Source organism: Daktulosphaira vitifoliae, unplaced genomic scaffold (genome assembly GCF_025091365.1).
Source record: "Daktulosphaira vitifoliae isolate Bord-2020 unplaced genomic scaffold, ASM2509136v1 Scaffold_4, whole genome shotgun sequence".
Taxonomy (NCBI): Eukaryota; Metazoa; Arthropoda; class Insecta; order Hemiptera; family Phylloxeridae; genus Daktulosphaira; species Daktulosphaira vitifoliae.
The window spans coordinates 36472244-36544332 of NW_026099575.1; the positions used below are offsets into that span (position 1 = coordinate 36472244).

The 72089-nt window shown below is 28.3% G+C and overlaps 2 protein-coding genes across 5 annotated transcripts in view; one reads left to right on the top strand and one right to left on the bottom strand.

Moving 5' to 3' along the window:
* The first annotated feature begins 21876 nt into the window (after positions 1-21876).
* On the top strand, positions 21877-56015 carry LOC126906328 (protein bric-a-brac 1-like). The gene is made up of 6 exons (XM_050686880.1): positions 21877-23061; positions 45996-46053; positions 51151-51417; positions 51941-52089; positions 53598-53873; positions 54302-56015. Exons 1-6 carry the CDS (start codon positions 22216-22218, stop codon positions 54491-54493), a joined length of 1788 nt encoding a protein of 595 aa, XP_050542837.1. The 5' UTR covers positions 21877-22215; the 3' UTR covers positions 54494-56015.
* A 10667-nt stretch (positions 56016-66682) lies between these two features.
* The window catches only part of LOC126904279 (ribose-phosphate pyrophosphokinase 1), a 6850-nt gene continuing 1443 nt past the window's right edge, over positions 66683-72089 (bottom strand). Inside the window, exons 2-8 of one of the 4 annotated variants that reach the window (XM_050683185.1) lie at positions 71024-71207; positions 70193-70264; positions 68882-68902; positions 67413-67636; positions 67183-67356; positions 66962-67121; positions 66683-66896 (exon numbers count right to left, since the gene is read on the bottom strand). In XM_050683185.1, the coding sequence (XP_050539142.1) occupies positions 66804-66896; positions 66962-67121; positions 67183-67356; positions 67413-67636; positions 68882-68902; positions 70193-70264; positions 71024-71207 (928 nt within the window). In that variant the 3' untranslated portion in view covers positions 66683-66803. The remainder of the gene's footprint in view (positions 66897-66961; positions 67122-67182; positions 67357-67412; positions 67637-68881; positions 68903-70192; positions 70265-71023; positions 71208-72089) is intronic. The other 3 variants (XM_050683187.1, XM_050683186.1, XM_050683188.1) reach the window with 3 other exon arrangements.

Consider the following 72089-nt stretch of genomic DNA (forward strand, 5'->3'; position numbering starts at 1 on the left):
TATACTTAGGTCATCGATGTACACTAAGGCAAAATGTCGTTTATTTGAACTTTTCTGTTTAGTTTTATAAATTACCTAGGAATCAAACTTATATTTGAAGAAATAAAATTTTCCATTTATATGTCTTCGAAAACTTTAAATTATTTGTATCATATTGACACGTACAATAGATATCCATCACAATGACAATAAAAAGTCTAAAAATCTATAAAATTCTCTATTTAGGCGCACACAAAGATTTTTAACTCAACGGGTTAGTTTATTTTAAAGATCATTTTTCTTATATTTATTTTCTGATAACAAAATAGTTTTTATTAACACAAGTGCATTATAACTAATTCAATTAGTAATAAAAATTAAATAATTAACCTTGAGACGGAAGGAAATTTTTCTGACAATTTTGTAAATAATAATTAGTTCTTATGTAACTGACAATTCATAAAAAAAAATTTTTTAAATACTGTTTGTACTTAATAATTATGAGAAGTATATAATAAATGTTTAAATAAATTATTTGTCTAATTATTAAATTATATTTTTAAATATGATAATTATTCTTTGTATTTCAATTTTAAGTATTTTGTTGTACGAAAAAAACTTGAAACACGTTTTGTGAACATATAAATGTATATTATTTTAATACGTTAACTTCAATTTTTTTGTTATTAATTATATCTAATTATTGATTTGTTATAATTAAGTTTTTTAATTGGTTAGTAACCAACTTAAAAACATTGTTATCTAACAACTGTACAGTTTTATAAAAAAAAAAGTTATATTTTTAAATATATTTAAAACTCCTAGTGAAATTAATAATATTTTTAAATATATTGAAAAACAATAACTAAATTATCAATATCAAAACTAAATCAATAACGATATTGCTTTCGACGGATTGCATAACACTAATTCGAATGGGCGTAAGTCATGTCTACAGTAGCAATATCTTAATTGAACAGCCGTATATGTAACGTTTAACCAATAATTTATATTATTATTTTTTATTTGTCTCATTTTTTTTCATATTTAAAATCAATGTGTATAAAGTTCTTTTAATTTCTACGTCATTTTCATGACGTTCAAAAACGAGTTGAGAACACTATAGTTCTCCAAAGACTATTTAGTGTTTTAATTTATTTTTGTATTTACAATATTCTTAATAACTATATGTCACCTCACGATTAAATATGTACTATTATCGCTTGAAGTTAAAAAAAAAAGTTACCACAATACAAAAAATTAAAAATTTTATTCTGAACTGTGCCCATTTACCCCAAGAGGGGTAAAAGCATCATTGAATTATATAAGGCAAATCTATGGTATCTGATAAAAATGTACCAATAATCAAGTAATTTTTCAATGATGGATTGTAAGGTATGCCCCTTCTCAGAAAAATTTTAAATTATATTACAATTATGAGAGGGTGAAGTTTTATTTTAAATTTGCTTCAAACGAAATCTTACAAACGCAATAGTTGACCTTAATTTTTTCTATCGTGTAGTGTAATATTTACTGTAATCAAACAAGTGTGACTTTATGTTCTTATTCCTGTGCTTGAAAATTATTACCATTTTATTACAGCCAAGCACCACATAAAACAATAACTGTGTTTTCTTATAGTGACCATTTACAGACCGAGTTTACGGTCATAACCGATTGTCTAGTACAACTCGTACAAGAATTATTATTTTCTCGGTTGTATGAAATAAATAAACATTTACTTTGTGCTGTTTCAATTAAAATTTTATTTCTCGTTTCAACCGCAATTATGTTTGTTGCACACTAATGTATTCATATTTCGCGTAAAAAGAAAATGCTCCTTCATAAAATTTTATCCATTTGATAAGTTTATAAGTAATTACAAGTTCGAGTCTATCATTTTAATTATGAAATTAATTATATTAGACTAGTTGAACATTTCTAAAACTATTATTAAAATTCACGCTTATTAATAATATGGTTATACAATGTACGACCGGTTTTGTATTAAGTTTATGACGAATAATTAATAACGAACGCATTAAACTCAAATGTGCAATTAGTTGTACACACATTGTATACATTTTGATTGTTTCAATTGCTCTTATACGTATAAACTTATGTGCCCTCTGGTATTTAAATGTAATACACAAGTGTCCAAATAAGAACAGTTAGGTCGCGGAGAGGGCTAACGGCCTGCGGACACCAGAAGATATGGCACGGCCTGCGGACACCAGAAGATATGGCGCGACCATCTTCTGACTAATTTTGGACGGTTACCTTTTTGAGATTTTATTCATGAATGTTTAAGGGGAAAAATCATCAGACAATGCACTTTCTCATTTACACCCATTATGCCGTTTGTAATCACCAGCTTACATTGAAACGATTTGTCTTAAGACCAGTGTACTGATATACAGAAGATGTATCGAGATAAAACGACACGGACAAATTCTTTGTACTACATCAATATCGATCAATATTACAATCAAAATGTACAAAAAGTACAACCGACTCTTAAATTATGCGCACATATGTGCTTGTATTACGATTATTTTACGTTTTTTAGACACATATCCAGATACGTCTCGGTATACTTGCAGCGCATTCATAAAAAAATTGTACACTCTTCAATTTAGATACCTAATTACTACATAATGACACACAAAGAATAATATTTAATTGTAGAATAAAATATAAAATTTGAACAGTTGGCGCGTGCATTTACATATAGGCATCCAAATGTTAATGGAAATCGCTAAATAAATTATAATGTTTTATAAATGTAATGCAATTAGAATTAAATACTGTTGACTCATCTGCAGCCGCAATGTTAGACTAAATAGCGAAATAATTATTTGCAGGTATCACGTTTCCAACGCAAATTCCCTAAACAACTCAAAACCGTCTCTAAGTGTGTCACTTTTATTAGCAATTTGTATTTTCACGATATCCAATGCTCGTTTGACCGACCAACCAAATGATTATGTGGTCGGTCAATGAACGAGCAATGATTGTCAAACAGTACAAGTTAAGTTTAACTTGATACTTGCAATGCTTGTAACGCTGTAACCATTTTTGTTATCATCTCACAAGCTCAAAGAACGTTAAACGCAATGAATTATATTGCCAATTATTTTTATTTTTTCTAAAAATATTTCTAATTTAACAGTGATTTATTTTACACGGATTAAATTCAAAAGTTCTCATCGACCTACGGGCTGTATTTTATTTATTTATTATATTTGTCATTTAACCGACTCTAATACAACATCAATATTTTAACGAAAACGTGTTGTTTGTTTTTACAACTTAAATATAAAAAAAAAAACCACAAAAACTCATATATTAATAAACATTTATTATCTATTGTTATTCTGAATTAATATTTTATTTCTGATGACACAGTTGTAATTGTAATATCAAAATAAAAAATTATAACACATTTTTACCCATAAAGTAAATTTTGTTTTCATATCCACTTAAATGTTGATATGACAACATTCCTGATGTGTTATGAAACATCAAAACAAATAGTAGATATAGTTTGAATGTTCTTTTATGTAAAATTTATTACCTAAAATTATTACATTTTTAGTAAATATATTTACGTATTATAATTTTTGAGCACACAAAAACCGGTTTCTCAGAAGTCGATGTCATCGTCGAAAGCTTATTTTATGGGGCACATTTTCCATTCATTTTTATTACAAATAAAGTTCAGTTTGACGCACAAAGATATTTTTAAAACGCATAAAGATGATTGGAAACTCTCAATCAAAAACTTAGAATGAGTACGCCAAGTATAATTATGATTGTACCACGTTGACATTGATTCACATCGGTTGAAAATATTACAATTTCCGAATGGGATTTTATGAGTTATTTACTTAATAATACGTGTAATGATTCACTCCAAGTCATGATAATTTCATAAAAATTAAAATTTATTGTTCTTACATGAGTATTAACGAAATTGAACAGCTACCTCTTTTCATTCTTCTAAAATTGAATTAATAATTTTTAAACGCCACATCGCATAACATTAGAGTGTCAGTAAAAGGTAGTTTTGTTCGAAAAACAAAAAGAATCATATTTAAAATGAATGACTAGTTGTTCAAACACTGTACGTTCAAACAAAGGAACAGAAAATGTTAAAGAAAAATAATCATTTTTAAATTACTTTCCTTTATTAATTTAATATCTAATTAATCGTAGTAGAACTCTTAGACACAACTAGGTCATTATACTTCTAGTAAAAAGATATCTCAATATTTTACACCTTTCAGACTTATACTGACCTTGTAAGTTATTATACCAAAACTAACAAGCGCGTTATAATTAATGTAAATTTATTAGATTAATAAAATTAGAAAACCCTTTTTATTTTAACCTTGAGACATAGACTTGAGTTTTTTAACCTAATAAAAATATATCAAGAGATATATCAACTTTTTCAAAGAATACACAAAATAACACTAGTGATATGTCTCTTCCGTTTGAAAACTTTGGTAAAAATATGAAAAATGTGCTCTAAAATCCGAAAAGGAAACATCAAATTTGTACAAGTAGATTAGTGTCTTTCAAATAAAATTAACAAAACGCTAATTGCAAGAGTTACTCGAGCAGACAACATCAACAGCTTTAATTTCTTTACCTACACAAGCGTCTCTTTTGATTGGAATATAATAATAATAATAATAATAATAATTATAGAAATACGACGTTGGCAAATAAAATGTAAAATGTTTGCGACACAAATTCGAAATGATTAGGAAGTTCCGCGATGAAGCTCTTGTATTTTATTATTATTGTAATACATAATATTTTGTAAGAAGATAATAATGAAATTACATCAGTGTAATGTATGAACATGAGAGTGAACAAGTTATATACATGTAAACATAGCGTGTAGCCATATTTTGTACATGTTTCGGTTTAATTGGATTTCAAATGGAGCGTCTTTAATTAAAATTATTAGTTAATGTAATTTCAACGTATTGAGTTAGTCGTCTCCGAGTTTTAGAGAGTCAAAATCACAAGGCGACAAATGCAAAAGACTCGGAATAACTTGTCTGGCTAACGCAATTACCCAACGCCGTAAGAGTATTAATTATTTTTAAAAAATAACTACTAAATAAGGACTACCGAAGTGCATGAGACTTTCTTAAAATATTATTAACTAAAAAAATATATTAAATACACTGTCAAGGTACAAATATTTATACTGATTTGTAAAAACAATAATATGTCGGGGAATACACGCGTAGATTTAATTTTACTTGTTTACTGTTATAACATAAATGCTTAAAATTAATTTATAGTTTGTAAAATATATACTGTACGCGCCCATTGTTCTGATTGTTTAAAAAAAAAATCTATTCGTATAAATAGAAACAAAGGCAGTTCGAACAAAAATGTTCACTTAGTTCGTCAATTATAAAGATTTCATAGTTTATAAAATGAACACTTAAAAAAGTTTACGGTTAAACGTGATCACGCAATAACATTTTACCTATGCAGAATCTTCAAAAGAATGTACAATTAGTTGATTACACTAATTTTTTTCATTCGAAGTAAAAAAAAGACAAGATATAAAATTCTTACAGAGGGAGAGAAGGGCATTTGTATATGTAGCCGACATACCTCCCCTTGGAAGTATATTACAATATGCTTTACACCATAGTTTATATTAGAAAATAGTTTTTTTTACTCGAAATCAAGCTTACTTGTCAATAATAAAGACTTCACAAGTGATAAAGATGGTTTTATTCGTCCAGTTAAAAATAATGTTTATCTTCTAACTTAACTGCTTACACTTCTGAAATACTGGTTTAAAAGCTATTATCTACCAATCACTTTTTAAATATGATCATTTTATATAGTATAAACAAGCTCTAATTGCTTGTTACCACTAAAAAAAATAAACTTGGTACCTTCATTAGACATAGTGATTAAACCTAAAAAAATTTAACCACATTTATTAAATAAATAATACTAAATAAAATCAAAATTTTTTTATTATTTTAGAAGAAATTTAGTGATCAACAATAAAGCAAGCACTCTGTAAATGTACTATTGTCTAGAAGGTTTAATTCTGCAAACATGTAAAAATCGTCCTGCGCTTTTTGGAAATAAAACTATATTAATAATAATTTACTTTAAAAACTAATTACTTTTATCTATTTTTACAATAATGATTTTGAATGATTCATAGAAATTTATTTAACTATCAAAAATGTTATCATCATCCACGTACACGAAGAAATGTCTTATAAAACTTGAATATCACAAAATTAATCATCTAAATGTATAGATTATTATGTCTACACAATGTGCGATTTTATGGTTAATTACAATTCTTTAAAATTGCGTATTATGTTTGACAGAATAAGCACGAGATAAATTCGGATTAAAGTTATCAAAATTAATATTATATTTTTATTATGAATTATTAACTATTTAAAAAAAACATGCGATTATAATTAATTAAAAAACTGTATGCGTCATTTCAACACATTATAATGAGTTGTGTAATTATATAATATTAATGTTTGGTTAGTATTTTTTTTTTTTAGTTCAACATAATTATATTAATAAAAATTATTCACATTTTTTAAAACTGTAAACTAAATATGACACGTGCAGTATTCATTATTCAATGATATCTTATTCACGTTATTCAAAACTAAATAGTTTTACTTGAGAATTATTTATTAACCTTGAAGTCAAAATAGTTTCATAATTATATAAAAATAAAACTTAAAGATTCTATACAACTTATGCTTTATAAAAGAATACTCTTTTATTCCAACAATATTTTATTTTCTATTGATACAATTTAAAAATAAAATTGACAATATAATCGTATTTACACACACATAAATAGATAGAGACGTGTATTTTGAGGAAATATAACTTTTGTACTAAAAATTAATTCCGTATTAATTATCTGTTTGCATAGATGAAACCTTTGGTAAAATCAACAAAATTATTATGCTTATATGTAATAAATTTCTGGGATTTTTATTAATCATTTAAAAATAATTATTATTATAATTTAATTTCGTCGGCATATTTCTTACTACTGTAATTATTTTTTCTATCAAATTTTAAAACCTCATCGATTCACTTATTTATTAATATTAAATACTTAAATTCAATATGTTATAGATTTGTGTATTCATTTATTAATCAATTTTCGACATAATTTATTATATTTCTAGATCTTCAATGTGATTTTTTAGTTGCACTATTTACAATATATCCGATAATATTTTAACTCTATAAATTGAAAATCAGCATAATACAAACCAAACAAAACGTAAAAATAATTAATTTCATTAAATTATATACAATTTATAGTTAATAGTTTTAATTGTGCATATTTTCGTTGTTATCTATTTATACTATTTATTTAAGTAGCAGCTTATTTATAAAATAAATTACACTTATTGGTTATTTTTTAATTAAATAATATTTCAAACCCTATCGAATTTATCTCTCCTCATAATTTACCTGGCTATCTGAATTTATAAGTTTTAAACTTAAAATTGGGTCATAATAAAATATTGTCACGTAAACTATTTTTATTGTACGCCAAATAATGTATATACATTTTACAAATATTACTAAAAAATATTAAAAATTACATGTTAAAGGTAACTATTAAAAGTACATTAAAGAGAGGGAGAGAAACAACTTTATTTAATATATAGAGAGTTTAGTAAATAAGAAAACTGGTTTCTATTGTTTTCATTGTTTGTAACAATTGACCCGTTTCCTTACTCTTGAGCACTCTGTATATTAATGCAAACTGCCTTAACTGAGGTTGCCTTACTTATCAATACTTAATTGCATAAATCAAACGAAAATAATAATACTAATTGTATATAAATTATACATTTAGAAAATTATTACATTAATGTATATTTAAATAAAATTATGAAATAAAAGTGATCGATAAAAATTTTTATTATGTCTTTAAGGATTGTTAAACATATTTTTGTGAGTTCATTTATCGGTAATCCGTTAGACTTAAAAAAATTAACTAGAAGACTAGGGACATTACCTGTAACTCCAAACTATAAACCGATAACTTCCCAATAGCAAATACCGTAGTAAAGTTGTACAGTATACAAGACACGTAGATACTATTCTTCGTCGACTTATTGGTCTTGCCGTTCGTCGTTGGTTTTCCATCAAATGGTTGAATCTGATATAAGTCCTTTACCTTGTTTTCGGTTTATGACTATTATTTCTACTCGTTGATGAAATAAACATCTTCATTAGTTCGCAATGGTGTTCTTCGTTCGAGATCTTTGATGATTTTGTCGCATTAATCCATTCTGCGCTCGATATTCCATCTTAGTTTGAAAATCCAAACATTAGTCTAAGTAAAAAGTATTGTACCATATAACTCCAACTGTTTGTTGTTAAAATTCTATCAATTTTTCAATTCGGAAAAACTTTAACTAGGTCCTGATTGTTCTTGCATTTGAACGTATTACCCAACTAGTCAACTAGCTCTTTTTTTGACCTTTACGTTGCGGATGGCATGTTAGTTATTTTTAATTATTTACAAAAAATAATAACCGTCAATCGATAAAACTAAAATGTTTTATTACTTAATTGTGAAAACATAACGCTTTTAACCTTTACATATTTCCATAAATTACAAAATTATAGTTTTCCTGTTTTTTTGTTTTCATATAAAACTGAATAAAATAGGATATAGGTGAACACATTAACTAACTTTCTAATTTTGTATCCTTCCTCGTTTCATCTATACAAACGCAATGAGATTTTTATTATATTTATTTAACTTATAGAAGCTATAAAATAATTATCTGCCATTTTATAAATTCAAGGATAACCATTTTGAATACAATTAACATGTTTATGTTATGCAATTGTAGAAAAAGGTAATTTTCACGATAAAATAACATTTTCACTATTTTGTTTTAATTTCGAGTAAAATTAATCTGTGACTAATGTAAACGTCCGGCAAAAATTTGTTGGCAGTTGCAAATAAGTTTTTAAATGGGAAATAAAACATTTCTCGACGCACATATGAAATCACATCTGTAAACTCAAAAGTCATCATGACCTATTGACGTCTCTTCAAAACTAATTTTTAATATTTGCATAGAAACCCATAGTGGATAAAATTTTTATAGTAAAAGGACATTACGTCATTGTTTTATCATTATTTATTAGGAGGATAAATATTTTCCCTTTTCAGTTTTCATAACTGTGCATGCATAATGTTGACTCAACTTAGAAACCCGAGTAGATTATTATGTCAATATAAAACGATAGAATCGACGAATAAAAAGGACCATTAAGACCAAAATTAATTAAAACATGCGTCCCGGGCAGAATAAATAATGCACATAGCCTCCTATGCGTTTGCATTTACCTGGTTTTATTGCCATTGTAATAATTAGTAATAATTTCCGGTAGTGTGCGCCACAGATGTAAACTGGTGTACCCACTACCATGTTTAAGGATACTACAACGTCATTGCTATTAACTTGTCTATGTTAAACGTTCAATCCAAGGTGATTAAACGAATAAAACACATTAGCAAACAATAGACTAAATTTTGAAATATAATGTCTGAGATAACTTATCGTGTGTACATGCGATATTATATTAGAGTTATACATTTTAAATAATAAGATTGTGAAGCATATAAAAAATGCAAGTCTAATATACTTGTAGCCATCAAATTATACACATAGTAAATGTGTCGAAATAATTTTCCCATACAGCCTTACGACCAACGATTTTTTAGTGGAATCTCGAAACTGGGCAGTCCAGTAAAAGTACTGAAATATTACACTGTGAATAAATCAATAATAGATTAAAGTTTTTATTTTTTCTGTTTTTACTAAGCTCGATGATGCCAAAATATAATGTGTGTTCAATTAATTAAATAATCCAATTCGATTGTTAAGTTATCTGATGGTTATTTCTACAGAGTTTAAAATGAACACATTTTTTTTCGAAAATCGCTTAATTTCATTTGATAACTTAATATAAAAAACTAGATGGCATTTTTTACAACCTATAGAGTTATAATTAAACGTTATAAAGTGATTTTTCATTGTAGCGACTAATTAAATAAAACAAAATGCTTAAAACTTATAAAGCAACAGCGTAGAAAAAAGGGTCTTACTTGCATATAGTACGGAATTACTAAATAAATTTGTGAAATGGTTAGACTCCTGTGAGGCGTAAAAAACATTCATAATTTTTTATTTAAAAATTAAGGTTTACGGTGTTTACTTGCTGGTTATATCAAAAATTAAAATAAACTGTATAACGGATGGTTAACGTTTATTTTTACTTTAAATGTTTATCAAAAAAAAAGATTACTTGAATTTTACGAGAACAGCATTTTTACTTATTTTTCGAGACAAATGAACCATAGCAACAAGAACCTTCATCTGGGTAAAAATTAAAAAAATTAAAAATTATGATTAAAATACAATAGAGTCGCTAGTATTTTGAATATTTTATCTAGTCACATAATCCTAAATTGAATCCAAACCCAGTCATTGGCCTAATTTCATAGAAATCATCTCACTTTTTCGGAAATAAATGGCATGTCTAAAAACGCGTGCTATGTTCTTAGATGTATTCCAGAAATTATGACCTAATAGAGTACTCAGTGTCACATTTTTTATTGATATTTTACTTTGAAAAACAATTACCTGCGTATCATCAGCACGTTGTGTCGCGTATGTAACCACAGGACCCTTACTGGGACACGACTGTTATTCATCGCCTTTGGTTGGCCACGGAGATTTCAGTGCTGTCATTTCACAATATGTTTGTAAAAACCAAACACGTCTATCAAAAAGGCCTCTACAGAATACGGTCAAATAAAATATTGAATGCAACCGTGACATCATACACAAAAAAAAATTATGTCTTGTTGAATTGTATACTCAATCGGTGATATTGTTGCTTTCCACTAACCCAACTAAGTTTAGTGGAGTGGTCAACATTGGTCGGGAGGAAAATATCATTTTTTCACTTAGTTTTACACATCAAAACGTATGAAAATTTATGTCACACTTATTCCTAAACTGGAGGCCAACGTCTCTATTCCAATTGGAGCAACTCTACTGTATTAACAGCGTATACGAGTAACGCCTAAGAGTAGTATACAACGAATGCGTTTCGTAGATACTATTCGATAACTCTTGTCCGCCCCAACGTTACTACGGTATCACGAAACATCCAGAAATGAAAAAAAACATTGACCTATAAAATAAATTTGTCTTGTGTGTATGGAAAATAATAATAATGATGATTGATTGTACATCTTTACATGTAAAAGCGAGCTAATGTGAAAAAATCATTCACTCGAGAAGCGCATGGAAACTGTTTTGACGTTAACAAAACTGAACAAACAATATTAATATTTATTGTTAATAATATTTTTTGCTACTACGACCGTTATACCTACGTAAGTACAATGAATTACCCGACCCGAGTGACTGCAGAATGACACGGTTATTTACAGTATAAATAACCGTATTAAGGAATGACCCGTGGTGTGATGTCGGGTACAGCCAATATATTGTTAGCCGATAGGATTTGCGAAAAAAGTAACTTTTAGGTAACAATAGAATTGGGCAAATTTGTGAAACGGGCCCAAGACCCATCACGAAAAAAATATATATAATAACCAGTTCTATGGAAATAACGAATCAAATGACATTTTTTGGATACCTGAATTCACTTTTGTATCGACAAGCCGTTGGCCTAAATTTCTACCGCATAATATGAAATAACTATCCAAACGATACCATTAATTCTGTGTAAATAAAACTATACATTAGCAATTTGATATTATTGATGTTTTGGTGTGTTTATGTTTCGTCGCAGTGGGTAATAAGTTAATATTTGATATTTAAACATCTCTTTATTTTAAAACCAATAACAAAAGCAATATTGCACACGTGTGTGCTACCGTGTCATCATACGTCCGCCGATTGATAAGACGTAGATAACAATTTTTGTACTAATCAAAGAAATTATGCAATTAAAATGTTGTCGGTTACATTTTCTAATCTGTTAAATTTATAAAAAGTTAAATTGCTCATTTCGCCGTACCTCTTGTGTCGACTACACTGTCGAGCCGTTTCTCATTCGAGTACAAAACATCATTGCTGATATTGTCACACACTCAACACCGTCGGCACACGTTTTGTCGGAGACAATTGGCAACAACGAGTTTATGAATGGATCGAAACGCGCGTAAACTATTCCAATCTCTCGTCCCGTTTCACACCGCGCCATCCTAAATAAAATTCCCTTGGTCAAAAACAACTAGAGGCCGGCGGCCGCTGTCCGCCGTTTGTTGGGATAGGCTCAAGCGTACGTCAACACCTCGGCTGGCCCGGGACGCGAGGGCGACGTTACCGTTGGAACGGCACACATGTCTCTACCGGACACCACAACCAACGTTTGGTAATCTATAATTAGCGTCGGTAAGGGAAAACAAAATTATTATTGAAAAAACCAAGTTTTCCCGGAATCCGGCGAGTCGTGCAAAAGCGCAGATCCCTTTAGACACGACCGAGTCGTACATACAATATTTATTTCATTAATATTAATTAAGCGGAATGCTATGAATAATTCAGAATTACACGAGGTGTACGTATCGATCGGCTGCGGGTGTGCATTTATTTATTATTATATTACAGTTAAACGGAGACTTGTAATAATGGCAGCGTGTTATTATATGAGCGATTCTATTACAACGAAAAACTCATATTATATATAATAACACCGGTTCGTAAAAGGGTTATGTGAATACAGTGTGGGTACATACAGAATGTCCCACGAGAAATTAAAATGCTGGGCACTGACTTAATGAAAAGTTAAGTTATGAGATCGCTTTTTTCTGACTATTCATTCAACGAGTGTGTTTTAAAATTTGTCTTTTTTTTCGCCAATGAAAAATTAATTAGATCTACATTTTATTCGATCAAATAATTAGTGATATTGTTAATTTGGTCATTTTTATTACTAGACCAATGTACACTAACTCGAATTGTCCACGAGTCCTGTAAGTTAAATGTGATTTTAATGCAATCTCCGGACGGACAAGCCATTTATTAAAATACATGAACAGTATACAACGATTTGAGTAAAAATGTTAAATTGCAGCAAGTTTAAAATCGATCATTTTTTAGTTTGTCCTTTTATTTCTATGAAATCAATTACACTGTTCACCATATATCCAACAAAATGGCATTCTGTATTTTATTCGGCGTCATAATCCGCCGTTATTATATTATTTATGTAGGTTCTTTATGTTTAATTTTATTACTTTAATCTAATCAATTATGTACACATGCATTAATAACATTATATATTTATTATTTTTACGTTTAATTATTACTCATAATAAATTACTAATGCTGCATATTTTAGTTACTTCAAATATCTAATACTGTTTTGGTTACTATTTGTTGTCTCGAGTAATTTTTCTATCAAAGTACCAACAGCTCAAAAACAAAATAATTAACATTAGTGCACTAACGTATTAACAACGATTAAAAAAATAATAATAATAAATTCAACAATCTAATAATTTACACAATAAAAAATTACATCTGTATTGTTCTTTAGACATTATTAAAAAAAAAAAAAAAAAAACGTTAAAAGTGCATGATGTTCTTCGTTGTTGTTCTCAATCGAAATAATTACTATTTTTACATAAAAACCCATAATGATATTAACATGATTTATACGTGTTGGAAAATTTTTTTATGATAATCATTCGAATGATTGAGGTCTTCACGCTCAGAGCTGTGAGTTATTGCGCTGCTGACACAACTGAAGTCTATGCCGATTAACGATTACCTCCGTCACTTGCACGAAAGCAACGACCATCTCGCAGACACATACCGCTTACTTATGGGTTCAAGTTAATTTTCCATGAATTATATTTTTTTATGTATTTCTTAATCTATCTAACAAAAATTGTTTATCTATTATTAACACGAATCAATGTTTTACAAGATTTTTATTTCTCTATTTCTCCTTCCATTTTTTTTCCCTTGTCAGTGTCCTAATCGCAAACTGGGGACTGCAATACTCGTTTCAAAATGTTATCGACAAATCTCACCGGTTCTTCTTCCCTATTCTCGCGGAGAGTAAAAACAATATTATAATATACTGATATTATCAGCAACGAAGCTGTAATAATAATAACGTAAGCAAATGTTACTAACGATTTTCAAAGGACGGTAGAATTTCCCGTGGGACACCGCCGCCATGGCGTCAGCATAAGTGGGGGCGGCCATAGTGGTGGAGTCGGTGGCAGTGACCGCAGGCGGCAGGACAGGCGGAACGACGCGAAAAAGCGCACGGAGGGTGGATTGAATAATTTCGAAACGCTTTACATATGCGTTAATATTAAATATTATATAATATTTTATCAAACGCATGATATTGTAATGAACGCACTGTGTACGTGATGTGTGTGTGTGTGTGTGTGTGTGTGTGTGTGTGTGTGTGTGTGTGTGTAGTAAGACGAGCCTTGCGCGAAGACCGGCCTTGACAACAGAAACGGCTTCGTCCATTATTATATATTATTATTATTATTATATACAAGCACATATTATTATTTATATAATACGCGCGTACATGTCTACGTATGGACTAGCTGTTGTAAGGCTCATTGAAACGACGGCTGTTGCGACGCCGTGCCGCCTTACTATATTCTACATTAAAAAAATAATAATAATAAAATATAATAGCTTTACGTACATAAGCCGTAATGTAATTACTAATGCATGTGTTTCTATCTTTGTTTGTATATGTGTGTGTGTGTGTGCGCGCCTATGTTATTATGGTTTATAATGCCGATGGAATCCTTCCATCCTCTTCTTATACGCGTTTCTCTATAACAATCGGTTTTACCAGTGATTCTAAAACAATGCAACCGAACATTATATCTCCAAGAGTATAATACGTTTTGGTTATTATTAACATAATAATTATTATTATTATTGTAATTATTTTCTAAGAAATGACGTCAGAGATTACTAACATTTCTGTCTGCAGTTCCCGCAAAATGTCCTATCGGATTACAAGTCATGAGGTACGAGCTGATTGCAAGTACACGGGAGAAAATATCAATTTGATAATAGGAAAACATCCCTACCATGGGCGGTGCTATATTATTCGAACTGTATATGTGGACACATTTTTCTTAGTTTTTACATTCCAAAAAATAAAAATGTAAACAATGTAGAACCTATGATTAATGTGCCGTGTAGACTTGTGTTCAGTTTTTAACAAATGTATTTCAAAAATGTATAAATATTGTTTTACCCGCCAAAATAAACAGAAATTATTTGTATAAAAATTGTATTTCATAAAACAGAAAATCAAATTTATGCAACGAGAATGACTTTACTTATTTTATTTTTATAAATTATAAAAATATGAAAAATAAAACATTAAAATTCAATTAGCATAATACGCTTTTTTCCATATTGATTTTTTTGGGCAAAAAATAATTTATGTCTTGTCGAATGTACAAAAAAAATAGTTGTAGTTAAAAAAATATTTAATTTCAGTTTATTTTTTTCTGGTTGTGGTTTCCTTAAGCAGTTCATATGTAAATTTCAAATTTAAAAATGAGAAAATTTTTGTTTTTGGGGCAAATGTCAACAGGTAATGCAAATCATTAACGAGTTCTAGTACATTTTTTACTGACATCCACCTCTTTCTGAAAAAACACCTATTAAAAACAGAAACTTCTTCAATTTGTTTTTTTTTTAAATCTAAATATTGACGGCAAATTTAATCTTAAATGCGCAATGTTTTATGTTTCAGGAACATTAATCACTTTTTAATCCGCTTCTTTCTATATTAATTTTTGTTGATTTTGTCATTACCATCGGTGAAAACACACGATAATTCGTCAAAATGTTGTGGTGTCTTTTGTTTATGTATTTTTGTTCTATTCGACTATGAAACAAAATGATCAAGTCTGTAGATTTTTTCTGGTTTTTTGTTTGTTCATCACTTTTTACGGGAGCGAGAATATTCATAAGGAGCCCCCTTATCATATCAAGGTATGGCCCTGAAGGCCGTTTAGGTCTTTTTTCAGCCCTAATAATGATTCTTGTTTTTTCCAATTGCTATTCGTTTCGTGATGCATTGTATTATAATAATAATGATTTTTTTTTTAATTTTGAAAGGTTTAAATTACATATGAGAATTTCTTTTTCAAAATTATTACAATTATTTGTATTTTATATGGGTATATATAAATTATGAAATACATATTCTAATTTTATATGCCGAAAACGAAACATAGCTAACACATTTTGTGTGCATTAGTGTAAAACTTAATGCAGATTTTTAATGATTGCTAGTTCATTCAATACAATTTGTATTGCAATAACATTCCAAATAATAATGAAATAACTTAATGCACGTGCTGATTTTGGTAAAAGTATAGCGACCAACGTGCCACTCCTTTCAGATCTAAATGTATCGATCGCGCCCTTGAAAGTTAAAAATAAAATATTGAAAAATGGCAGACAAATTACAATTATAGACGGACATTTGTATTTTTTCGAGCGTTTTTTAATTATCCACTTGAAAAACGAGATGTGTACCGGAACTGTAGTGATTGATACCTACATAATTATTTAATTAAATAAGACAATATAAATACATTTGTACATGTTTATTGAGTTTTTCTGTTAGCAGCCTTTATTGTTAAATAATAAGGTTCAACAAATAAAAATTACAACAGAGAAATAATCTTGATTTTTTTAACAGAGCCATAATAATAATTACAAAAAATAAAATCATTTGCTGGATGCAGCAAAATGATCTTTCCTATTTCTCACTAGCTGTTTCTTTTGAAAGTGATTTTATATTAGTCAACTCCCATATGAGGGTTCAGTATTACAAACTCTAAAACAATAATAGTGTAGGTTGGGATTAGGGATTGGGAAACTTGGTCCTTCAAAAAAATCATATGTATGTTGTACACGAATATTTTTTTTAAGTAGGGAAAAGTTAGATTTATCCCTCGCAAAAAAATCTGAACACCCTACGAGATGTAATTAGTTTATTTTTGCTGTCAGGGTTCGTTCTGGCAACTACCTTGAAAATTCTAAAACAGTATAACAATAATTTTATTCTATTTTAGAAACATTTATAATATTTGAATTTTTCAAAGAATATTTAAATATTTCCAACGTATGAAATAAATATATACATTATAGAAAAAAAAGTGATTAAAATGTTAGGACTTGGGAATTTTAGTATTCTCTTAAACTTTAATTTAAGCAAATGACTATTACATAATTATCTTTTTTGGTTTACATACAATAGTTCTTTTCATTTATGTGTTAAAAATTCCCAGCCGTTGAAATTTTGTGATATAACTAGCAAGTCTTGCGTGAAAAGGTTTGAACTACATTGTTACGAAAACTTACATTTTTTTATGTTAAATGTTCATTCAAATATTTTTAAATGTAAAAAAAATTACGTGAATCAACTCATAAATTATAAAAATTTAAAAATTCTTAAAGCGTTTTAGAACAGATTCAATGTTACAGGCGTTGAATTGAAAATCCTATTACTTTAAGTCGAATATTTTTATTTTAAGGCTGTGTTTTATTCATAATTTTTAAAACTGTGCACAAGTTTCTTTACAGAGTATGGTATATATTGTATTTTTGAAAAGTGATGTCCTAAATTCTTTCATCTAAATAAGCCATTTAATACTAATGAAAATATTTTTACAATAAGAATCATCGATTTCCCGTCTAATATTCCTGGAAACGATTTTGTAAAATCGTTGCAATATTTTTAAATGCAAAAAAAATAATATTAACTATCGAGACTAAAATATTTAAAAAAGTAGCGTTTTCAAATTATTATAACTACACTCAACAGATTTCGGATAAGATTGCTGATAAATAATATTGAATTAAAAATATATATTTTTATAACTTAAGTGTCAGTGTAGTACATTCAAATAAATAATAAGGTGTTGTTGATATGTACAATAAATCAATTTATTTAATTAATTTTGAATTACTAAAAAATAATTTTTAAACACATCAAACCTTTTGTCAAATACAGCTTTTTTGTAGGAGAAGTGAAAAGGTATTTTATTTTATTTAAAGCCATAAAATTATTAGATTGACGCAACTAGTTGTCCTTGGTAGCTATAAGCACATTACTTGAGTATAATGTAGTAATAATTGTTAAATAAATAAAAAAAATAAATATATAATTATAATTATGATCGAGTGTATTTTTAAAAGGTTGAATTGGTATATAATTAAAATGCAATTATTATCGTGACTTTTCTATAAATTTCAGTTGAGTCTATCGGTACAAAAGTGACCATTTAATATGTACACTTCGATCACAAATCATTAATTATAATTAAAAATCTTTTCACGACAAAAGTATATATTACTCGAAATGAGTAGTTTTTTAAACAAAAGAATACATTAATAATATTTTACAGACTTTTATTTAAATTGATAAGAATAATAACAAAAAAAATGAACCATGTATATAAATGGAAATTATAATTTTTTAATTAATACTTTTTAATAATTAATAATTAATACTTTTGTGGTTTTTATTAGTAAAGAAACAAATTTTGATAACATAAAATAAATGAATTTTTAAATTCATTTAGTGTATTCATTTTATGAGTTTGATAAAAATTAACATTAAATTAAAAAGTATATTAAATATCTCATTTTTTTGTTGAATACAAATTTTATTATGTTTATCTTAATGATTTTTATTAATTTTATCTGAATAAAAAACATAGTGAAATAGATTATAAACAATTTTTATATAGATGTATAAAATGAACAAAAAAAATTATTCTATTGTTGTATAGTTGCAATACTGAAAAATAATAGTAATATTTAAATAATAATAAAATTAATTTGTTTAATAAATTTTGCTCGACAATGACGACACGGCTAACAATAATTGTTGTTATATTTATTAGTTTTTTTTTTGCACTTTTATTTTGTTTGGGTTACTGGGTTTTGTGCTGAGTACGCGCACGGCAACATCTTTACAACAACATTTGTTGAAGGTAAATTAAACTGTGTTGCGTTGAAAAATACAAGAAGTTACTTATTTTTTTGAAACGTTCCAAACAGCTGTACTTCTTAGAATCGCGTTTTTAATTTTATTGTACTGAATATTATATTATTATTATTTATTTCAAAATTGTTGGCGATGTTCTTGGAATCCAATTGTGAAATGTCGTTTGATTAATGATTTTATAAAAAGTTGATGCATATTGTGCTCTTTATTTTTTACTCAAACGGCACATTAAGTACACCACCGCCGCCTACTCTTCAAAAGTCACTACTTAACTTTTTGTACATTGGGGCGGATGTTTGTTCGCCAACAGAATTTCCGTTTCAGTTAACTTTGCTACCTGTCACCAGGATTCGAATGAATGAAAGTATGTGCTGTTCATCGTTTAATTTTCATTCAAACAGAAAAAAACATATTAAAAAAATTATTGTCTATTTAAAAAGTACATAAGGTCGTTTAATTTAACTATAGTAACGAACCAAAATTATATTTAAAACAATTAATTTAAAATGTGAAACTAGCATGGGGCAAGACGGAGTTATGGCCTCCTGAAAAATATTCTTCTTAAACGTAGTTCTGTTAGAAAAAAAAGTGTGTACATTATTTTTTATCTAAGATAAAATTTGATAATAAATGCTTATGTCTTAAATAGAATATAAATCGTATTTTGATCGATAGTGGACGATGTTCATAAAATCATGATTATAGATAAAAATTCATGTTTATTGAATTTATATAATTATTACATACAGAAAAATTATTATTATATTTTCCAATCAAATTATTCGTTGTAAAAGGTAATTATTGAAGTGCATTTTTGATAATGATATTTACAGATGTATGGAGTGTTTAATAAGTAAGGAAACTGGTTTCTATCGTTTTCATTATTTGTAACAATTGACCTGTTTTCTTACATTATGAATATTGTACAATAAAACATTTTTTTATTACATATTTGTGGTAGTAGTACAGTAATGTTGAGTTGTGTTTAAATTTAAAAATGTTATTTAGTTGTAATTATAATATATGTTATGTAATGTTTTATATTATAGGAATTTTTTATTTTAATACATTTGTTTTTTTCCTAGAGTATATTTAAAAAAATATTTGACGGCTAATAAAAAGGTTTAGGCCCCCTTGGATTTTATTAGATGGGCGCCCATGAAAACGGACCATTGTTTATAATATTGTACGCTCAGTTCATGTCAAATGATTATTTTTTTATATTTATTTTCTGTGCATAAATAATTATAATAATTATTGTTATTTATGCATGTCCTCGGACAACTCAAAAATCAGAGTTACATGAATTGTTCGCCGATAATTGCAACAGGTCAATTCGCAGAAAAGCATTACATTGTTTGTCTACCAACTAAAAAAACAAATATTCGTAATAATAAAAGTCTATGGAACAAGTAAGCATTAACTTTTAACTTATAATGATATCGATGTAAAATATACGTATATCAAATTTGATTTAAATTATGAATAAATATACATATTTAATAGTTATGTAACTTAAAATTTTTACCTTTCAATCAATTAAAACTCCCGGAATTATAAGTTAAAAAATGTATGACCTTAGAGAATTGTGAAGGCTTTTCTGATCGAAAAAATGAGATTCACTTATTGAATAGTGATCCGATAACAATAAATGAAGACAAATATTTTTTGGTGTAAAAAATTAACTAAAATAAAACGAATTTTTTGTATCAATACCAGTTTTATGGATTGAAATACTGAAATAATATTCTGATTTTACATATGTTCAAGTCGTTGTGATGCGTTCACAGCTTTCATGTATGTACACCACTATTTATAACATGATCGTTGAAATGTGAATTGCAGGCAGAACAATAACATGGATTTTGTAGTAAAATTTAATGTTATTTAAACAGTCATTAGGGTTAACCAAGAAATTATTGCTATTTTATAGAATTTTCTTAGTATTATCTATTGTATTGTCGCCAACACCTGCTGCGATGGAAATCCCAGTGTGATATCGCTCAATTGCATTCCAAAACGATTTAAGTATTTCAATTATCATTATGATTTCAAATGTAAATTATTAATATTTGTAAATAATAGGTCTAGACATTTTGTCTTTGACCATTTTTGTTGCTCGACTTGGAGGCGTTAAACAATCTACACCGATGTTAACTCACGAAAACAAAAAAAAAATTTTCTAAATTATTCTGTTTGACAATTGATGTCGTGTCGAAGAGTAATTATTACCATTGTGTTTCGCTACCATTGAATCACTTTTTTGTTCATTACGCAAATGAAATTTTTTTTCTAAATTATTACACATTAAATGTGTAATAATTTTGTTTTGAAGGTCAATGTGATTTTAAAATTATTGTATTTATTTCTACAAAAATTGAGTAATTCATATAATAATTATGGTCGATTCAAGGGCGACAAATAGTTGTATCCACAGAATACAATACTTTTAATAACAACAAATAACTTATACACGACAAATAGACGGATATAATAACGACAACAGGCAAAGGGGTTATGGCAAAATATTTCGAATTGAGAACTGGATGCAAAAAAAAAGAAGCCCGCGCAATAGTAAAAATTAATTGAGGAAATGTCATATTCGATGCACTCTTACGGTAGTACCAGAACATATCATACGAACACGGATAACATGGTATTTAGTTTCCGTCGAGGCAACACTGCATAACGGGCAACCGGCGTTTTATCGGCGCGGCGGCGCTCGCTACCACTGCCGTGCTCCAACCAAGCCTGCCTCACGCACCCGACTCAGTTCCGCCGCGACCGGTGTTCTCGTCCGACACGCGTGCGTCCGTACGACCAGTTTGTTTTATTATTGTGTTCTTATGAAATATTGAAATTATTTCAATTAAATTTTTCCATTCTGTTGTTCTTCTCATTTTCGTTGTTCTAATATTTTTTGGACAGTATTTTACTCTTTTTTTTTTTTCATTACGGAATAATCTTTTGTGGCTTAAGATTTGTTTATCGAATTATTATTTTTTCCAACAGTCCTATTGGTGGACCCGTATATTTCATAGTTTGACAACTTACGGACTAAAAGAAAAAAGGATTGACGAATTAAATAACATGCAACCAAGCAACGGCTCCAAAGACTCGGGGCCGGCCACCGAGAAAACTGCTGGCGGCGGCGGCGGTGGCGGTAACCAACAGTTCTGCCTCAGATGGAATAACTACCAGAGCAACTTAACCAACGTTTTCGACCAGCTCTTGCAGAATGGTACTTTTGTAGATGTCACCATAGCGTGCGATGGCCACACTCTCAAGGCACATAAAATCGTCTTGTCTGCCTGTAGCCCTTACTTCCAAAGCATGCTCGCCGAAAACAAATGTAAGCATCCGATCGTCATACTGAAAGACGTCCAATGGCCCGAGCTGCGTGCTGTCGTTGACTTTATGTACAAAGGCGAGATTAACGTGTATCAGGAACAGATCGGACCGTTGTTGCGGGTAGCCGAGACGTTAAAAGTCCGCGGACTCGCCGACGTGAGTAATGAACAGCTTACCGGTGGAGGCAACGGCAATGAACCGCAAACCGCCACCGTGGTCACGCCGGCCGCTACGATTACCGAGCCGGGATCGCCGAAACAGCCAGCCCGCAAGCGGTACAGGATGTCTTGCAGTCCGGAAACTGTCATATCCGAACCCGGACAGGCAGATACACCGCTAAACTTACACCACATGCCAGCGTCGACTCATCATCCTAATCAAACGTCTTCGACTCCTCAATCTCAACATCAACAACAACCCCAACAACAGCAGCAGCAGCAGCAACAACAACAACAGTCTTCGCAACACGTGCATCAACAGCAACAAACGCCCTCTTCGATCCCACCTCCTCCTACTTCTAGCAGCGTGGTCGACGATTTGGAGATTAAGCCTGGCATCGCAGAAATGATCCGAGAAGAAGAAAGGGTGAGTACCGTATAGTCACATTTCTTATATTTTAAATAATTTTTATAAACGTCTTCCGTTTGAACAAATTCGAAAGTGGTTACGGAAATTCTGTTTAACGAAACGTGTACGTACATTACATTAAAGTAATGGACCACACTGTGCGTGCGCGTTTATATAAAAAAAAAACATTTTGTATATTTATATTAAAAATACGTGTGTATTTTATTTTTTCTACACGAGAGCGTATAACATGTAATAACACGTATAAAAGGAATTATTGATTGAAGACCAACGTATGTACTCTTCCCTCTTCCCCGAGTTTCTGTTTATATAATATATAATATGAATGTATGCGTACACGTATAAAATATTATATGTATGCCTTCATCTCTTTCCCTCCGTCCTACCGTTACAACTCTGTCTCTCTCTCTCTCCAGTCATAGTTAAATGAGGCAAGTTGAATTTATTGCCCGTCGCCCGCCCGTTAACCCTATTTATTATTATTATTATTATTATTAATATAACAATAACAATGGCCGACTGCATATTATACGACGGCGTCGGAATGACGTCACCTACGACGCCGGCAGTTCTCCCCCAACGTCGTGCGGCAATTTCGTTGACTCAACTTTTCCAGAGCTTTTCCACCCTTTTTATCCGACCGACGCCGTTAATTGTTTCTTCCGTAAGTTTTTTTTGTCCGCCATTAATTATATTATATTATATTCGAAAAAATTAAATAATGGGCACATGTGTTTCGTTTTGAAAGTCTAATAATCATGGAGTATTGTTCGCGTTTCAATACAATTACCGCCGCCCTTCTACTAAGTACAATAACAATAGGATATCTAATAATAATATAATAATTTAATAATGAAGACTAATGTAAAGAAAGTGTACATAAGAAGATAAGATTACAATTATATTTTCGATAATCCGTCGGTTATTACGAGGAATAGAAAAATAATTTAATATATTGTTATTAAAAATTTAATATGAATACAATTCATATTAAAAATTGTCGACCGAGTTTTTATCGACAAAGCCATACAAACGTTATTATTATAGTAGCACTCCCCTCTCTACTCTGGTTGATATAATTGTTAAAACAAAAGTGATTATTAGAATATTAAAATTTTTATAAAAGAAATAAAAATCATGTTTGATTATAGTTGGCCGGTTCTTCAATTTATCGATTACTCATCAAGCCGAGCTGCTTCCCTTCACCATTTCGGTCTATTAATATCCTCAACTTGACTGCCGTTAGGTTACCGTAAATGTGTAGTGCGGTCTTTATATGTTTATAACAAATATATACAATAACATACCGAGCTACTATGGAGCTGAATATTTTTCATGAATATCCGATGAAATGCATTAAGCCAACCAAAATGAAATGTTGAGCGTATACATTATTATTATTATTATTTAACAAATCTAATGTGTGTGTGTGTGTGCATTAAGCTTTTCGATGGGATAGCCGATCGCGTATAGGCCTTTCATAGCGTTGTCCGTGGCAAATTATTTATTTAGACTTTTATTGAAATGGTAATTGAAATTGACCTCTAGAATTATATGTAAGCGAAAAGTACGTGAAAAATATACGAGCTCAAAGGGTTTCCTTTAACTATTAAAATTTTAATGATAGTTTTATGCTTTGTAAAAAAAAAAATCCCGACAAATCGCATGTATGTGTCTGTTTACCTTAAAAACAATAATGATACGGTTTGGCCCGTTTACGTTGACTAAAGGCGTGGTTATGGCAAATTACATACTTTAAGCGGCACTGTGTTTCGGTAGTGAAAATCAACCGACCTGGGCAAAGCGAATTACAGTGGGCGAGATTGAGACAGTTGTGTGTATTTTGTACCGTCGACGTCGACGGCGGGAAAAGCTTTGAAGGTTTTCTGGAAGTTTAGAAACACTCGTCTCCCGCCTGCACGTCGACTCTTCCCCTCCCGACGACGTGTCTACCCCTGACCTACATGCTGCCGCTTCGATGACGGCGAAAAACGCTTTTTTTCCAATTTGCAGCCGACACTTTTTTTTTCGTTGGCGAGTACTCGCACACTGTTTTACTTGACGTTTTTACTACCGACGTTTACAGGCGGACGTGTTTCTGTTTTATATTTGCAATTTTCATAACTGCCATTGATCGGCAACCGATCCAACACCACGTGATTCTGCCAACTACAGTTGGACAATTTTCAACGTCGGTTTCCTGTCTATTATTTTTGCTATCAATAGGCAGTGCTTGCTGTCAAAATTTTTGGGAATTCCGAGATTTTTCGCGCGAAGAAGGATTTTTGTCGATTGTTTTGATAAGTTAAACGAGAAAAGTAAATATACTATTTAGGTGGAAAACTATTTGGTAATAGCCACTTTACCATAACAACAGTGCAATTACACTACGCCGGCTTGTTTTCATAGTAATAATTTTTATCGCTGCCTAAAAGTCCACTTTACCGCCGTCGTCTCTGTCACAGCATCCAACGCTTCCTCAAACACCAAATTTTAATTTATGAATATTCATGGCGTACGTTAAAAATATATAACTTTGGCCATTTCTTGGAATAAAATATTTTTTCTCATGAAGACAACCGACTAATGGAAAATAAAAATAACGATCCAATTATCACAATTAAAATTTCCAGACGTATATTTTACCGAAATCGAATCGTAAAAGTGAAGATCAATAATAATTTGAAAAAAATATTAAAATTTAACTATACCAATTTGCAATAAAAATGATACGATTTTTTGCTGCATCATGAGCTGCAATTACACATCGTTATTTGATTTATTTGATAAAACGATTCTTGGCGAGGGAAAAAAACCTTTTTCGTAACAATAAGGTTATAAAATCTTTTAGACATGTTTATAACAACTTTTTAAATATAACTACAAGTTGTAACATAAATACATGATATACATACGTTTGTTTTTCCTCCGTGTGCGTGGAAGCATAAAATCGTAAAAGTACAATAATAATTTTATCGATTCATTTTATACCAATGATGTGAGAGAGGGGGAAAGAGGGAGTAGTCGGTGGAGAAAGAAAAGAGCCGAGAGAAAAGGGGAGAGAGTAATGAAACCGTCGAAGACTTCGCCGCGTTTTCCTACCGAACAAAATGAAATGACGGCTGTGTTGTGTATTTCGAGTAAATAATTAATACTGTAAAATAAGTAAACTTCCGTTAGAATTGCAAATAATTATACGTATAAATAAAATTGAATCAGCAAAAAAAAATCATAAATAATTTATTTTATAGATCTTTGGTAAGCTTATATGTATAAATATACAGATGTAAAATAATATATTTAAGTTATTGTTATTATGAATATATATTTTTTTTTTTACATTGTGTTTTATGTTAAACATTTTGCAATCGTTACACGTCGTTCGGTATATGTAGGCCACTTACTACTTCATTTATTATTGCTACAACTTATAAAAATAATAATAATTTTTATTTCTAGATGCTATTATTATGTTCGCATAATTGTGTCTATTGTTCTACAAGTTTATGGGAAAATTCCATTATATCATAAACAAATAGAGCTATTTGTTAAACGTAGATCGGAATCACTTTGTTTTTCACCTAAATAATTGTAATACTCAAGAAAAGCTATTATTTGTTATCGTTATTACATTAAGTTTTCGCCGAAAGGGTTTTTTCCTCAAATAAATACTATATGGAATACGAGAAACTACTCACGACTAAAAATAATTGAGTTGTGGTGGACATAGATCACGACTAATGTTTATATTGTTTTTCTGTCATTTCTTTTTGAAAGTGCTGTAGTGTAATGTTAAGAAAGAAAAAATTGTTAATATTTCTTTATTCGTAAAAATATATCAGGATAAATTCTTTAAAATTGTATTTCAATGGAGTAGAATATAATGCGAAAGATCAATGATTTCAACGACCTCCTACCCTGGGCAGCGGCGCCGGCGATTTAATACGGACTTGCACCGGGTGTAGTTGGACGTAGACATAAAAAAACGCAGTGGCGGTGGTGGCGTCAGTGTTGCTGTTGAAAAATTCGTAATAATTTTTATAATATAAAGAAACCGAGTTTTCTTACGTAATGTAATTAATTCTCCGACTAGTCTTTTTAGTTTTGTTCGCGCCGCCAACAACTCTCCTGATTGGTGGACCAACGTAGAGCGGTCGCAGAGCTTATTTATTTAAACAAATTAAACTTAATTTTTGGAATTTGTAAAAAGTTTCAACTAAAAAACAAACAGTGGACCGTTTTTCCCGCAGCAACGCACCTCCGCGCCACCACTACACAGATTAAATCTCCTTAAGGCTTAGAGTAGTTTCACTGCGCTGTTGCACCGGTACCCTTATAGCCGGTACTGCCTATAGTTTTAATTAAAACATTGTTTTTTTTTTTTTTTCAGAATATTTTATCCAGATTTTTCACACAATTCCACGGTTAGTATGATAAATATTATAAATATTTATCATCGCGTTGTCTCGGTTCCCCTCCCATTTCTTATCGCCTAAAATATATATTATAACACAGCGTAAAAAACAATCAAGAGAAAAAAAAGGAAAAAGTTATCATTTCAACAATTTGTAAATAGGTATTAGGATTAAATAATAAGAAAGACGGCCATTTTTATTATTTTTTGTTCAATAATTATGACAAGAGGGCGTACCATTTTCTAGTACTTGTTTTTTGTAAATTTCACGACTTTATTATACGAAACAATATTTTTTAATCCGGTCGGTCGATTTTTGACTAAATATAATATTAGACATGAGTGAATTTTATTTATATATATATATTTTTTGTGTCGTAATAATAATCGTTAAGATAATAGTAATACTCTAAATACTAAAAAAAAATAAGAAAATTATAATTTATCCATAACGTCTGCAATAATGCTGGTCGACGTCGGGTGTTTTGATATTAACGAAAACCATTTGCATAGATTAACAATGAAGTTTAACTAACGCCGAATGTTATTACGGTCTGGTAAAAATATATATAATAATGATAATAATAATAATAATATTATATGATTATATCTTACTGGTTTTCTCCGACGCCCGTTGCAGTAAAGACATTGATAAAATATATTTTTTACGACAATGGCTTAGGACGTTATTACTGCTATTATTTTTATTATTATTATTATTATTATTATTATATATTCGTAAAAACCCATAAAATATATATTATTTTTGCAATTGTTGTGTTGTGTACTAATGCATTAAGAACGGCTGCGTCGACAGCGATTAGTATTTATAATTGAGATTTTTAATTAATAATTTATCATTATCGTTATTATTTCTATTATTATAGCGGACATTATTGTGAGACAAGTTTTTCCATTATTTATATATAAGCCGTTCGTTCGAAAATTAGCCTCGATTAATTTCAACCGTTTGGCCCCTCCCCGACCATGTCGCCGTCTCCTGTTTTATCGAGGACGTTGTTATCGTTAATTACTTTTGTCTGAAACAATAATCATTGATCACCATTATTATTGTTGTCACGGTTGTATAAAAATACATAAATGTGGATTTCGTTGAATATTTTCATTATAGTAATTATTATTGTTATTATATTCCGTCGAGCGAGGCGCAAGTATTGTTTTTCGGAGTAATATCAACATCGGTATTTCGAAAATCGTCACCGTGTGACAAATGACAATAGAACCCTCACTCTTCTTGTTTCCCTCTAACGAGACACACAAATTATTTCAATAACATTATTTATCGTGCAAAATATAAATCATTAAAACGCTTGACAATAATTCACTACTATTTTGTTAAAGTTTTTAAAAATTATATACTTTACTTTATCAAGCTGTGCATGTTTTTAATACTCTCTGCCAAACAGAACTTTGTTATGGCAGCTACTCCCGTAACTCTGTAGGTTAGGTGTGATTGACGTGCTAATGTGTTCTCTTTTGTTTAGGATGATCATGGTTTGTAAACATATTTAATAGCAATTATGGGAATCTTCTATTTTTTGTGAATAGTTTTCAAATAGTTAATGAAAAATGTTATTTTATTTTTGTATATTTTAAAATTATTCAACAAAAACCTATGAAAAGTTTTAAGTATATATAAGGCGATTCTTTTAAATCTAGCCTTTCGATTTTATCCTACAATAATAATTATATTAAGAAAATTATTTTTATCATTGGCTATTTATCTAGCTTATGAAATAAAAACTGATCTAATTAAGAAAACGACTGGCCTATAACAATTTTTGATCAATTACTCTAATTTAGGAAGTTATTACTATTTTAAAATATAGACTGTAGAAGAGGCGGGCGCGGGTATGGCAATATTTGTTATTAGGTATACTCAACCGCAATTCTGTTTCCGCCTAGGTATAAAAATATTAACATCCGAAATACTGGGGCTAAAGTTGTTAATGACCATTTGAACAAGTTAAGTTGACACCCTTATAAGGTATAAGAGATAAATTAAAAAAGTAATTTACAATTTGTAAATCAAAAAATATTTATAACTAAAAATTACCGAAAATTATTTTTATTTTAAGAGATTTCGAATGACTACCGTTAAAAGTATTACTCCGTGTACTCAAATCATGGTTTTTATGTGTTACATAAGTGTTATGTAGAATTTTAATTGCAATGTAACATTCTAAAAAGTTTCTTTTGTTCAATATAATACTAAATCGGTCGTTTGTAATGTGTACAAGTTGTTTAATTTCCTAGATATTTTAGAAAGATCTTTTGACACTTATAATGTATAAATGATGATTCTTGGAATTTTAACATTGTTTATATCCCTTATGTTTACTTAGAATTGTTACTGATAATAAGTGACATGCAGTGTCAATGCGTTTTATGTAGTGGATGGAAAATATATTGTTCCAAGTTAAAAGCTCCCGTAGTAGTTGTATTAAATTTTAATCAGTTCGTTGAAGGTTCGTTTGCTTGGATAGTGTACATTTCTATTAAAAGTCGCTTTATTTTCTATAAAAGAATGTTTGAAGAAAATAAATTATAAAAAAATAATCATGAAAAAATGTATTTTTACTAGATGTGACGTTGCCTAGAAGGGTTACCGCAAGAAAAGAAACAATTTTTTATGATGCTCTGTTTACTTAGTTGTTTTACATCTCAATACAGTTTATATTTAGTATAAGCTGTATCGAAATACAAAAAATATCATATTAAAATAAAATTTGTTGTAAAATAGAATCGTTTTTCCTTCGAATCGGCATTCCTATGCCTTTGAAAATATATTATGAATAATTATTTTGGAGCAACATTAGGAAGCGTTCTAACTTCAAATGCGAGGATTTAACATCTCCTATTCTGATCCCTCTCTCTTTCTCTTATTATATTAATTGGAATTAATTTCTACTTATAGCAATTAAAAGAAAAAACAACTAATAACAAGCGGATGGCAAAACGGGGATGTGACATTTGTGCCAACAATTAAACTCGTTAAAGTTAATTACTTTCAATAAAAAAATAATAATAAAAAAATTTAAAAAACGTTCAGCATTAATTTTAATTATTATACATTTATGTGACAATGCGGATAGCAATTCCGTTTTAGGATTGTATTTTTATTATGCATCGCAGCGTTCAATAATTTTTTTATTATATATTACAACGTCCTTTAAAAGTTTATTTCAAATATTGTACCGCATTTAAATAATTAATAATAATTATTTAACAAATGAAATTTACTTGCAAATCCGTCCATGTCATATTATTTGAGATGAGACACATATTATGTTAAATCTAGTTTTAATCGTTATTAACCTCAAAACATACAAAGACATTGCAGTTCAAACTGTTTTTTTATTTCTCATTCACAATAAAGACAGTAAATGTGTAAAATGGAAATAATGTACAGTTTTTTTGTATCCTCCGATGCGCATAAAAAGTACAATATTTTTGCCTCTCGAGTATTTTAAATACTATTCCCTTCAGTTACATCCCCAATTTCATTCTACACCGCTACATACATATATTATCATATGTTGTTTACGTACTTGCACCCTTCGCTTTTACGATAATTGTTTACATTGTGTGGATTGCCAACCGTCGGTGACAAATCCGTATGAACAGTTTTTGACGTTATAGATTTATTGCTTTTTGTTCCTTACGATTCGGTATAAACAACTTAATGTCTTATGCCATGTAATTGTAACTACACGGTACTTAGACATCAAGTTGTATGACGAGTCAATTTTTACACTTGAGCTTGTCGGTCTCGTGTAAAATCAAGTGAGACGTGTATTTGTTTTCAGCTACTAGACTCGAATACGATGATTCGTTTTATTTTAGTTTAATAATTATATTATTTACATTTCGAGTGATGCAACTTATTGTATTCGTTTTAGGAATGTTATTTAATGTTTATTTGTTGCTAAAAACATAGAATGATTCATTAAGAAGTCATTTTAATTTATGTGATAATAATTTTATTTTAACTCTGCTGTTAAAATTTAAAAGTTCAATTAATGAATGATGTGCTGAAACGTTGACTGTTAGAAACCTAGTTTGAATAATTACAGCTCAAAACAATTTTTTAATAGTGTGTATAAACGGAGTGAGAGGTATAGTTAAATGTTATTTATATCTTTGCCCACTGTAATAATTAAGTCACATGAATTCTTTGCCTACATTTTAAATTGCAGTCGACCGAGAAAAAATAATCATAATGATCATTTAAAAGTGTCTCTAATAATATTGTTGTATATATAATAATATTATAAGTCTTTGCGTTATTACTATGGACCTGAACGAACTACGAGTTTTTCATTAAAATATGTCCGAGCTTTACTTTTATGAGACGCAATTATATTCTTCTATATTTTTTCGAGTTAGTAAACAGCGTGGGCAGTTTGTTTAAAATATTGTATTGGTAAATAATCCCTTTACATGACCGGTCTAATGTTGGATAAATTCGCTTATTGACGATGATGTGACATTTTCACTTGTTGTTAAATATATATTTTGGAATCAACCACTGCTGTTTCGTGGTTCTGTTTTTAGGATATAAACTGCCATTTACCAAATATAATAAATATTTTATGTCGGTATTCGGACGGAAAAAGGTTTTCATGCTATAAAACGGGAACGTTTCATATTCGACGAATAGTCTCATGTCTCCCAAAACAATTTTAAGTACAAACTAAAATCTAATTTTCGACGATAACGGCAACACACTCTTAGTCATTGCGGGAAAACTTTTAGCCAGTGTAGTTTAGTGTTGTACGCAAGGTGGGTGCAGCAGTGGAAAAGGCGGAATTAAAAGAAGGCAAAGGCGTCGGCAGAGTTGGATATGGTTGTAAATTTATTATTTACCAATATACTAATTAATCGAATTAAAAATACCGTTTTCTGTTATTTTTCCCTACCCCTTGTCGCTTTTACACTACCGTTTATTTAGTTGGCTTAACGGCAGACTTTAGTCGGGGCGCAAACTTTTCTTTTTATACAATTTACGACTGGTAAAACCAATAAATAATTCTCTCCGGTTATGTACAAGTTTTTGGGGCGGAAAACGGACTCTGAGCGTCGACCGAATAAACAATTAACGATCGATTTACATTTAATAAAGGAAATTGCAAACGCACCGAACCAGCGGCCCTTCCGTGTACACATTTTTTTTTTTTTTTTAAATTGGTAGAAGCTTTGGTTATTATTTATTTTCAAAAAAATTATAATTAATTTTTTTCATAGAACAAATATACATAAGTTGGTACACTGCTTACTATGCGACGCAAACATAATATAAGTTTGCCTTTCGTTATTGTAAATATTATTACAGTAATAACAAGAATAGAGTCTATACTTTTTCCTGTGCTGTAATTGTTCGTTGTCGCCCTCAATATTTTGTGCCTTGAACGTTAACCACACTTACAATTAAACGTATTACATATGTAGACTTTTATTTTGTGAACTTAGGATCCGAGAAATATATTTTATCCGTGTACACATTAAGCGCAGGCTGCGTATGGAGGGACATTAGTTTGGTAAGAGTTTAATTAAGTTATATGTGTGCGTTCGTTCCCCTTTGGTGCCGTCAATATATTTTAAGTAACTAAACCGCAGCGGCGTTGAGCGGGGAGTGTATTTGCAAAACAAAAGGAAAGAACACAATAATAAAGTATTGTGTTTGCGAGGCATCGCCGCCCTTATTTCGGACCCAAAATTATTGTAATTTTACTGAGTAAACTACACCACATAACGTGTGTACACACAATTTTCAAAAGAAAGTTATTTGTTTCTTTAACGTGTTATTAAAATAAAAACGTTTGGTTTTAATTTTCCAAGTTAAAATGTATTAAGGATTGGAGAATTGTTTTCGTTCTTCGAAACAAAACTATGACGATAATTAAAAATTATTTCTCCCTCCGTTTTTAGGACATTTTCCAAGTAGACAATGCGCGCAGCTGTTGAACATCACAGGCAAATTAAATTATTTATGTTCAGTCTATGAATAATTAATTACTGAAAACGTATCGAATGATACGTTTTGTAAGACCGTTTGGTAGTGATGAGCGTACACAAATTATTTTTTAAAAATTAATGTTTCATTACTTGAACGCCCAAAAGAACAGTTCAATGAAGCCGTTGCCGGTAGTAACGCATACGCTTCTGTCGTCAAGGTTATCTGGCAAGTTCCGTTCTGATTTTTAGCCTACCGCCCTACCACAACACGAACGTTTGAGCGCTGAACGGCAACGATTGCGTTTTTTAACATTACTCATTTCATTCGAACATTAACCAGTAGATTCGCAATGAAATTTCTGCGAATTTCCGATCGTCAAAATGTATAATTTTTTATCAAAACTATTTTTAGCAGTAGTTTTCTCTTGGAAATATTTTCACTCGTCTTTCGATTTTAGATATTGGCGATAACGTACAGGAACTTGGCTGCTCTCAAGAGTATCGCCTACGCTTATTTTTTATCGATTAATCGTTTTTTTTGTAGTTTTATTTAATGTTGGATACACGAAATGTTAAAAAATAATAATATTTTACGTTCATACCAAATCTCGTGTTCTATTTGAATTCAATAAACTTATCGCTAAAATCTAATTTTTGTCACCAAGTATTCTCATGTGAACTTTTGCTTTAAACAATTATTATAGTAAATTATTACGTTATCAGTCCGATGAACGTTTAGACCGTGAGCCTTTGTGCGATGATATACGGTAGAGGAAAGGTGATATTAAATAAAATTATTGTCTTGATAAAACAAAAAAAAAAATTAAATCAGTGTGTATTATATTTAAATAATAAACGTTTAAGCAACTCTGTTTTTTACACAACATTAAAATAGGTATACATTCGGTCGCCGGTACATTAGCTACAGCTGGCGTATCACTACGTCTGTTATTATGTTTCATTTTCTGTACATTATCAGTATATTGCAGTTATCCCCTTACCTCCTGGCGCTAAAAAAACTATCATTTATATTCATTTGAGGTACGGTATTAATGTTTGGAAAACATTCCCTGAGTTATGAACGTTTTTCGTTTATTTTATTTACTCTTAAAATAAATCATATCATATAAAACAAACGAATTATGACGGATAACACAATGCATCCAGTTACGAAAAAAAAATTATAAATGAAGATGCAATTTTTTACAATAAACCGTGACCAAAACGATTTGAAGAAACATTTTTTAACAGCCGTCTAATAATATATAAATGTTTAATTGACTGCAGTAGATAATCCGCTATTTATAAGTTGGGACATGCCAACAATTGTCGGAATATTATGTGTTTTTATTATAATATGATTTTTATCGTTCATTGTACATTGTATAATGTGGTATAGCATATTATTGCGTGTACCTAATCAAACATCGGCATTTAACAAACGAAACATGTGTAAATTGGGTCGATACAAATTGATTATCGCATTTTTAGATAAATTCCGATTAATAACTATAATAAATGACAATTATTCCATAAATTATTTTATAATATTTTATTGTTACATAATCATATTTATAACTAATTTTTTCCAAAGATAAAATTATCCATACTGTCGTGTCCAAACAGTATGATTTTAATATTTTCAGGATAAACCAAACGTTAGTAATTTGGTGATTACTGTTACTAATATATTGTGTTGCTTAATGCTAGCGAGCGACTGCTGTCGAGGTCTAGGAGAACTCGCTGTAGTATAAAGGGGCTTGGGATGGGAATCAAACGTATAAAAAAAGAAAAGGATTGGTGCTGGGTAATTAAAAGCCCCTATATGCGGGACCCATATTATTTTTATTATTTATTATAAAAAAACATAACGTAATATATAAAAGTATAATATAATATTATGCACGAGAGTATAATAAATGTATAGTAAAAAAATAATAATAAAATGTCTGATGACGTGATGCATTATAATATTTTATGTATATAAAACGAGAGATGGGGATAATTTTAATTGGAATAGCGACGAAGCAAAGGGCTTTATAATAAAATAATAATTGAAAATAGAGGGTCACAAATTGAATTTTCAGATTCTCGTCGCCTATACCCCTAGTGTGTAAAAGCTTATTAAGGGTCCAAAAATTGTGCTCGCCAACACTCGAATCTTGAAGTATCATTTTTTCCTTTTGTTGGAATCATTTTTCCAACGAACAATACACATGTGTATTTTAAAATGCATTTGTGATTTTTTCAACACTTTCCTTTAGTGTTCAACTGTGCTCTTATTTTCGAAGCATATTCATGGCCTGCACTTAATACAAAAACCTTACGATACTCTCAGTTTTTTTAATAGAATCTGACCACTACTATGGTTTTATGGAGTGTTTTTTTTTTTTTTTTTTTTAATATTTATTTGCATAAAAATAACACTGAAGTTTTAACGATGACGACACGCCTTCGTGAAAAAATTACATAACTTTTATTTATAAACATGAAAGTTTTTTTTTATATATAAGCTATTGCGAAGTATGAGTTATGGGTAATAATAAAAATAATATAGAATACGTTAAGAAAAATTGCGAGGTTTTTAAAACCGTAATTAGTGCATAAGAAAATGAACCGCCCTACATAATGTTTCGATTATTTTTATTATATTTTTAATAATAACTCATATATTGGGTAGTATATTAAAAATACGTTTCTTAATAAATATACACGTGACGTATCATTGTTTTATGTTTAATTGAGGACTTTGAAGAGTAAAATACATACTGACGCTTAAATACCATTGCAGACAGGAAACGGCAAAATATACAAAGTTTATAATAATACCGCGCAAGTTAATAAAACATATTATTCATATACACGCACCCACAACAAAATAAAAAATATTCAGAAAAAAACGTACTGGGCAATGATGGCGGCTTTTGCTGAGGGTGTTGTACGATGCCAAAAATCAAGGTTTTTAATTAAAAATAAAACGATTTTAAACATTTAAATGTATTTCATAAGATTAATGTAAATTTTGAAACTTTTGGGTTTTAAACACTGCGAGTTTGAAACGTAGTCTGTAAAAAATAGAGAGTACATATATTTTTCAGAGATACTGTTCATACCTTTTTTTTAATAATAATAATATGTTACCAGATAAAGTAAAATACCATGTACACTTTCTTACGTGTGCCATGTGCCTAATGAGATAATTATATGGAACAGATAATACACGGAGGGTTATAACTCGTACATACATATGAGCGCTACGCTGAAATGTGAGCGGGTGCCGAGTTTTTTAGGGACAATCGATGGAGGAGAAGGACGCACGTACGAACTGTATTATGTCTACAGCGTTCATCGAACGGCCAGTCAAAGCGCATCGTATTGAATTTCCTTCAGAGTGCTCGACAGTGACGGTTAATATGGTCAATATTATCCGCGCGCGCTTTACAATAATTATATTGGGGCAATTCAATAAACAAACCGTCGGTGCACTGCCACCCACCGAACGACCTGCCGTACGTTGCGCCGAACATTTTGTATTTTTTTAAGTGCTGCTGCTGCTGCTGGTACAAAGTATACTCTGTTAAAACCTAAAACGCTCGCGCGCCCAACGATGACATGTCCCACAAGCCATTTACGCGTGCGTGCTTGCCCAAGGTAAATGTTATACTCTACATACGATTAATACTTTTTTATAGTTGTAATTTATTAATATATAATTATAAATAGTACGTGATGGTTCCACGGCGGCGTGGCATTAACTTCCTTGTCATTTTATTATTATTATTTTATATCTATATACTTTCGGTGCCCCTCGTACATTTATTTAATATTATTTAATATTATTATAAAATGGTCAGGAAAATATTAATAAATAATTTTTTTTCTTCGTATACGACACGTGAATAGTAATTATACATATAATATACATGCGTGTGTATACAACCGATATGTTGTTAATTAAGAATAATTATACAGTACACGTACACATTTTCAAATGAATTACTGTAGAAAGTATTTATACGCCCGTTTGTATTAGTGTGTGGGTGAAAACGTACCTCGTAAAGTAATAAAAACTCTGAAAAAATTTAATACACGTTAGTTCTATACTACTACTGCAATATTATATGACCTGATAGTAGGTGTAAAAATAGTTTAAATAAAAATAATTGCATTTTATTTAATTATTATAGTAATGATATTATAAGATAATTAAGACGACGTATAAAAAATTAATTACTTATTAAGAATTATTATATCGAAAAATTGTTGCTAACTTGAATGAATAATGACTAGCCTGAAAGTAACATGAAAAGTTTTGATTGGCACGACTATTTTTGCTTAACGCTAATGACAATGATTCACGTGTTAAAAAATGGTGATGGTAATCATTAAACGTTTTACTTGTATGACGCAACTTTTGATTAGAGTAACATTAAAATAATTATGATAATTAAACATTATAGATGTCTATCAAAGTGCAAAATAATTTGATCCTGCTCTTCTAGTTTTCCTCAAACTTTTTACAGTACACACATTTTGACACATCTCGATGCATAACTATAAATGAACGAGCTATAACAATTCGTGTTTGAATTATCCAGACGGTATTTCAAAAACACTTAGTGTGGTTCAAATTTTCAGATGCTTAATTAATTGGTTTGCTTATTATAAAACGGAGCTGATAGTGTGCACATTTTCCTCGTGTTATGTCCGCCTTTGTTGCCGCTGCATTAATAGTTTCCATTATTCATTTTTGAACACAATATAATATTACATTTACACGCGCGCGCATACATGTACCCAATACATACATACAATGCAAAACCCTTTGTAAATATCGATTAGAGTACCAAAAGCTCTCTGTACATTAATTAAGCATCATACGACCGTCTAGCTGTATGGATTTAAAACGCATCTAATCTGCTCACCCCTCCCCTTAAAACGCGTACAATTCGGTAGACGATCAAGAGTCGTCCAAGTTCGACCAACACTAAAAACTGTACCACCTCGTCACCGTCCCTTCGTTATGCGGCAAAGAACGTGTCGAGTTTAAAATTCAAAACTTTATTCGTCGTGCAAACACGAAGGAACTGTTGGGGTTTTTTCCATTCCGTGTTTACACAGTACACATGTACGGTGTAGTTACATGAAAATAAGTTGTACCATTAATATTATCAAGTTTTAAGCTCATAAAATAAAAATGAAACGATAATTCTTATTGTCAATTAGCTACAGTCTATAGGTTTTTGTTTGATTAATGATTTCAATACGTAACACAAAAAATATTACACCAATGAAAACATAAAATTTACCATAATGTTGCTCCGGTATTTATTGACAACGATAATTTATTGACTATCTCGTTTTTGGTCGTTTTTACACTGTCGTTTACCAAACTGGAACATAGAAACTTATTACTGATTTGCTCAAGTTCTACCGTTTCCTTTTAAAGTAAAGCCACTTATTAGAAACGAAACGATTATTTGAAGGTAGATTTTTAATTTTCAATTGTGTAGTTAGTTACGAGGAAAACAACGGACGTTTTCCTTCTAAAGTTATCCTTTGCGTGATCTCCGACTTCTTGATTAAAACACGTAAATAATCAAGACCGTTTGACCTGACGATGTTTTTCGTTTTGAAATTACTTTTGTGCCCATCGAACCCCTTAACTGAAAAGCGTCATGTTGTAATTCACTTTATTCATTCTCACTCAAATTCAGTATTTGTGTAAAGTTAATTTTCCATGGGCCTTCATCGACTCGAGTTCCGAGGTTCTTCCAACTTGCTACTGTGGAATTGAAATAAGATAGGGTAGATGGCACGAATCGAAATTTTATCTTTTATTAGTTGAATTCGCGGGAAAAAATTAAAGCATTTTAATAATAAATAATATGTGGTTCTAAAATATAAGTGTTATTTTGGAAAATATCCAAACAATCAATGTAAACATACATTTAATAAATATTTAATAGATTGTAAAAATACATTGTAAACATCAGTAAATTGTGACTAGTGGAGCATGCGATGCTGAACTGTACGAGTCTTAAACATAATTGTTGTCTCTAAATGATTGTTTTAAATAGAAAACTAAGAGAAAATGCTGCAAGTAAAAGTGAAATAAAATATGTTGTACAAATCCTACTTGTACCTGAAAAAACCCATTTTTCAATGGTGTGTAATTAGCTGACGAAAATCTTGAGAAAATTGTCCATTATTTTCTGTTAGGCGCTATGATTTAAATTTAAAATGTAATTAACCATGTGTACATTTACTATAATTATAAAATTTTAGATTAATGGTATTTTTAAATAAATTTAATGTGGATTTTTTTTACTTGAGCATAAATGCTATAAAATATTGTTTTTATGTATTAAAAAAAAATAATACGTTGTTAAATGTGCAGTTAAAAATAATTTTTTTTTTTTTTTTTTTAATAAAACTGTGCCCTATTTAATAATAAAAAAATGTGTTTTTATCGTCATTAGTACTTTAAAAAGAATTCTAAAACCTACCAGTGTTCATGAATTTTATTTTAAATGCTTATTGAGCGGACCTTTAAAAATATTATAAAAAAAATGTATAGTTGAAATTTTATCGGAGTTGTATGAAATACAGGTTTCTAATTTAAACTAATCAATATTAGGAAAAATTAGATGTGTATATATAAGCGACAAATTTATAAAAACTTAAATATTAGAAAAAAAATTATTTATACTAATTTTTTTTTCAGTTTCAGTTGTCATGATTCAGCTTGTTGCTTACAATAATCAAAATCATGAAATTCGTATTATTTATTCAGTTTAGAAGAATTTTTTAATAATTTTTTTTATTATTTTATTAATTTTCTTGTTTATCAAATACCTGTAAAATAATTAAAGAATTAGAATAATTAAATTTGTCGGAGTTAAATCGGTTAAAAGTATTGAAGGGATTCACGAAGAACTAGTACGGATTTTTTTTTAAATTTTCATTATAATTACATAACTATGAAAATGTATTTTTTTTTTTTTATATTATTAATTATTTAAGGTCGCGTTACACTAAATCGCGTTGTAATATACTTGGCAGGTACGTGCAGTATTATTCTTTGATCAAGAAATAATGTGGTATTATTTTTCTTTCGCCGAGTCCATTTTAAATACATTTATTAATCGTTCAGTTTCTCTCCATCAACTCTTTCTCAATATTACACATAACTATTACGATAAATGTACTACATTGACTGTACTGATGTTAATGTTTATTTGCTGGTTTTACACACTATATCGCCAGAGTTCCTAAATATATAACGTTTTAAAAAAAGACTTAATTGATATTGCATGACCCCCTTCAGTATTGTTTTTATCGGAACAGATGGTTTTTTTTGTATTTTTATTTAGAATATATATAAAAGTGACAAATGAGAAAACGTCAAAAAAATACAACAGCAGATGTTCTCGGCCGGTGTATATGCTCTGTAATATTATTTTTAGAGACACGAACATATAGCGTATAGTGTACTACACATAACACTCGTACTATACATTAATTACTTTCCGTTTGAACGATCATAATATATTTTAAACTCAATATATTATTTTGATGTATTATTGTACTTCTGTTTTTTTTCTACGCTCTCCAGCAGTTCTTTCTAATACCACCACAGTGTCATGATGTATAAAATAACATTAAATATATTATTATTACCAGTCGTTACTATAATTATTATTACCGTGTTGATCGTGAAGAAAAATAATCATTATCCGCGTATTCGATGTTTAATGTCTTAAAGTATAGATTCTATTCCGAAGTATGTACTATATAATTTGTATTTGTAACGGCGGTGCTTGTAGATATTAACGTGCAGGGGAGTTAGACTCGCTAAGGTAATAATTTACAATAATAAAAGAAATATAACGTCATTTATTCTATAAAAATGCAATAATACATGTATCGAGATACAAAATAATAATAAGATACCTCGTAGACAGTATGTGTCTGTTGGGATCTACATATACATATATGTCTTTATGATTCTTTGTTGTAGCTAGTTAAAAAACTGATACAACTCGTGCTATCGTTTTCTACAAAAAAAGTCATAATTCTGTACGTTAAAACAACACTTAATTGTTCATTATCGAAATTGTATCTATTGAAAGAATAAATCATTTCACAAATGTTAGTATATTTAATTCTCCAGTGCGGCGTTTTTGTTGCTTATTGTTATGTACGGTTGTTATTATGAGTAATATCGCAACTCGCATGTGCGAGATCTGCCCCGGTAAAAAAAAATTATAAGAAAATTAAACCATTGAATTTTACTGCTTCTATTCGTACATAGGAAAAATAATTTCTGTACTCCTTACAAATCTCTTTCTTTAGCGAAATGTAAGATATAAGTTTGTGTTATCTACTGGATCTGGATCCCTGTGACGTGTTGTTTATTTAGGTATCGTTATTTATTTTGTTCCGGTTGTACACACACAAGATATTATAACTAATACGTTTGTACGATGGTAAATATATCCATTAGACCATCAGCGCTAACCAGTTCCCAAATGGGACCCCCAAAAAAAAAAAAACCGACATCGACATAAAATTATAATGGATAGGTGTATTATTACAATATAGACATAGCATATGTACACATACATATAATATTAAATTATTATCGCATATTGTAAAATATTCGGATATTTTAATGAATAAACTAGTTCAGTTATACAAACACAAAATTCATTTTTTTTATATATCCGAAAATAATAATTGTATTAATTTAAGATAAAATAATAAACATGTCTATCCAGTTTTATAAAAATAACTTTTTTGTATAAATTATAATATTTTTTTTTTGAAAAATGTATTACGCGTTCTAGAAATATTCATATATTCCAATTATTTCCAACTTTTTTCTTCATTCCCTATTTTAAATTTTAGTTTCAAAACTTAAAAAAAAAGGTAACATTTTTTCTTTTGTAATAAAGATTTTTTTGTGTATCAAGTTGATATTTTTAATATTGTATTAAAAAATATTTAATCTTATTATTTTTATATTTTAGTTTTTATGGGAATAAAACTACACTATGGCCGTTTGGACAGTTCTTTATAAAATAATAATAATAATAATTACACGAATGTTCTACCACATTACATTATAAGAGCTGCGTGAATATAATATATTATGAACACGAATGTTGGTTGTTAAATATTATTATTGCTTCTCTCTCTTTTTCTAGATCTTACGTAATGCCTGCTTGTTTTTTTTTTTTTATATACAAATTAATGGTTTTATTATTATTAATATTACAACTATCCAGTAATATATATATAAATATCTCAAGAGGTAAGCTTAATGTTTATATATATATATATATATATGCTTGTCCTACACCAGAAACTTATTTTATTAATGTATACTGTCGTAGAGTTGCTGTGGGGTACAGCCGAAGTAACAATAATAGTAATGATAATAATAATATCCCATAACCGTAATAGTAATAATAATAATAATAACAATAATGGCTGCTAGGGGGTCTCTCTGTTCAATCGTAATAGTGCATACTCACAAGCACAATGATAATAACAAGAATGCGCCTTATAGTGTTCGTGTGTGAGTGTGCGCGCAATAATAATAAAAATGTATTATTCAGCATAACACTATAATATTATTATATTTATAAAATATAAACCAATACACCATACTAGTGTACACCCTAGTTTTTATATGTGGTTGTATGAAACAAAATGTGTGCATGCACGTTCCCCGTACCTCTTTCATCGATCCTTTTTTTTTATATACTTTTTTTGCTTTTGCTTCATAACAAAATTGTATACTTTTAAATAACCCCCTGTAGCTTCATCATGTTACCCCGTTACCATTATTTTTAATATTATATTTTTACGATTATTGGTATACCGATTGCAACAGAATTTCCCAACTGTGGAATACGCTGGCCATTTTATTTTGTATTTAATTTATAAATATAATATCCATTACGCGAAGTACGTAATATTATATTATTTGTCGGTTCTCTGACTGTAGTTTTCTTCCCACACCACCGTACCCACATAAAATCCACCGCTACCGTCTACGGTTAGCCGGGAAAACAAATCGATGGCTATCTTTCAACGGGGGAAAATGGTAAAAACCAACGTTGTTGGTTGTGTGCGTCCCGAGCGGCTGAAAAAATAAATAAATGTAATTTAGTTATGAACACTGAAGGGGAGTAGATGTGAAAGGGATTACTTTTACTGCGGATGATAAATTTTGGCTAGTTATCGATTAGTTTTTTCCTTGCTAATTCTTCTAAATTTGTACTTTTTATTTTACGTGGACATTTTTTTCTGCGCAACACAAGTTGTAAGAGTGTTTAGTTTCTAATTTCATTTTTAATGGTGAATCGTTGTGATGTAGAGTATCGTTATTTATTATGTAAATAATTATAGCGAATAGCAAGTTTTGAAGTAACGATAATATTTGATACATTTGAGGTGGTCAATTCGGTAGTCGACTGGGTTAGCACATGCGTAATGACGTAAAATAAACACAGTGTTCTGAGTATAGTATTTAATTTACACGTTATTATAGAGGAACTCCTCTAGCATGTATTGAAAAACGCACAGCAAAGCCTTATAAGGTTTCCATACGGGTCTTTAGTCATTTCCAGCGTACTACATTATGAATAATAGAATTTTATAACGTGCATAAATACAATATTATTATTGTTGTGGTGCATGTCGGCGAATTTATATTGTTCTATGTATTTGTTTAGAAAAATTCAGTCGTTTTCGGCTGGTCAAATTAGAACTTCTTTAAGTTCTAATTCTTATAGTTTACTAGGTAAATATGTTTTTGAAACTTCTTTGTAGACTCATGCTACAGTTATGCACCACAATACTGTGGGGGGGATACTACTGCCATGATTGTCGGGGCTAGTATAGAATGAAAATAAAGAAATGATGATATATAGCTCTGTATGAATATATGTTGATACGGAAGTGGGGCGACCCTTCACCCAAACAAAACACTAGTACTGAGCTTTAATGGTGCTGTAGAAAAGGATGATTCTTCTATGTACACACCGAGTTAACCTATACTTAGTCTGTCCGCCCATTTTCGAGTAATCTCTTTGGACTACTTGCCCGAAAAATCTGTTGTGACGTTTCAAATCAAACTTTACTTAAAAAAAATAACGGGCCTTCTTTCAATATTTATATTGACGGATACAGTGTTATTTGTTGTCACGGAAAAAGTGGAATTTAGAATCGTAGAAAACATTCTTCGGGTGGATCTCTATAATATTTTCATTTTGTGAGCTACTCGGCTACTTATATGCACAATGTATTAGAAAATTAAAAAACAAACTTGCCACGTCCTATTACAATCGTCCTGATTATGTTCAATGTGATGAACCTTTAATTATTTTAAAAGTTTTATAAAATTGACAAATTTTATCGCGGTAAATAAGTTTACATATATTTTTCAATTAATATTAATATCCATTAAAATGATGACTTTCCAGTGTGTGTATTTGATCATAGTAGTGTTCCCTATACATGTATTTATTTTTAAACTTTTATTTAAACGTATTTCCATAAAAAACAAAGATTAAGCTAAGCAGTAAGAAATGTCCTCCTTTACTCCTCTAATATATTACTGTGTAATAACTCCGTGTAAATACTTAATTTCACTTCATACAGACGGTATTATCTGGTGTTAACACCTATACACACTAAAATATTTTACAATTGTAAATGCGGGCCAACAGCCTCCGGGGTACATGACGCTAGAGATGGATTTAATAAGAACGCATGAAAATTTAAATATACTTATCGACGCTGCTTATTGTGTTCACCATCTTTATGAAATATATTCTATTACATCCGATTGTCGTCGACTAAAGTCAACACACGCGCAAACCATCAATATATCGTCTAATGCGTGACGTTAAGTGCGGAATATTTAAATAGTATTATGTATACGTTTAATCCATCTAAATACACGTACATCAAATTATAGGGATTAGATCGTATACGCCCGAGAAGTCCGAGTTTACATAAATATTTATGTCATTTTGCTGGGGATAGGTACGAATATATAATAACCTTCATCGCACCTTTTGACTGGCTCATCACACCATTAAATGTAAGCAGTTTCTAATCTAAAAACTATTAACAAGGGACTGTTTATTTCCGATCTGAATTCCGAGATTAACTAGATCAACGGCACAGAATCACACAATAAATCACCACTCTTCTACCATAGAGTTTATTTTTAACATTTCCTGTATCTTTTAAAAAGAATATGGTGTTTTTTATATTTGGTATTCGCAACACTGTGTGATGTCAGACTATACTTGATAGTTAATAATTGCACATTGATAAGTAATTTGTGTAAAAACCATAAATATTTAGATAACTCAATCTTGTAACTATTATGTTATAAAATTATAATTTTAACGATGCATATTTTGACCTACGACTAGAATTCTTTATATAAATCTTTTACTTTTATTCAAAGAATTATTTCATTTTAATATAATTTTTTAATTGTTTTTTTTAGGCAAAAATGTTTGAAAGTTCTCAAGCCTGGTTAGCTTCTACATCCTCACCCATGACCTGTAAGTACACCATTTATTTGTAACTAAAATAATTATTTTATTAATTTACAGTATAAGTAATTTATTTTTGATATAATGCGTAACTTTTATTTAAATACATACATTTTATTCGTTGTGTACATACTGATTTTAGTATTAATATTCATATTCTTATGTACTCTAAAATATATGATAAATTTTATTAATGTATAAAATATGTAATATCATGGTTAATTCAAATGATTTTATTGGTCTAAATATTGACTGATTCTCTCATGTTCTGTAATTTGAAACCTTACTATGTCATCATGTGCTTATTTTCCCATGTACGTGCTATATAATATTATATTGTATATTTGCAATATTCATATACATATTTTTATAACAAAACCTTCTTACTTGAATAATTACTAAATAACTAAGGAAATAAAAATTGAATACTGGCAAAATTAAAGTATTTGCAACATAGTACACATATTTGATGGTGTACTTAAAGTACACATATATACTTATTCTTCAAGGATACTAAGAGCAATAATTTTTCTTTGATACTCGCATCTGTTTAATTTATTTTCAAATCATTATCATCTATAGCGTTAAATTTATCCTACGTTATAATAACATTTTTATATTATTTTATAGCATAATTCAATCGTTTCAAAAGCGAACCTCGTCTTTACAACCCGGAAGTTAATAGTTTTTGTATCTTGTGTAATCTATATAATTTTTACCATTGAGTGTTAATCAAGTTATGGTTTAGAGAGGATTTTTTAATTTTAGCTAAACTACTGTACATTGGTCTTTTTATCTATCTATCTATATATATATATATATATATTTTTTTTTTGTTATTTTATTTCAAATAGGATTCGGTTAGACCATTTTTTCTTCAGTAATTTTTACGGGATCGTTTACTGTTTCTGTCCTGCTCTCGTTAACCTCTTATCGAGTTGAGGCCATTAAAAACACCCTCTTTTGTGTAAACTTTTGTTAATTTCGTTTTCATCCGTCAAAATTAAAACTAAACAAAAACCTTATTCTTCCAAAAAATAATTTAAATCCCCCTTTTTTACATGTATAATAATTTAAAATATATTTTTAATTAAAAATAACTCTTCTTTACCATAGCCATACTTGTAATATTTTCGCTTGCTAAATGAACATTATTATATTTTCCCTATTCGCTTAATATTTTTAATTATTGCTAGTGACTTGCAAACTCGGCCCAAATAATTTATTTTAAGTCGACCATGTAATATTCTACAGTAATGTTAAATTATGTATATGTATAATTTAATCTCTGTAAAAAAATATGTATACACAACTTGTCTTACGCAAATTATGTATAAAACAGTAAATTAATTTTCAAATTTTAAAGTTGTTTAAAACGCATTAAAAAGTTTTTAATTTCTTATAAATTTTAATTCATGACCAACTATTTACTGATTTGATACTTAATGATATGAAGTAAGTTTAAAACCAATTTTTTTTTAACTCAGTCTTATTTAAATGTCTTCCTGTATAAAAATTAATAAATATTTGCTCTGTAGTTACGTAATACTTTCTTTCTATTCCCTCTCGTTGATTTTGATATTATATGTGTTACTATCTGATTTACTTGATACCTCAAATAAATAACAAGTGTTAAATTTTGAAATATTCTGTTGTACTTCATAATAATATGAAGTGACATCCTCTCATGATCATAAACTGTAGATACATATCGTTTATTTTTCAAACAAATACACGTTTATAATATTTTAAATTATTAAGTTTTTCATGAAAAATTATTAGCTGATTTTTAAAAAATATAAATAAAAATTAAAAATACAATACACAATTTGTATGTTTTTACATTTATTTCTCCCCGTGGGAATGATGAATAAGACTGTAGAGGTTTTCTCTCATCGGGAAGTCATTATAATGAAATCGTTAATTGCAATTTGTGTTACTATTATTGTAATATTTCTCAAGATTTAAATAAATTTACCACTCGTTTTTAGGATTTATTTTCATGTATTAAACGTTCTCCAATGTACAATAGAACTAGATAATAATTTAATACCTTAGGAAGCAAATTGATATTATATTTTCTTTTTATTGTTAATACTACAATTGGCTTGTATATTTTTCTTTAAAAATTCTATATTTTGCTTCGATTACATTAATGTGGTAAAAGTTAACATCACTGGTCAGTAACCTACAAAAAAATAACGTGCCTTGAAACCACGTCTACAATAATCGGTAGTTGTTGAAATAAAAAATAACGATTGTAAATAAATTATATTTCCTGTATTGTCTTTTCTATATCGTGTGTTGTTTTAATTTAATTTTTATTTTACTGGTTCAAATAATAAATAAACAAAATGAATGTCGATGAGAATATACCGTTTTTTCTATTTTTTATGACCTATCCACATGTTTTTATTAGATTGATAGTTTCATTTGTTATTTTGTCAAGTACGCCACTTCTGCGCATAATTACCGCGAATCAACTATCGATGGTGATCGCTTGATGCTGTTTTGTTATCGTTACTAATTTGTCTTCTCATAATTGAGCTATGTCTATTTTACATAAAATTTGTATGTACACGGACACTTCATTATGTTCTTACATTAGAAATTCGTTTTATGTTAGCCAATGACAGCAGTATAATATTGAAAAATGATTATAATAACTATGATAATTAACATAAATTTGACTCATTATTAGTCGGCGTATATGCAGCTCAAATCGTAATAATTATACACTCGGAATATTTTTCAATGTTAAAAAGTTTTTGTTAAAATACATTTAAGAACTTATAAAAACGGCTACATATTTATTAAAAATATATAGTTCATGTTACCTATGAATACCGCCATATATTATTATAGTATTAAAACAGCGAAAAGTAGAGATTTTCTACAGACCAATCCAAGGATTGAATACAAAAGAAAAGGAATATTATACGGTTGCATAATTCATTACCCATGGGAAACGCCGTTCTAGCATTTGTTGTCTTTTTTTCGTGTGTACTATTATTTCCTGTGTCTTTTTTCGGCCATTATGTAATTATTATATTGCTTAATAACAAGGTTGAAAATTTAACGAGCTAATAATATATAACGATTCATATTGAAATGTATAGCTATCTATAAATGAGATACAGCTGCCCTAGACAATAACACTTCTACATTTTTTTTTATGTTTGAGTTGTTTTACATAGTTTTGTTTTAAAAAATAAAGTCCAAAAAGACATATTGTCCAATACAATATTATACATTTTTAAATGCATGTAGATCTTAAAAACTACTTACGTATAATATTTTCAATTATTGTAAAAATTGAAATATTGATATTTTAATAATATAAAATTATATATTGTATGAAAATGTCAAAAAAAAANTGCACACATATATTATAATATTATAAAATAATATAAACGAGCCATTACGTCACATGCACCCGCCAATCGGGTAAAACATTTTGTCTTATTTATGTACATACAGCTGTGTATTGTACTCATATTGAATTTTTTTCATTTATTTTCTCATTAGTTTTTTTGTATATTAAATGTCGTAGTTAAGCTGAAGACCCTAATAAGTATTGCTATAAGTTGATATTTAGACAAACGCTATTCCATTTTAAGATAATTTATATATTATAAAAAAAGTTAGACACTTGTGTTTAACAATAATTTTTTAAATATTTTTATTGCTGTAAATAAAATATTATACATGTGTATGAAATACAAGGTGATTGATTAACTATGCCTCACGCAACATTATTAAAAGTATAAAACAGTTTATACTTTTTACTTTTCAGAAGTCGATAAGATACTGTTCTATTATTTTCATAAAAAAACGTTGTCTTATATCCCCTGTATCCTTCTATAAAATAGTATTAACCTAAGTTTTTGAAATAGAAACATATATATTTAACTAGCTTAAAAATAAGATGATGACTGATCTATAACAACTTTAGAATCAGTATCTCAAAAGATATTAGCACTTTTATAATTTTACTAAAATTGGAGTAGAGCAGTTTATAAATACCTAGAGATAAATATAATTAGACTCGCACATCATCACCAGTCATTATAGTTAACTTCCAAAATAAACGTGTTCAAAAGTCGTTAAGGACTGGTCATTTTCTTATTTTTATGGTAATTAAACATACATGTTTATATTTCAAAAATATAAGGTAATACTTTTATTAAAAGGGAGAGGAGGAGCAATTCAAACAACATTTTTAGTGATGCTTATGTCCAATTTCTCCCTCCTCAAGATAATTTTTGTATAAAAATACATATAGTTATGAAATTTAGGGAGGATAATTTTAAAATTGAAGATGCTAAGCCGCCTTCCAAACCCATTGGAGAAATAGGACTAATTTTTTTTTTTTTAGAGAATTGTAAAATATAAGATACTGATAGTGATGGCGGTAATATGTTATATACGTATTTGGTAATGTCTAAATTGATTTTTATGAAATTTTACCGCGGAATTTTATTGGTTGATGTGTATTAACTAATGAAAGTTATAGCTTTGCTGGTTTCATAAACAAATTATGTTCCCATAAAAAAAAGTTATTTATTTTAAGTTAATTGACTCGCTTCTAAGAAACGATTATATATTTAACATGTTCATTTAATTACGAAATAAATTAAAAATAGTAAAAGTCATAAATATTAATAATTTATAAATATAATATTTTTATAGTCCCAAAAGTGGCATTGCACAACTTGACGCTGAATTATTATTTTTTTATTATTATTATAATAGGCTATGAAATATTTGTACTGTATTGTATAGCTTTTTTAAATAGTTTAATTTGACTAAGCCTGAGAAACTTCACTGTTGTATATATTTTTTTCCTACCTTCAATTTTTGACTTTTATTTTTCATGGCCTTACTTTTAATGCATATAATTATAAGTTACAATTCTAGAGAACGTACTATATAACAGAAATGCTCGCATAAATTATTTTTTAATTAGAGTTTTGAAAAGTTTTAATCTAGAAATTATTTTCATATATGAACAAATGAGTCTTTAAGTGTATGAGTATCATTAACTCAATCTCGATACAAATAATTGTTTTTATCTAATTGGATTATTATTTTATTTAATAATAGCTGATAGTTACCAGTATCAACTACAATCTATGTGGCAAAAATGCTGGAACACCAATCAAAGTTTAGTACATAATTTGCGGTTCAGGGAACGTGGTCCTCTCAAGTCTTGGAGACCTGAGACCATGGCCGAAGCGATACTGTCAGTGCTCAAAGAAGGTCTATCTCTGTCGCAGGCTGCTCGCAAGTACGACATACCGTATCCTACATTTGTGTTATACGCTAACCGCGTGCACAATTTACTTGGACCCTCTGCTGATGGAGGCGCAGGTATTGTTTTGTTATTTTTTTAATAGACAACTATATAAAATAGTTACCTTTAAATATCGATTATATTTATATTTTTTTCTTAAAGATAACAAATTGAAATAATTTTTTTTTTAATTTATCTATCAACGAAAAAAAAAACAAATAAAATATGATCGATAAATCATCAATTAGTATAAGCACACTTTTTATTATTAAATAATGGTTCATTTTTCTTCTATAAAATTATCACGATATTCCATTATGTGTATTTAACAAAAGTGCTTTCGAGAACTTATTAATTATAAACCTGTGTACACTTATCCATTAGATTCTCAACTACTGTATGCCTACTTTGAGTGTACCTATAATATCCAGTTGCTACTTAAATTTGACGTTTGAGATTTCAACAGTACTTAAATTTAATTAAAATTACTTTTAAATATTTGTAAAGGCGAATTTTATGTATACATTTTTTTCTATGCAATATTTATTATTATTTAAAGCGTTTTAAATAGAATAATAACTTTATTTTATTATTTTTTAGACTTGAGGCCTAAAGGTCGTGGACGTCCCCAGCGAATACTTTTAGGATTTTGGCCTGAAGATCACATTCAAAATGTTATTAGGACTGTTGTATTTAGAGATGCTCAAAACATCAAAGAAGAAGCGTTACACATGTACCCAAGAATACCGGTAAGAATGCTCTTAATGATAATACAATTATAACTAGTGTACCTAAAAAATATAATTAAGTATAAATTGTTAGAAGAATGCTGCTAACATTGTTAAAGTAATTTTGCCAAAAAGACATGTAAACCATGATTGAGCTAAATTTATTTACTCGACTTGATAATACTTATAATGTTATCTTGTTAATGAATAAACATAAGGTTTTACTCTATGACGTGTATTTTGTTTCTTTTCAGTGTATTTCTAATTAGTTGTGTGGGTGGTTGAACCACAATTAAATATATTACGTAATGATAAAACTTATATAACCGGATTTAATTAGTTATTATTTCCTTTTTATAATATAATTTTGTAGAAATTATTGGGTCACGATAAATCATAACTTCTAATAAAATTTACCTAATACAAGTTTTTCAAAAACTTTAGTTTATGCACGATAGAATTTTAACTGCGTCACGGATAGTAATATTGTTATTTTTAAAGTAAAATCCATAGTATACTTTTAAAATTACTGTTATTAATTTATCGAGTCAAGGGCAATATAGGTACCAGCGGCAATATATGATTTCAACAATTAAAAAAAGTTATTATTTTATTAAATAATATTATACGCGTCATGGCAAATATAAAATAATAATAGTAATAAAAAAAAAAAAATCGAAATTAAATTAGAATTGTTTACTTATTTACTTTTTGTCGTTTATTGGCGACACGAATATTTTAAATTTTATGTATAAACGAATAATTTAAACCGACAACTTTAATATTTATTAAACATTTGAATAGATAAAAAAAAAATCGTATACAATTTGTTCAATAATAATTTATGACGCGAAAATAATTTTTTTTCCATCTCTGTTATTTTGAAACTATATAGTAATGTTTTAAGTTTTCAAATAACTCGTTCGTTTACTTAAAATTATATAATCTATGATTGATTGACTGCAGCTTACATTTGTAATTCATTATTGGAGTTTCTCAAGCTCAGGTCTACTTTCGCAATCCTTTACATTTCTGTGGCGGTCGAATATTCTAGAATGTCCGGCCGCCGCCGCCTCTAGAAGATTCCTCTGACTATTTAAGGGCAAGATCGTCGCTCCAGCCAGTCAATCGATCAGTCAATCACTTACGCATTCTGTCTTAAAACGCGCTTCGTCTCTCGCTATTATTTGTTAGTTTGTTGTAATATGGTAGTTGTTATTAAACCGTAAAAGTGTTTATTACTTCTATATATTACACCTCGCTACATTTCGTTAGTTAAAATACATTAAAACTTATTTTCAAACAATTTGGTTTGTTATTCGAAAAGATAACCTTTTCTATTTATGGTATGACATGACATCCGGCAAATAAATATGCGTTCTTTATAAATTAATAAAAAAAAAAGTAATACAGCGTATTTATATTACAGTGTAATTATTTTATTTTATTGTTAATAAAGTTGTTAAGTAATACGATTTTTTAAATTAGTACGTGTCTTATTCTGAGAGTATCTTTTTTTTTTATTCTAGTGCTTGCCTGACCCTATGTCCGGTGGCCATTACGGTAACAACTCATTACCGTCAGGAGAAGGACCTGTGTCACCCAACTCGGCAGCCGCCGCTGTTGTAGCCGTGGCTCAGGGACTTCGTCAACAAATGATGGCTGCGGCCGGACACAACATCTCACCTTCATCCGGTGTAGACGCCTTTGCCTTACTAGCATCGTCTCACCTGCCTAGTCCTGCCGACATGTCGCCTAACTCAACGCCACCCGATTCTCCACTAGTGTCTAACAACAACGTAGAGGTAAACTAAACAATCGTAATTAAATCGCATTTCTTTTTTTATTATTTAAATTTCGTAGTTGACCGTTAGTGATTTCATTTCAAAAACTTCAGAGACGATATTAAACGACTAATCTTTTATTTTTTTAAGAGGAGAGATATTTTAATATGTGTATTTTTTAGGTGTACAATATAGAAAATACGCCTGTGTCCGTTTAGGACTAAAACATTTTAGTTTTAAGGAATGTTATTCTTCTATGCTGGTTAATTGACAGTTCATTTTGTACTTAACTGTCAGCACGGGGATTTTTAAATTATGCATAGAAAATAAAAATTGTGTTTTTAAAGTTATTCATTCACATTTAGTATTTCTTCTATTGTTATATTTTTATAATATAACTAATTTTTTGAGTTCATGTCAACAATTAAAAATATATTTGTTGCCCGTAGGTTAGTCTGAGCGGTTACAAAAGATCTATTGACGGTCACCATCATAATCACCATCATTCGAATCAGGATAACGTTTTTGTAGAGGATATCGATGAACTGGTCAAGAACAGCCATTGCACCGGAGCATCGTCCATAAACAACACGATCGACCAACAGCCTTTGCCGTTGGTCATCGAACAACGGACTGATTAATGAGCAGACTGATTAAACATAATATTAAATACACACACATAACTAACGAACAAAATATCTGAAATTTTAAAATCGCCAAAAGACTCGTGAAGTCGTAAAAACAAGTATAACCTGTAGAAATAACATACATTGTTTCTGTTTTTTAACCTAACTATCGTGTCGTATAAAATTAACGCATAGACTTTATACATAATAATAATAATTATTATTATTCAATGCAGTCCTAGCATTTATTTTTTAAAAGTATTTTCATAATTATCTATTACTGTTTTGAGGTAACAATAATAATTGATAAATGCGCACTATATATATTTGTATAATCATTAAATATACATTACACGCATATACTTTACCTTAAAATGTTAATAAAGATATGTGTGTGTATCACATATACATATATATATATATATATATTATATTGTGTTCTACCTATGCCATTTTACTAATTCTTTCCCTCGATAACTACAAAACATTTTTTATATATTTTGTATCGACGGTAAACGAACTTTAATGATTATGATATTTTGTAAAATAATTGTTTAACGATACTAAAATTATATTTGAACGCCTAAACGGTCGGCATAAGCATAATATGAATAATTTGTGTACTACACGTGTAATGACTAGTTATAGTTTCTTTTATATATATAAATTTGAAAAATTCATGTACAGTATTTACAAATACTATTATTTACGACACTGTATAATGGTAATGAACGTCAATTCGGTACCTAAAACAATATTATATGTACTGTGCATTCATGTATACATAAATATGTGTATGAGTTATATAGACATATAAATGTACCTAATGGATGTATATTGTTTGATATGTGTCAATAATATGTCCGACGGACAATAAAATGTGTTATTTATCGGTAGATAGGTTGTAAAAAATTTTAATTAAAAATAAAGTGGTAAAATAACATCAGTAGAAAATAGTAAAAAAAATTGTGACGTTCGATGCCATGTATAATAATATTCATATTTATATATGTATATATTTATAAATGTGTAAAATATAATGTAGAACGAAGAAGAAAATACTTTAAATACATATTTTTAAGGCAATATTAAATATATTGGTTACCTGTTCCTAGCACGTATAAATTATTTGTATAATATTATTATTTTATTTTTTGAAAAAAAAAATTCTTAATGGACTAGGCCAGTAAACTAAACAATAATAATTTATTATTGGTTTTAAGACAACTTAATTACTGTTTACGACTTAAGTTCTTTTTTCCTTGTCTTAGTTTTTTAGTAAATTTATTTTCACAAATATTGACTATGTTTGGAGTAAGGTTAATGTATGCATATACTATTTCATTTATATTTGTTAATAAATGTATTAAAAAAAATGGACAAAACTAAATTGTACTTGTTTTAGAAAACGCAGATAATGTTAATAACAATTAATTACTATTCTCATGTGTATATTTATTATTTTTAGAAATAAAAGGTAATTTTATTTCTTATTGTACAGATTAAATTGAATAAACCTTGCTACTTTTCATTTTTCTTTTTTTTTGTTTTTTTTTCTTTTTTACTTCTTTATTAGGTATTGAATAAGATGAAATCCTCAGCAATTATTTTATATATAACGTCTTAAAATTAAACTATGATTAATTTTTAAATAAATTTATTATATAATATCAAAGAAACTAAAGATTTAAAAAAATATATAACAACATTTTCCTCCTAGACCTTTTAAAAACAATATTATAGTTTTTTCATATTAATGAAAATTCCATTTAGTTATTTTTTTAGTTTCCATCATGATATATTACTGTGTACATAAATTATTTAAAAATAAATAAATTGCTATATATTACAATACTTGTGACAATATTACGTAGGTATTTCAAAATAATTTTATAAATATTTCTGTCGAATTTGTTAGGGGATGAAATTTTTCTTTAAAAAATTTTATTTAATAATATTATATGTGTTTATCTGATGGTGATAAATTTCATTTGTTTTATTTCCTCAACAAATTCAAAATTTTGAAAATGTATTTATTAAAAAGATAATTAATGATGTTTTGCAGAGTGTGAAGCGTATAACCAATTTGATTTTGTAAATAAACGTATACCTGTATATAATTCTACAGATATGCACGTAAATGGTTCGTATCATATACGGTTGAATACTTTTAAATCTAAAATATTCCACTACACACTTTATGAAGGCAATTATTAAGAGTGATGTTTTAACACTAGCCAATCAATTTTCTTAAAATAATTTAAAGTAACGACAGGAGCTGAGAAGAGGGTGCTGCTTTTTATCACTTTACATTCATCCCGACTAGGTATAAAAATATTAAAGTTGTATATGTCAGCTAATTTTTGGAAATTCTATCAATTTGTTGTCCCCTAGAATTTAAAAATTTGTTCTATTGTAAAAAAAACTAAGTTGCACAAAATTTGAGTGTCAATTACACTCAAATTTTAACTTTAACGTCACTCAATTAGTGGCGTTAACACTTAAACTCAAAAGAGTTAAAAACTTGACTGTTAGGGTATTATTTTATATTTGCGACAATTACCTTACAATCTATACTATTTACAAAAAAAAAATGAGAATTTAATTTATAGAATTAAGCGTTTACTATAAAATATTTTATTACAAAAAAAGTACCTAATATTTAGATATAGAAATAAAATAAACAAATAAATTTTTATAAAAACCGTTCATTTTGATTTTATTGGATTATTTAGATATTGTAAACGAACTATTCAACCTATAGACAAAGTACGTGTAATAGTTGTTAAAAAAAATGTTTAAATATTATAAATAGGATTCGCCCCAGCCCTACGAGTCTGAAACTCCTTCGGCACTAAGCCTCTTTTAACCGTCAGCATGAGTAGGCCATTGATTCCCGTAGGAAGACCAGGCTACGCCAGGCATATTAAGTGGTTTGCAGTAAAAATATTACATTCGTTGAGTGCAATCATGTTTTTTTTCAATACGTCGTATAGTTAAGATTTGTTTTATTACATACATTTTAAACTATGTACCTTAGTAGTTTTAATTTCACATGTCTGGGATGTGCTCTATTTGTGGATTGGTTTTTGATGAGTTTGATGACCCAATTAAATGTGATAGTTGTAAGCTTATAATAAATGTTCAAAACTTCTACTGAAATCAAATGTTTGTCTGCTAAAAATAGAAGTTTAAAATATTTTTGGAAAGCTTGTGATTTAGTTTTAAAACGTCTAATAATGAAACTATTAGATGACTACTACTCGGTAAGAAGAATTCTAAATAAACGTAATTTTAACCAGCGTAGACTACGTACTTCTAATCCAATTTTTTACAATGTTGTGGAAAGTACAACTGCCCAAGCTGATGATGAATTATGCATGACCTCGTTCAATTGAATATTGTATTGCAAACTATTATGTACAATAACGTTAAACCGATCAAAACAGACTGGTTCATTAAAAGTATCTTTTAGTTCTATTGCCAAGACATTTGATACTATAAAAATATATTGTCTCTTATTTCTCCATCGTCAATCAGCGTAAGTACATATAGAACTGGCTACCAAAAAGAAATGCGTATATTTCGAGTGGAACCTTCTTTTCGTAGATTTAGTAGATTAAATCTGATAATACAATTAAATTTATTAAAGGTATCCCTACGATTGTAAAAAGTAAAAGTGATCATAGTCAGAATTATTAAATATTCACGTCATTTACCAGAATGTTAGAGATCTAAAGATAAAATTATCATACTTCCGTTCTGCTGATTCATCTTTGTCCTGTGATTTTTATTTATTACTAAAGCATGGCTCAATTCTGATTTTGATGATTGTGAATTAGGTTAATCAAATTTTAATGTATTTAGATTTGATAGATTAGATTCTTATTTAAATCGGGGTGTGGGTGTTTTAAACTATAAAAATGATTTTATTTGTGAACAAGTTATGTTATCAAAATTAATTTTCACGGATTACTCATTGTGTTAGAGTAAATTGTAATGAGCTTGAGCTTGTATTAATTTGTGTCTTAATGTGGTATTAACTGGTACAACAGATTGTAACTTTAATATATATACAGAATTTTGTAATATTATAGAAGATTTAACGCTGAAATATAAAAAACCTCGATTACTTATAATTGGTGATTTCAATCTTGATGGTTTTAGTTAGAATATAGATATTTTTTGTCAAAAATATACTGATGGCGAAACTGTCGTAAACTCATTTTTAGTTATTTAAATTTAATAATTTGTTAATTTTTCTGGACGTACATTAGATTTAATTTTTTCTAATTTAGAAGTCAATTCAATGATGACAGGTGAATCACTTGTTCTTCTCCAGGATAAATATCACCGACCTCTTGAATTTTTAATTAATTACAAATCTAAGAATAATTCAAATTCTAATAGATTATTGCTGTATTAATAAGTGTAATTCATTTTTTTTGAAAACTTTAGATGTTTCGATTTAAATTTTGCTGTAGATAAGTCTTATAAAATTTTGAATCAAGTAATTGAGATGTTTGTCCTTAAAATGAGTATTGATCTAAATTACTCATCTATTAAAAAAAAATTGCTCTTAATAAATTTTAAATTAGTAATAACTATAATGATTATTGTATATATTCTAATCTTAGAAAGCAATGTAAAATTATGTCGAATCAATGTGCTAACAATTATTTAGTTAAAATTTAATATGATATTGCAAAAGCCCTTTTAGAATTATATAAACCGTTTCAAAAAAAATATTAATTAATTTTACTATATTGTTATATTTATGATTTCTGAATGTATTATAGAATCAGGTGCTCTTTTCCGTGATTACTTTTCTTCTCTATAGGTTAAGGATTCTAACTGTATAGAAATATCTTATTCATCCATTTAAACTTAAATATTAGTTCTAACTTAAATTTTAATAGTTGACAATTATATGAAAATGAGGTTAGTGATTATTTATTTACTTTAAACTTATATTGTGTAGTTAGTCTTGACAATATTACCTCTATTTTCTTAAAGAACTGCTGCAATGTTCTAATTAAACCTTTATTATATTTATTTAATTGATCATTGTGCACATTATTTTCCTACTTTTTGGAAAAAGTTTATTTATGTAATGGATTACACAAAACAGATATTTTTTCAGGTGTACATCAAGGCTCTCATTTGGGTCCGTTATTTTTTCTTGTTTTATTAATGATTTCGCTTCTATTTTTGGTAATGATACTAAATTTTTATTATATTCTGACGATACAAACATTTATAGTCCGCTCTTGTGATGATTATAAAATTGTACAGGCTAATTTAAATCGATTTATTGAATGGAGTATGCTCAATTTTCTCTCTTGAAACATTGATAAATGTCATATTATATCTTTTGTTCGTAACAATACTTTAATAGTTTATAATTATCATATTTCAAGTATTCAATTAAAAAGATTGTCTTCAGTTAGAGACTTGGGTATTTATTGTAGTTTCGATTTTACATTTACTTTTTATGTTAGTTTTACTATTAATAAAGCTTTAAAAATATTTTATTTTTGAAATAGAAACATAATACAATTTAAAAACAAAAATTTCATAAAATCTTTATATTCCTCTTGTGTTTGTTCTCACGTAGAGCTTGGCTCTCTTATTTGATTTCCTAACTACACAACATATAATTCGAAATATGAGAATGTTCAATATAAACTTTTAAAAATAATAAGATATATATATATTTTTTAAGATGAAACGACCTTTTTTCAGGGATTACATTACTGATTTATTTACATTAAAGTGGACTCAATTGGTTTATTTACGAACTTGTATATTTCAATATTGATTGCCCTGAACTACTATTCCAGGTTGGATTTCTTACCTTGGTTCATTTTACTAGACCTCTATCTTTATTTTATGTTCTTACTTTTAAAACTAATTTAGCAGCTAGATCTTTTTTCCCTACTATACACTAGCCAATTTAGTTTGTATGTATTGTGACTTTTTGGATACGTCTCATGACCGTATTTAAAAAAATATTTTATCAACCGATAGATCTACTTACAATTCTTAATTTTTGTACTTATTCCATTTTTTTGTTTGTTTATACAGCGTATTCATTGTGGATTATTTTTAATAGTTATTCTTTACCAATAGTTATATTATTTAATGATTTGTATTTTTTTTCTTTTTAGCTTCAATGCGAAGCTGAGAAGGTATTAATTTTACTATGATGTGTTTTTTTGTATCTGTTACCTCAGGTCTTAAGTTGATTAAATCAACTTGAGACCTGAGGTAACAGAAAAATATACTTTCTAAATTTTAGAAGGTATATTTTTGATTCTAAGTTCCTTTTAGACCAATGTATTTATTCATAAGTAATAATTTTTTTTTTTTTAAAGTATTGCGCCAAGTCCTTTAACTTTTTATAATTTCTCCGTAAAAATTACAATATTAAAGTATTGAATAACAATTTTTTAATAAATTTAATTACTATATTTAGTATTTATTCATATATTATACTTTCAAATCAAAGAACTAATCTGGATATAATTATGTAAATCGGAGTTTATTTTTCTTTTATATAATCTTTAGATTTTATTCGATGGGTTTTTTACTATAGTGATTTTAATCACTGTCAGATATAATCTTTACTTGTCTCAACTATGCCACGTCCACCACACTGTGCTATCGTTTTAAATTAAGGGTTTTCCAATAAGGGGTGTTATTTTGATATTCAAAGAAAAATGCCATTTTTCAATATAAATATTCGGATGTTTATTTCATTATAAAGAGGAAGGTATTCCGTCAATAGTGGAAAATAACATCAGGCAAATGACCACCTACAGGACAATATCCTTTGCATGAAATTTTCCATAACCCAATCGCAAAGCGGCTGCTCTATGCCCTCGATAGCCTCACGAATTCCTTCTTTGAGGTCTTGAATCGACGTTGGGCTGTTAACGTAGACTTTCTCTTTCACGTTGCCCAAAGAAAGAAGTCGCAAGGTGTTAAATCACAAGATCGGTGGCCAATTGTGATCACCTCTTCGAGAGATAACACGGTCCGGAAACTTTTCCCGTAAAAGATCAATGGTTTCGTTGCTTGTGTGGCACGTAACGCCATCTTGTTGAAAGTAAACGTTGTCCAGATGAATACCATCCAATTCTTTCCAAATACTATCGGCTACAACAGCAATATTCTCCGGCTGTTTTTGAGCGACGTGCACAGGTTTTATTCTCCACATCACTAACTCGTTCCAACAGCTCGAATTTTTTCACCAATTTCTGTATTGCGGTCCGACAAGGTGCTTCACGACGACCCAAAAATGTTCGAGTTTTACAAACCGTCTCTGCCAAATTTTCACCATTTTTATAGTGAATTTTAATAATTTCATTGCGTTGTTGAAGCGTGTATCGTTCCATTTTTATTAATGGCGTAGTGTCTACTTGTCAAATGTCAAAAATTGACAGCTTCAAAAGTGACATCTACCGAAATAGCGGGCTATTCAAAATAACACCTCTTATTGAAAAACCCTATATTTGTATACTTAATAAACCAAACATAAAATATAAAAATAACTAACACATGATTTCGGAATAAATGATCTAACCCAATCAATTCATATATGACAACTATAACATGTATTAAATATAAATTAAAGAGAAAATTTGATCTAAAAGTATATTTTTTTTACAAATATAAGGTCAAAATATACATGTGCACAAAAATTAGCTGATACCCTTTTTAAAAATATGCCCGTGGTCTTAAATGTTGCTCGGGAATTTCAGGCGATGGCCCTGGCATCTCGAGTATATAAAAAAAAAGATAAGTTAGTTAAAAAATGAATGGATTGAATTAATTTTTTAATATTTCAGAAATGTCTTTGGACAGATCTGGTGAAAATTTCAAACCTTAAGTCATAAAATGGTCAACATTTTTAAACGCTCGCGGGTGAGCGGCAAAAATTTTCCCGGATGTAATATTATATCACTTACAATCAGAGGTGTCGTGGAGCGTATACCCACTGTTAGTTTTCTTATTAGTGCATATACGTATTTATAAAATAGTTAAAGAGTATAGACTAAAGGATAAAATAAAAAGTAATACGTGGGTATCGAATATAGGTACGTTTGTCATAAAACACAAATTTTGAATAACTCTTATCAGTTTGTTTAATCTCTACAGTCATACCACATATAAACATATACCTGAAGTTATAAACACACAAATATAGCTCGAGACTATTATCATTTTAAAAATAGAATATAAATGTAAAACAAAACACTGTCGAAGTGTATAAATAAATATCAATAAAATAAATAGGATAATGTTCATCATTTCACGACAATTTTATTGACATTTGACAAAATTTAAAACATCGACCAGAAATTAACGATATAGCACATACTAAGTTGAAACTGAAAGTTATTGGGTTAACCTATAGCTGTTGAAATTGGTAATTTGTATTTTTCCGTAATAAACCGTTTACCAACCAATCTAGTATTTAATATATTACCNCATAAACCGTTTACCAACCAGTCTAGTATTTAATATATTAACTATAATGAATTAAGATAGTGCTAACATGTACCTATTCACGTTTATTTCATTTATGTTCTAACGATTTGAAAACAATGATTGTAAGATTATTTTATTACTGCAAAAAGTTTATTGTTTATTTATAAAAAATATAACGGTATCTAATAATACACTTATCGATTGTATGACTATGAAATTTAATTTATGTAAGAACTTAGAAGTGTCAGTAAAAATATTCGAGTAATAGTTTGGAAGTTGGAAGGAGCAACTGGGAGGGTTAGGAGTTTTAGTTGCATTATGTAATAATTAGAAAATACATATTTTTAACACAGTTAAAATATCACAATATTTGTATTCCGTCCCCCAAAACTATGTTATAGTTAAGGCCTTTGAAATGTAGTGTGGGGGTGAAATTCCCCACGTTTCCTCATTTAGGTTTTTAACTTATCTATTGATCAAATTACGACTATATCACTGTTGATAATGTGAAATATTGTATGTAGAAAATGTAAAATGCAATGGAGGTGTGGGGGGCGGAGCCCCCCACGTTATTCTCTATTCATTATATAGGCGTATACCCATAAACATTTTTAGGACTACACCACTGCTTACAATATTAGGACGATATATGATGTTATATTTTGTACATGTATGAATTCAGTGTGTTTGATCTAACGAACATCGCGCTGGTAGACAAAGTTAAAAGCCACAATTGTTTTAATTCAAACTGAAATATAAATTAACTTAATAATTATTTTATTGAACTAAGTGTATTGCAATTCTATACTTAATGAGTAGCTAGTTTCTCGGCTTAATGTATTTAACCCCCTTGATAAAATTTTTACACAGATATAAATATTTTTGAATCTTGTTTTGCTCGCCAGAAGAAGTTTTAAAAAGTATTGGTGTCGATCTCTTAATAAAATACTCTCTAAAATGATACTTATTCAACAAAACGAAGTAAAGGTACACTATTAAATTATATTTATAATAAAAATATAGAATCTTTTACATATAAAAAAACCAGTCGTAGATTTTGTGTTTCATATTATTTAGAATTAAATTGTTTTTTAAACAGTCATATTGACTGTATAATGCGTAGTGGTACAACTTATGAAATTCAAAATCAATATTAAATTGTTCAAAATATCGTTACGTTACGTAGAATACAAGGTAAGTCCAAGTTTTATTTATGCTTTCAATCCACAAACAATCTATTGAGTAATAGACCTTTAAGATAAATTATAAAATTTTGTCAGGGATATTTAACATCATTTATTCAATAGTGTTCAACTCCGAGATCAATCCATTATTTTGTCATAAACGTTTGTGTTTATTTTATTTATTTGACTATTACCCTTAAATGCTCAGCCACCGTTTACTCACCTTTCTAAACCCCTTTTTTATTTATATCATTACATCCTTTACACCCTTGCATATTTTGCCTTACTTAACCACATATTATTTCATCATATATTATTTTATCTCTCTCTCTTATTTAATTTCTTTTTAGTTTAATACACGGAGTCTCGTAATCAAGTATTTTCGTTAAAAATTTTTTTTGAAAATTGGAGCACTAAATAATTTTCCCAGAAAAGCGTTTTTTTTTCTTGTTCTATTATATAATAAAATATATTAAATTATTTAATAGTATATTTATTTTTTTATTTGTTTCATTAAACGCGTAGTTAAAATTTTTAGGTATTAATATAGGAAAAGGTATTTTCTTTTAAAATATTGGAAAAAAAACAACATTTATTATTTAAAATGACATATCTGAGCTAATTTCCCGCAATTCGGGTATATCTTTATACGAAACAGTTCATCTGGTTTTTCGAACCCACATATCTGGTTTTTTTTTTAAGTTAGGCTCTTAAAATTTAATTATAGCTTAAGATCTAGTAGTTTAGAACGCCGTAAAAAAATGAGCTCTTAGTCTTTTCAAAATATAACTAAAAACATCCTAGACGCTAAATTTGCTGGGACCAGTTAAAATGATAATTTAGCTGTTTTCAGAAGCTCTGCTAATACGATATTGTATAGTGTGATGCACACCTCTAGGCAAGAAGTTTACACTATAAAAAAAAATTTAACTCTCAATTTCATCAGACTATGTGGATCATTACAGATACAATGAAGTCTACACTTACTTAATAGCTATCAATTGTCGATAACATAGCTTCTTCATATTTGCGAAGGAATGATTGAACTACATGTGTTCATTTATAATAAATCAGTTAATTTGTTTTGTATTATTTTTTTCAATGTTACAAAAGAAAATAATTTTTTCTCATTTTAATATCAGACAGACAATATGAACTACATTAAATAAAAAAACTAAACCCAGTATTTGTTAATAAAACAAACAAATAATTTATATGATATTAAATTTTAAATAATTATTTATGTAACTTTGTCTATAGGTTGAACATTTCGTATACATTATTTAAATAATTCAATAAAATCCATTTAATCGGTTGTTTTAAAAAAAATGCATTTTGGTTAAATTTTCAATCCTCTTATGACACGTGTTAATTATTTTCTTTACAATATAAAAATTGAATGAAAAAATGTCATGGTATCTTCTAAGAGTCGCATTTCCCTTAGGGAGAAATATACCCTTTAGTGTTTAATATTACTGGATGTAATACCATAAGTATCACAATTTTATACTAACTCTTGATAGAATTCGTGCAAAATAATTTAGTTGGGCTCTTAATATTTTTTATAAAAAAAACTGAACATTATTTTGCTAATCAACTTTATTTGTGTAAGCATACTTCGTACTCAACTAGCGCCGTTATAGAGTTGTTATACAAGAGAGAATGAAGGTGTTAAACATAATTGAACAAGAATATTTATATTTTAAGGGATACATTGCTTTCTGATAATATAATAGTTCAATAACTTTGATAAATAATAAAAATCAATTTCTTAAAGTCATTAACAATATAATTTTTAAAATATTATACAAAAAAATATTCATTCATATTTTACATAATATATGCTTTTTGTTAAAGTTTAATTTTTTATATAATGTAAATAAAAACAAATTTCTGGTACATAAAATATACCATTAAAGTAAAACAATAATGAACACTTAAATAAAAATGGAAAATATGACTTGTTAAGTCAAATATTATATATACGTTACTTTGAGGGAATAACAAATAAGCTCGTAACAAATTATCATGTAAATTATAAAATGTGATATTTTTTCATAAAACAATACGTGACTACTAAAAAAATGGTTTTTACACATAATTCAGCTACACAAAAACTAGTTTTAAAAATCTTGCTGCTAAAATTAAGTTATATTTAATTGATGTTTAAAAGTATTAGTCACGACAATATTATATTCCTTTCAAAACCAATTTTTTGAACATTAAAACATTTCAAAATTAATAAAATTTTACCTCTTTATTTTAACAAATCATAATATTCAACAATATGTTAAATATGAACTTTATGAGATCTCTTCAAAGATATTTCTTTTAAAATTCTACCATAGTAGTTAACAATTTCAATATAATCTTAAAAGAAAAATTAGGTTTAATTTAGCTACATTTAATTGACCATTATTTTTTTAAATAATACAAAAGAACTTGTAGAGATATGTATCATTGAAATAATACATTTATGACATATACATGGACATAGTGGTAAAAATGAATATAAAACACTAGCTCAAATAATTTGTTTAATCTATCGACAAATTGTTAATTTAATAGATTTACATTTTTGAGCATTGGATTAATATAAAAAATGTATTTATATTAAATAAATAGCCACAATATTTCATTAAAGTTTAATAAGGCACATTTGAAAACAAATATGAGACAGATTCGCCATTATGTGTACGTCGTACAGCCTCAGCAAACATCATTGATACATCGATGCACTATTAGAGAAATAAAATGAATTATATTTTAAAGATAATTAGAATATTTTTTTTATTTTACTTACACGAATTTTAGGACACTCTTTCATATGACCGTCCTGTGGAATGGTGTTAGTTACTACTACTGCTTCAAAACAAGCACTATTAATACGAGATATCGCTGGTCCAGAAAATATACCATGAGTTAATATTGCATATACTTTAGTAGCACCCGCTTCAGTTAATCTTGTAAATAAAATTTTTATAATTAATTTGAGATAATTCTTAGTAATTATTTAATAATTACTTTTCAGCAGCATGGCATATTGTACCACATGTATCAGCCATATCATCAACTAATATAGCAATACGTTCTTTAACATCACCTACCAGTACCATAGAAGCTACTTCATTCGCTTTTTTTCGTTCTTTATGAATAAGAGCAAATTCAACATTTAATCGGTCAGCAATTGACGTAACTCTGAAAATATATTTTTGTTAATTTAATGATTATTAATATATTTAATTTGAAAAAACCTTTTAGCTCCACCAGCATCAGGTGATACTATAATACTATTTCTCCATTCAGATATATTTTCTTTAATCCACTTGAGCACAGCAGGTTCAGCAAATAGGTTATCAACTGGTATGTCAAAGAAACCTTGAATTTGAGATGCATGAAGATCCATAGTAATAATATGATCAGCACCAGCCACTGAAAGCATATTAGCAACCAATTTAGCTGATATTGGTGCTCTGCTCTATAATTCCATATAAACAAAAAATTATTAATTATTTTAATTTTAATAACAAATAAATTTTGGAATTTGTTTTGTTTTAAATCAATTTTTAAATTTCATCTAGCTTTTAGCTCACTAAACCAAAATACAGCCATACACCAAGAAGCAAACCCCGAGGATAAATATTATTAGTGTGTGGCTTGGTCAATCAGTGATAAAATTGGTAGTTTCGAGCAAAAGTAAATAAAATATAACATTAGTATTATAAATGATAAATAACTAACGCCCATTTAATTTAAACAACAATAATTTTCATAAGTATCCACTGATAAACCAACCACTTAAAGTGAAATTAGTTGGTGGTTTTAAATTTGCATGCATACAAGAAATATACAACATAGAATAAAATATAATAGTTACTTATTTATGTTTTAATATACACACTTAGATACCAGTATGGAAGGACTAAAGTAACAAACCAGAATTATTACACTAATTCACCAAAGAAAGATGCATGTTAATATCTAGTTAAGAAAAATCAGATGTGTAAAGAGAAAGATATATTGTTAGTTATACTTAGTTTATAATGTAAATTTACAATATTATACAAGAAGTATCAAAGTAAATAATTATAAGGGCCGAGAAAATAAAAATGTAAAGCTCCATTAACATGTTCTTATAACTAAATAACATATTCGGACAATTGTCATATCTACTATTACAATTAAAATTTTATTCAAGTTAATTATATCTTAAAAATTTACAAAAATGTTGTTATGCATTACATACTCTTTTGTATTTATTTTTCTAAATCTTACTAATCCTAATAACTTTCAATATATAAAACTATTAAATTTATATATTACTATGAATAAAAATAAGAAGTGAATTCAAACTGATAATATTATTTTATATTTTTTTTTTATACTAATATTAAAGTAATCTTTAACAAAATTTTCAAATTATTACAAGAAATTAAAAACAGCGTTTTTGCAGATTACATGGTATAATTTCTGCTCAATAGAGGTAAACTATATATGTCATATTTATTTTGAATTATCTTTAAAAAAAAAATTGTTACTTGTGATATTTTACTTCTGGTATATAGATTTAATTAAAAATATTATGTTTTGTTTAAAAACTAAGTTACTTGTGTTAAAAAAATCAATAATTTTAATAACATTTGAACTAATAAAACTCATGCTACGGTAAATTAAATTTTTTTTATTTGTGAACTATTAATTTATTTAGAACCTGATAACTGACCATATAATCACAAAATAATTCCTGTAAAAAGCAAAAATTGTAATGAATTTTATATCAATATCAAACTAGTGATTTGTGCACAATTTATTTTAATAACAATCTACTTTCATAATATTTTTTTCAATCTTATCATTTAAATTAAAATATATATATATATAAATGAAGTCGTATTAAAATGTTTTAAAATAATGAGTTTTGTAAGTTTTTAAAATTTGGTTTTTACTTTATATCTATAAAATCTCATAATTTGTCTATTTCTTTTTATCATTAAATGAAAATTGTTCATATTTGAGTATAAAAAATTAAGTTTAGTTTGAAAATGAAAAGATAATGATGTAATATAATTATATTATTACATTAATACCAATATTGTCATTAATTACACAAAGAAAAATATGACATAAGATTATATTAAATGAAAATATGTGCAAAGGTTACTGGGGTTCTAAATGTTTACAAAAGCTATTGATGATTCAAGATGGATTATTGACAATATTGATATTATAAACACAGAATTGTGTTAAATACATAAACATTATAACAAAATATTTTTTTTATACATTTTTGGGTGATAATAAAACCATAAAATAAACAATTATATTATTTATTTACTATAAAACATGTTTGTAACTAAATTTTCATTTTTATTTTTTAAATATCCTTAATAAAAACAAATTTTTAATTTTACTTATTATTGTTTTAAATTTCTTTTATAATATAAACATTTCTATGATGCAAACAACATAAAAAATTCAAGAGAGTATTGATAATCAAGTAATAAAGTGTAATTTGTTTGGTTGAATGTTAAGTTAATAAGTGCTAATGAGAGTGCAGCAATAATTTGGTTTATAACACACCTGAAGTGTCTTAAATAATTAGAATGTCAATGAAGCATTGCTGTAATTCATAAACATTAAATTTGGCATAGTATCAGAATTTCTAAGATATAAGCTTGTTTATAAAAATACAGTGTCTGTTAAAGAAGTACAACAAATAAGTTCCAAAACTTTAAGGTGAATTGAGTATTATTTTTAATTTACTTGCAATAACAAATAAGCTATCTGACTATTTAAAAGTAAAAATAAGATTCACCGTTTACAGGTTTTAAGCATTGACAGCTATTAATTACAATAATGACGCAGTGACAATTACAATGTTATTTATGAATGGAAATTCTAAAATTGAACACATATTAAAATATAGTTCAACAAACACATGAGATACAAATAAATTTCCCAGAAGTAAGTTAAATAAGAATGCGCTTAATAGTGCCCAGATTAATATATTATTTTTCATTGAATAAAACTATACCCGAAACTTCCATTCATTGCACTTGACAGAGGCCCTTGATCTAATATTGTCATTCTCGGGTACGTCGCCATTCTTTGATTTACAGCATATATAGCGAAAAATAATTAGTTAACAGTATAATGAAGTAAGTAATTAAAGTTACAACTAAAAGAAATGTATTATCTGGAAAAACAACGAACTTTAACTTATTTAAGAATCTAATACAAATATAAGGATATTATTGTACAGTTAAACTAATAGAATTGCTCTGTGTTATATGAATCACTTAAATTATAACTATAATTTAGTTAGTGAATATGATTAAAATCACTTAATTAGAACTCAAATTAGCAAATATACTTTTAATTTAGTTATATAATTTTTTTTGTTTTGTGCAAAAAGAAGAAACCTTTCCATACTTAAACCATACCTTTAGTAAAATATAAGCAAAATTTATTTTTAAGTTAAAAATGCTTCTTTTTCTGTTAATGCAAATATAATTTAATTAATATAATTTAATATAATAGAATACAATTGCTTATTCACTTAAAGAATTGTTCCCTTGCAACACACGATTATGATTTTGAGTACAACTTATTTATTACATTTTTAGTATTTGTAAATAAATCTATAAAAACTGTAATCAATAAAGATCTATATAACTTAAGGTAATTTTTATTTTTTTTATATTAATATTCCTTAAAAATTAACAGTGATTTTAATTATTGAGACGTAATGAATAAAAATATTTAATTATAAAAGTTCATATTAGCATGTATTTACAAATACTGATATACTTATGATACCTTAGTTAAATAAAATTAATAATTTAAGTTACATAGAGTAACTTACCTTATCTTTTTTATCTTGCCTTGCATAAGGAAAACATGGAATCACAGCTGTAACTCTAGAAGCAGATGCTATTTTACATGCATTTATCATAATCAACAATTCCATCAAGTTGTCATTAACTTCTCCACTACCACTCTGCACAATATAAACATCTTCTCCTCTGACTGATTCACCAATTTCAACACTAAAAATACATAATTAAACAAAATCATTCAAGTTATGGGAAATGACATATCTGATATGATATCTCATACTTTGATAAACAGATTATTGATATATTAAACATTTTTGAGATTGAATAAAAAGTACACAGTACTCAATAATTACATATAAAAAATTCCAAATATATAGAAATAAATTACAGGAATCCTGTTGAACTATTATTTGTTAATATTTTTAATTGAATAATGGTTAAAGAGCAGCTATTTATGTTATCAAAACTTAAGTTTTATGCAAAATATTTCTGAAAAACCTATCTTTATTTTGTTATTCTTGAAAGTAAGTTTTCATTTTGACAATTATCTTTTAATTGGTTTTTATTTTTAATCCAATCAAATTTTTAATATAAAATATTTAATGCATTTATATATATAAACAACCTTCAACATGTATGCTAGAGCTATAAAAAAATATCCAACTAAATAAATTGACTTTTTTTTTTTCAAAATACAGGAATTATGTGAAATATTAAAAAAAAATTTTTTGTTAAATAATCATAATTATGAAAACACATATTATAAGCCCTAACATAATTATTTTTACAGAAGAAATAAAACTAATAATTTTAAATACAGTTATCAGGTGAGATGAACTTTTTTTTAAGTAACAAACTTGTCATCAGACTACAAATATCAATATTATAACCAAAATTAATGATAATAAAACATTTGTCACAGTTGATATAAAAAATATTCATGTTGTATGTACAGTGATTCATTAATTATGAACCACTTGATGAATGAAAATTAAAAAGTTAGATTAAGAATTTTTTTTAATATAACTATTATAAAGCATTTTTTATGTTCATCCCTTATACACTATAAGGGTGTCAACCTTACTTTTTCAA

What these genes read in the sequence shown, in the direction of transcription:
- LOC126906328 (XM_050686880.1), top strand. Translation starts at nt 22,216, where the DNA reads ATGCAACCAAGCAACGGCTCCAAAGACTCGGGGCCGGCCACCGAGAAA. An exon ending in TACATCCTCACCCATGACCT is followed by an intron (nt 46,054 to 51,150) that starts GTAAGTACACCA and finishes ATTTAATAATAG; the next exon opens with CTGATAGTTACCAGTATCAA. An exon ending in TGTCTAACAACAACGTAGAG is followed by an intron (nt 53,874 to 54,301) that starts GTAAACTAAACA and finishes TGTTGCCCGTAG; the next exon opens with GTTAGTCTGAGCGGTTACAA.